Source organism: Silene latifolia, chromosome 11, assembly GCF_048544455.1.
Source record: "Silene latifolia isolate original U9 population chromosome 11, ASM4854445v1, whole genome shotgun sequence".
Classification (NCBI taxonomy): domain Eukaryota; kingdom Viridiplantae; phylum Streptophyta; class Magnoliopsida; order Caryophyllales; family Caryophyllaceae; genus Silene; species Silene latifolia.
This window is the reverse complement of record NC_133536.1, coordinates 152,107,494-152,179,582: the sequence shown is the minus strand read 5'-3', so window position 1 is coordinate 152,179,582 and position 72,089 is coordinate 152,107,494. Positions and strand designations below refer to the sequence as shown.

The following is a 72,089-nucleotide window of genomic DNA, read 5'->3' as shown; positions in this document are numbered from 1 at the left end:
GATGAATACTACCTCCGGGAAATCATCAAGTTGCTCAATCTCCGGTACTAACTCTTCTTCTTGCATTTGGTACTCCGGTGGATCATTAGAATTGCTTCCTTTTCTTCTTTTTGATCGCTTAGAAGTAGTAGCCTTACTCTTGCCCCAAAAATTCATTGTTGTAGTCTTGAAATCCACCAAGTATCACTACTCAAGAATGCCACAAATCTTCACAAATTAGAACCAAACAACCTTGAAAATGCCTTACTAGAACACTAAAAGCAATGTAGTGAAGCTAGAAGGCAATAATCAAACCCGAAAATCAATTGTTGCTCACGGATTTTTGGAGCTCCAATTTTTGAAATGATGAAAATGGGTGATTTTGAGCAAATAGAAGGTTGGAAAGTTGGTTTTTATAGTGTATAAATGGATTAGAATGATTTTTAGAGTAATTAGATGGTGATTTGGTTGGATTTTATGGTTATTTGGGTGAGTTTTGTGAGTTGAGGTTGAGCTTGAAGGTAGAAGATGAAGATGGTAGGTGAGCTTTGAGTGTAGAGTGAAAATGTGGCTGAAAAACAAGAGCATACACGGGTTATAGGCTGAACACGGGTGGGGTAAGATTAACCTGCCCGTGATACTGAGCAGATTCTGCATTCTGAGGGTGGACCCGCTCCAGATAGGAATAACCCGCTCGGGTTGACTGAGAACCCGCTCCAGACATAACTGACCCGCTCGGGTTGAAAGTAAAGACGAGCGTCTTTCATAAAATCTGCTCGGATTCCTTGTCAGGAACTTTTCTTTCTTTTCTTGTCCTTCAACCCGCTCGTATTTGTCTCGGGATGTGCATCTTTTTTGAAATTTTGACCCAACACCTTTCTCTTGATAACACACTTACTCATAAGCCCAAATTTTCCATTTTCTTCATTTCTTTACATTTTTCATCTTCTCATTTTCATTAATTTCCTTCAAAAACTCAATTAAAATATGAGATCCCTCCCTTTCATCTCTCATGCAATTAAATGAATGCAAAACTATACTAAATGAATATATACAAATTAATGGTTATTAAGGAACTCCATAAAACCAAGGATTATCAATAAAAAATTTCATGGAAGATTATCACTAGCACTCAAAGCACGTAGAAATCGGTCAAATTCTTAGGAGTGGGACATGAATAGGCATGCATAGCAACACGAGATTATGCAATTGAAAAATGCCCAAGTAAAAGACCGAACAAGCATATCAAGGGCATCATGACAAAAATCATAAGAGAAATAATGGATGGAAGGAACATGAAATGGGTAGTTAGTTGGCAATTCACTCAACTCATCCTCCAAATAGTCAAAATCACCACATTCAATACAAGTACTCTCATTATCATCTAAGGTGATTTCAAGGGTATCTATTTGGGGTTCCAAAATGTCCTCATCATATTCCTCATCCCAACAAGGTCCATTATCAAAGGGGTTGTCGTAACAAGGCTCACCAAGTTCAACACATTTGTCTCCCTCAAATATGTCATCATCAAAGGGTGAGTTTTCACTCAAGCTCACATCCATATCATTCTCACTTTGCCCATTAACTTCAAATTCCATGGAGGTTGATTTCATTGAAACACAAGAAGAGTAGGATGACGGCATCCAAGCATTAGTTTCACAATCAAGAATGTACTCCTCCTCATCATCACTCTCCTCATCTAGCACTCCATCTTCCCAAGGTGGGGTAATTTTGTGGGCATAGTAGGTTGACTCAAGGTTATAGGAAGGTTTCTCATCCTCACAATTCTTATTTTCATCATAGTTTTCCTCAATGAATTTTTAAAATGTGTTTTTTATCGCTTCTATACCTTCCTTGGCACTTTCAAATATATCATGTATAGTTTGCATATGACAATGGATGGTCATGAACTCAACAAATTCCCAAAATTCCTCACAACTCATCTCACATATCCTACCACCACTCAAGTGAAATGCCAAGTTGCGGGTTTCATGGTTCATGCCATCATAAACAACACAACATGCTTCATAATTTGAAAGAGTAAAACCATGATACCAAGCATGAGTCATATAATCTTCAAATCTTGCAACATATTTATCAAATGATTCATTTTCATATTGCCAAAAAGAGAATGTAGACATGTTGAGCATGTGAAATAGAACAAGTACAATACAACTCAAGAAAAAGAAGCACAACTAAAACTAGACAAAAGAACAATTCAAATAAACAACACCGTCCCCGACAACGGCGCCATTTTGATGTTGGGTGATGTCGTCGGGTCTCCCAATCAAACACATTTATAATTCTCAACAAACACCTAGTTAGCGGTAACTCGAGGTCGATCCATGGGACGGTGGTTACTCAAATTATTCAATCTAATTATGGTTGTGCTTGGGGTTGTCACAATTATAATGGGTTGATGATTCTAATCTAATAAAAGCAATAAACAAGCAACAAAAGGAAAGATGTAAACAATTGATTAAAAATGCTAGGATATCATGGGTTCATAAGGGATTCATGGGAGTTGATCATACAAACATGTTTCCTACTAGATGCAAGCAATTATTGTTGTGATGGATCGAGTTGGTTTATATCTTACAATCCTAGGAAGGTTTGGGTCCCGGGGCCGAATCGATTAGATTGTACAGCACCTACAAGTCGACTTAATCCTCCCTATCCAACTATATGCATGGTATAATGAGACTCGAGTTGGTTTATGTCTTACAAGTCTCATTGAAAAGATAAGTGATGGTTGTAAATGCAAGGATTCATAGGCTTAGCATTTCATCAAAAATAACATGTGCATAAGTTGAAATCGCAACAAGCAAGCAAATTAATTATGGAAGCATATTAGATTAAGCATGAATCATTCCCCATGTTTATTTCCCCTAATTACCCATTAATCCTAGCTAAGTAACTACTCACTCATTATCAAGTTTAGCATGCTAACAAGGTTGACAATCATACTAACAAAGCCAAACGTGATGAACAAGTAAGAAAGATTAACAATAATTAAAACAAGGATTAAGAGAATTATACCTATGGAGATTCCAAAATAATAATGCAAAGAATAATAGAAGAACTTGATGATTGATTGAAGGTTGTCAATCTCCCAAAAAACCCAATAATCTTCTAATTACCCAATAATAAACTTGAATTACTCAATAATAAACTTGAACAATAATTAAGGAAAGATTAATGTGTAATTTGTGGAAAGATTAAATGATAATCTATTCTAATCTACTCTTAATCTAATCTAATGAAGGATTGATTTAACCTAATGAAAACTTGATGGTTTGATTATTACAAGTGGGGTATATATAGTAGAGCATCATTAGGTTAAGCAAGGGTAAAATAGTAAATTAACAATGCTAATTGTTGGGTAGGGAATCGCACCTCTCTAAAAAAGGATGCGAGTCTCCTTTTTGCTAGTCTTTGAAAAATATGCGCGGATCATGGTTCACGTAGCAAGGAAGAACTTCCTGTCCAGGAATACGCTCGTCCCGAGCTGAAAATGAGCATCCAGAGCTTCAACCCGAGCGGGTTCATCAGTATCCTGCTCCAGATAGGCTTGACCCGCGCGGGTTGAGCTGATATTCCCTTTCTTTTTGCTTTTAAGCCTAAGATGCCTCTATATACTCTTTATTTCTTCTTCCTTGGTCATCATTCTTGCCTCCTCTTCAAACCTAGTACATCAAATATCGTCAACAAGCTTCCAAATATGCATGAAAAACGGGAATTTCCGCCTTATTATCTCCTTTCCTACAAAACATGTCCAATGCAATAGGAAAGCAAAATAAAAAGCATTTGACGGATAAAATGGTCATGAAATGTTATAAAAGTATGCAAAATAGGTTCAATTAGGGGACTAAATGTGCGCAAATAATGTTCACATCAGCCGCCATTAAACACCAGGTGCCTCCCCTGCCAGCCACCCAACCATGCCCCAAACACTCTCTACAACCGCCTCTAGCAGCCACAAACTCACGTCCTAGCAACCTACCACAAACACGACCCATACCGAAAACCCGTCACCCGACACCCTCATCTACACCAACCACACCACCTCTGGCCACCACCGTTGCCACCAATGACCCACGGTGGTTCCAGGGGTGGTCCCTCCTTCCCCTCGACCAAACATCGTCACCACAACAACCCCTAAAACCGCCAGCAACAACAACAATCAACTCTCCCCTGTTTTGCGTGTTTCCAGCCGCCACCGCCGCAAAACACCACCTACGACCACCCTATAGCCACCACTAGACTCGACTCACCATCCCGGTAACAACCCTAACCCCGGTCAGGTCTGGGTCACTCGAAATAAGGGTTAAAACCCATATAACCCACGACACAAACACATCCAACCACCATGGAAAAACCCTAATAATATCCCCCTTCCCACAGGTCAACGGTGGTCAACGATAGGTCATAGTCACTCCCTGGTGTCCCACGTCAAGGTGACGGTCTTAATTTGTCATACGGTTGTCTAATTAACAAGTTATATTCGTCTTAAGGCGAGTATATTAAGAGGTGATTAAAAGTTACCTTGTGACGATCTTCTAGCTATAATTTTCCTCACTTTCCTCTTTAGATCTCCTTTGCTCTCTTCTTTATCAATTATTATGTTTATGATGGAATAAGGTTCATTGTTTAGGTTATGTCTTCTATTTATAGTGGTAGGATATGTTTAGGAAGCAATTAGGAAACCTATTATTATTATTATTATTATTATTATTATTATTATTATTATTATTATTATTATTATTATTATTATTATTATTATTATTATTATTATTATTATTATTATTATTATTATTATTATTATTATTATTATTATTATTTTTATTATTATTATTATTATTATTATTATACCAATATTATTTTTCTTATAATTAATTATTTAAATTAGTATACTAATGCCATTATTAATCGATATTACACATGCCCAAGTCGACACTAGCATTAACCAAGTCTTACCTTATTATTCAATTCGTTTAATTACCGTCTCACAACAATTATTACTATAAATACGATTATTACTAATTAATTAATTTTTGTAAATTATTCACTTATCAACCTTTATAATTACGGGGTATTACAGTCTTCCCCTCTTAAAATGAACTTCGTCCCGAAGTTCGCTCACAACTACCACAACAACTTTTATAAACATCCACACAACTGAACCTCATTCCAACTTATGATCATTGCAACAATATCAATTTACTTAATTATTACCGAACCATATCGTACTTATCAAAAGGATGTCTCGACAATAGTTCAAAACATTTGTAGTATCACATTCATTCCCCCTAAAATAAACTTCGTCCTCGAAGTTCGATATATCAACAACGGAAATAATTAAACTATTTATTGTAACCTCACGAGAACATGTAATACACATTGTAACATAAAACAACTATTATCTTTAACACAACCTCGATTGATGGTGTACTAAAAGATACTAAATGGAAATTAGATAATTACAACCTTTGCTCAATTTAGATCTATTATTTGCGCGTTCATTTCTTACTAATTATATCTAACTTAAACATGGATGCAATATAGATATAGGCTTAGGGCAACATATTCCGCATATCACTACACATGTTATTTTAATTCACATAATTTACAACATCAAAATGCTAAGGTGAAAAAGATACGAAATAATATTTTGAAATTTTAGCATATCTTATATTTTCAAGGATAGACAACATGTTACAACTTCCAAAAATCATTAATAAAAAACAACTTAATTACTACTTGAGTGCTTATAATTTTTAGAACATATAGCGAGTTACTAAATCGTGAGGGAAAGAATCAAGTTAAAAACTTATAGAGTCAATTTATAATGCATTTTACAAATTATTTGGTCGAAATAGAAATTTCACAGCAACTTGTCAGAAACATAGGTCAACTTGTAAAAATCACCATAAATTGTCAAGATATTTTCCTACAACGTGGCTTATCAATTTAGAAAAATATATGAGTCTTTTAAACAATGGAGTTGGAATTACACCAAATGGAGAAGTAGTTTTTAAATGACAAATTTTACAAAATTATGGCACGAAAACATCACTGTACAGGAATATTCTGACCACTGTCCACTAAAATATTTATTTCTCCTAAACCGTATATTATTTAAGCATGAGACTAATGGCATATGAAAGTTAACTCACAAGGCTATCACAAATAAAAATCTCGAAAAATAATTTTAAACAGACAGTAAATGGCAGCCAAAACAATCAACGGTAAAATTTTGCGAAATCAACCAAAATTAGATTCTTCACAATTCCACACAATAATTTACACCCTCCACATACATGCCAACATACTTTCCCCATATCAACATGGTTAAAACAACGCTTAAAATCATATCACATTCTATCACCTTAAAAGCAAGGTTACGTTCCCGTAACCGCAATCATCAACGAAAACAATAGTCAACCAAGGCAACCAAAAACTCCTAAGACAAAATAACAACATTCATTTTAAATTTCCCCACACTGTAACATCTCTCAAGGTATCCGGTTCGAAACTGGAAGGGCCAGAAGTTTGGTGTGAGGAGGCCCCTAACTCATCCCAAGCTTAAGGAGGCACCTAACAGTTTCTACCCGGGTTTATTTTATTAGACACTTCCTATATTCATTATTTGTTCATTGGTTAGGCCTGAGGATCATTTTGCTCTGATACCACTTTGTAACACCCCCATTTATTCAGGAGCCTTTAGCTAGACATTCCCAAATAAATAGGACTGTTACCATCTCGGTTTCCCGAGATAGTGAATAACAAAGTACAACAAACCAAAGTACTTTAAATTAAAACTTTAGTGAATACATGTTTATTACAACTTTAACCAAGTAAAACTTAATATAAATTACAATACATATCGCAGCGGAAATAAATAAAGTGATGTAATTATTCTATGTGATCTAGACTTCAGCTATGGTCCAAGTCAAGCTCTCATCCCAATGCTCCCAAGTCAGCTAATCTTTAGTACCTGTCAAATCTGCTCCCCATAAAACGGTTCACCGCAGATGTTCACGAATACACAGTCAACCGCGAGGTTGAGTAGGAATAAATACTAACAACAAAAACATACGATAAATAATCCAATTTCCTTTCATTGCACAACCCCCTGACAACGTGCTCCTTCCTTTTTCTTACTCATTACACTAATCATCCCGCCAATCCCTGGCCGGGGCAGCCTCAACCCGAAGGTGAGTAAACACACACTACATTACCAAATGGTAGTGTCTGCCTCAACATATAGTTGAGTAATATCCACCAGATGGCCTGCAGACCAATCTGGGGCCTGCCTCGAGTAAATACGATAAATATCGTCTGCCAGAATAAATCTGAAATACGTCACCCGAAAGCTCTTACCATGATGTCTGCCAATATAACCGCAATAATAATCTACATCACCACGAAGGGATGTCTGCCAGTATTAAACTAAATAACCAATGCAATAACAGTAACTCCATCATAACTAATCCAACCAACATATATAATATAATTCTCCCTTCCAACAATTTCAATGATAACGACCAACACAATTCTTATATGATCAATTCATTTTAATATAAATCATCCAACAAACATTATCGAGTAAAAGTTGAGTAGGATTTATCCCTACCTGATATATAAGCGATTACAATTAATGCAAAGAAAATCCAAGTAATTAGCAAAGCGAATCCAATAAGCAATGCTCCTTAACAAATCCTTCACCTAATAATAATATTTATAATTTAATTACTAATTACTCGATTCACTTATTATAAATAAATTAAACTAATTATAAAACTAGTTTATATTGATTATATTTATATGTAACTTAATAATAAGTATAAACTCGACTCAAATCAAACAAACCGGGTCCGTGGTCAAACCATCTAATAATCATCAACAAACAACCATTAAAATAATGTTTAGAATTTCACGTGCCATGACAAACTCCATAATATACCCACGCCAATCATGTAAACAACGCATCCCCACAACCCGTGTATACTAAGCCCAAACGCCACACCAACCACCAACCGAGCAACCCACCGAGACACCGCCACTACCTAGCACACACCACCACAATCAGTCAGCCTAAAAACCTGCCAAGCCACCTGTAAAACTCGTCTTAAGACGAGTGTAACCACCACAATAACAACCCATCTAATACCACCCGTGAGAACACCAAACAAACAACCCAAAAAACTAAAACCCGACAACCACCGGGTCTGCCGCCATTAAACACCAGGTGCCTCCCCTCCCAGCCACCCAACCATGCCCCAAACACTCTCTAGAACCGCCTCTAGCAGCCACAAACTCACGTCCTAGCAACCTACCACAAACACGACCCATACCGAATACCCGACACCCGACACCCTCATCTACACCAACCACACCAACTCTGGACACCACTGTTGCCACCAATGACCCACGGTGGTTCCAGCGATGGTCCCTCCTTCCCCTCGACCAAACACCGTCACCACAACAACCCCTAAAACCGCAAGCAACAACAACAATCAACTCTCCCCTGTTTTGCGTGTTTCCAGCTGCCACCGCCGCAAAACACCATCTACGACCACCCTATAGCCACCACTAGACTCGACTCACCATCCCGGTAACAACCCTAACCCCGGTCAGGTCTGGGTCACTCGAAATAAGGGTCAAAACCCATATAACCCACGACACAAACACATCCAACCACCAACGAAAAACCCTAATAATATCCCCCTTTCAGCCGGTCAACGGTGGTCAACGATAGGTCATAGTCACTCCCTGGTGTCCCACGTCAAGGTGACGGTCTTAGTTTGTCATACGGTTGTCTAATTAACAAGTTATATTCGTCTTAAGGCGAGTATATTAAGAGGTGATTAAAAGTTACCTTGTGACGATCTTCTAGCTATAATTTTCCTCACTTTCCTCTTTAGATCTCCTTTGCTCTCTTCTTTATCAATTATTATGTTTATGATGGAATAAGGTTCATTGTTTAGGTTATGTCTTCTATTTATAGGGGTAGGATATGTTTCGGAAGCAACTAGGAAACCTGTTATTATTATTATTATTATTATTATTATTATTATTATTATTATTATTATTATTATTATTATTATTATTATTATTATTATTATTATTATTATTATTATTATTATTATTATTATTATTATTATTATTATTATTATTATTATTATTATTATTATTATTATTATTATTATTATTATTATTATTATTATTATTATTATTATTATTATTATTATTATTATTATACCAATATTATTTTTCTTATAATTAATTATGTAAATTAGTATACTAATGCCACTATTAATCCATATTACACATGCCCAAGTCGACACTAGCATTAACAAAGTCTTACCTTATTATTCAATTGGTTTAATTACCGTCTCACAACAATTATTACTATAAATACGATTATTACTAATTAATTAATTATTTGAATTACATAAATTATTCACTTATAAACCTTTATAATTACGGGGTATTACATCGATGGCATTGAAATGACACTAATTAGAGTCAAATCTGATTCTGGTCCCAAAATCGACTCAAAACAAGAAACCCGACTCACCAAATTCAAAAAATGAGTCCAACACAAAACACTCACTCCAAATAATACCCAAATCCTAGCTTTACACGGTTTTAAGGTATATACCACAAAACATGTCCAACAAAAACTAGGATAGAACAAAAGAGAGAATCCAAATTTGTGAAAAGGCTAGGACAGGCCGTTGTGTCACAGCAACACTCCCGCCCCTATGGGATTTTCACAGGCCACGTCACCAAAAACTGCCTCAAGCAACCAATGTTGGAATAAGTGTCCTCCGACAATAATGCGATCACGACTGTTGATAATAATGATCACATGTTTAAATCTCATTATAAAGAATACAATTGGGAAGTAATATTATTATCGGCTAATGGTCAACATATATCGGTAATGATTGGCTGACTAGAGTTTGACATTACTGTCTTGCGACGGTGGTGATCAGTTGACCTCCTAGGTCATACCTATAGGGCAACACTCTTAATTGATTATTTAATTAATCGTATAATGTTACAAGTTAATTAAATTACTTGAAAATTGACGGACGATTTTTGGAAGTAAAATTTACGTATCAAATTGAAATGTGATTAAATGAGATACGGTCTGGGTAATTGAATTGTATCATTACTCGGATGAAATTATTGTTTAAAGAAACAATCGGAATTGAATGAATTATTATAAATACAATCTGTTGTGATTTATAAATGGTAAAATATTTTGGCACAAGTAATTATGAAATTACTAAGTCGATTTTTGTATGTGACGTATTTTTATTAATACGTTGATTTTTAATATGTTAAAAATACATAACAAATTTATGTGACATGTGACATGTGACATATTGACAAATGACAAAAATAATATGGAATCCATATTAACTAAAGTGCCGAAAATGGAGGAGTATTAGGCTTAATATTGTGTTTATATTATAAGTGGTAAACATAATGATTAAAAGCAAGAGTAGCCATGCAACCCTATTAAACCTTGTGAAGACAAATGTGGGCATGCATTGGCTCCCCAAAACACCTCCTCCCACCCGGTTTTCCAAGAAAGAAAGGCAAAGGTTTTGTCTTATATTTTTTCATATACACTACTTTGATTTAGTTAGTGTATTATTCATTCAACCATTATCCTAAAAATTAAGATTTCTAGAGAGATAAAAAGCTCTCTTATTCTTCTCCATTAATACCGAAATTATTAAGTGTTCATAATAATTTTGGGTCAATTTTCTACTAGATTAATATTATACTAGTACTTATAATATTAATTTGAATAAAGAGAAAGCCTTGGGTATTAAGCTTAGGGAAAGATCATACACTTGGATCTTGGTTCATCCATAAGGGAAAGCTAAAGAACAAGAGAGAAAGGTGATCTCTCTTGTGCCCATTAAACCGAAATCACCAATGTAAGGACATGATTTCTCCTCTATTTTATCATTTGTTTGCATGCATAAGTTCCATATTTAATTTATGACAAATTAATTTATACATATATGAGTATGTAAGTATGTATTTAGATCTACATTTCCTTCAATCGGTATCAATAGCCACGGTTGTTTGCATGCAAATCGGTTAAAAGTTTTTCCGAGTTATAAGAATAACAAATAAAACTTGTAAAATTTGTGTTATTATGATATATCACGAAATTAATCCATGCATGTTAATATTTCTGGTCCTAAAATGTTTTAGGATATTTTGGTTAATTTTACGGATTTTTATTGTTCATATTATACATTAATGGCATTTAAATATGATTTTATGAGTAAAAATGTCATTTTCGGTCTAAAATTAGCTATACTTCGAATTTTTCATTGATTTTTGGATATGTTGTCACATATATTATTTTGAGATAACCAGTAAATTTTCATAATTTTTGGACTTGTTATGCTCGAAAAATGGATTTTTCATTATTAAATTCGGATTTAGGTGAAAAATAGGTTAATATGAGTTAAATTTCGAATCTGGTCATAGAAAATTAATATGTTGTCACATGCAATTTTACAAGATGTGTGTAAAATAATTGGCTATAAAGAAGTCTTTTTGCATGATTTATGGATTTTTGAAGAAAAATAGCATAAATAGTGACATTATTAGTGAAAAATTAATAAAACATAATCTATGACTTAGGAAAAACGTATAATGTTGCATTTTATTATCTTTTTCAGATCTAAAATTTAAAAGTTAATGAAAATAATTTTTTTTCCATGTTTTTATGATTATTTTATTAAAAATCGATAAACCGCAACATTGTTTTTCCGGGAAAATTTCAAAATTTTTAACCTAAGTTTTTTAACATTATGAGTGTCATGGTATTTTTACAGAATGTTCATGAGTTTAAATTTCAAATTTTGAATTTATTTGAAATTTTGTGATTTATTTGAAGTTTAATAGCTTATTTTTGTAATTTTGGACCATTAATGAACAATTTTATAAAATATAGGTTAATTATGGTCAAATTATTAGTGAAGACTAAATTTTGAGTCCTAAGAGGTTAGGGTAATTAACTTATGCATAAATATGAGTTTATGTATTTTTGTGATTATAAAAATGTTGAAATCACGCAAATCCGTAAAAACCGAAGTAATATACGATATTGGCTAATTAAAGGCGATTTAGCATAAAATTGAGCATGTTCATACATATTATAATGCTGCATTTTCTTTATGATTGTCATAATTTTAATTTATGTAATTTTGAATTATGTAATTTTACTTAGTATGGCCTTAGATTTTAATTGGTATTTCCCGAAATGTATGGGAATATCGATTCGGTTGTAATTTTATTTGTGATCTCGTATCATCGTTTTGTAATTTAATAGATTTATTTTATTTTAGTTACAAATGTATAATAGGAAATTATGTAATTTATTATATAATTTTTATTCATTCCGGAGTTCCCAAAGACGGATTTCTTCAAGAATGGCGATACATAAAGACGGTGTTACATCGAGATGCGTGCCACAACCGAAGTTCAGGGACCAATGGAGTTGGTTTCCGAATATGTAATAGTTAAATAGTTTTTCTATTTTAGGAAAGGCCATACTAGGATTTATTTATCTTTTTGCTTGCATTTTATTTTATGTCACATACATTGCTAAATCGCCATAACTAAACATGCATTGTCATTTTATCGAGTTTATCGACCGTGTCAATTAGAATTATCGTAGTTCACCACTTTAGTTCACTTAAAACGTGATAGATAATAAATTGACATGACCTCTCGCTAAAACAATTAATTGAGACATAACCTTACCAAATAGTAGAAACCATGAAAACCTATTTCGCAAGGGAGTGCGCTCGGCCCCACCGGGGTACAAACCTTGTTACGTAGGGGAAGTGGGTGATGAATGTAAATCCACCGAATTCATGTTGATAAGGGATGTATCGGCCACACCGTGCCCAAGTTAATGTGGGTTTGGATCATGGACACATTTATTCGAAATTTGGATTGAACTCAACAAAAGTTTTTGATAAGGGATGTATCGGCCCCACCGTGCCCTTGTCGAATGTGTTTTGGGCTAAAGATAATTGTTAATGTAATATTATCGACCAAGAGTTCTAAAAGTAGAATCGATTAAACGTTAATCCACGGAGTTATATTGATAAAGGATGTATCGGCCCCACCGTGCCTAAGTCGATATGAATTTGGCTCTTGGAATCATTTATCTAGTTGGGTAGAGGTCACTAGAAAAATGCATAAAACTTGTTTAAATCATACATTTTTTTACGAGTATTATTAAAACGACAATTGTTTTACTCCTTATATTTTGTTTTGTAGACCACTTCTGTTTCATAGCAAATGGCAACACCAACACCAACTCCTAATGCCACACCTCTCGCTAGTTCGTCTTGGCTCCGATCCTTTATGGATCGATGTAAACTTGAAAAGAATGGGTCAAATTTCTCCGAATGGGATGCCCAACTCAAATTAGCCGCCGAAGGTGACGACAATCTTCGTTACCTTACCGAGGCCTCTCCACCCGAACCCTCCACTAGGTCCACCGCGGCCACTAGGGAAGCTTATGAGGCTTACCAAAAGGAGTCCGCCGCAATGAAAAATGTCTTGATATTTGCGATGGAGGCGGACCTCCAAAGGAGAGCCTTTAAAATGGGCAATGCTAATGAGATTTACTCCAAACTTGTGACCATGTTTTCACAAACTCCGCGGATCGTCCAATATGAGGCGGCCGCGGCATTCTTTGATCTCGACTTCAAAGAGGGCCAAAAGGTTAGCCCTCATGTGCTCAAACTATTGGAGCTTGTCGAGACCTTGAAAATTCAAAAGGTTGAAATCCCCAAAGAACTCATCGTAGATAGGATTCTACACTCCTTGTCCAAAGTCAAGGCATATGTGCAATTCCGGGTGAATTTCAACATGCAAGACAAGGATGTGTCTCTTGAGGAGTTGCACAAGTTACTTGTGCAAGCTGAGAGGGACATGGGGTTAAATGTGAACCCTCCCAAGGATGTGCTTAACATAAGCACTAAGAGTAAGGGGAAGTTTAAGAAGAATGAGAGAAAGGGCAAGAAGCTAGCTCCCACATTCACCAAAACTAAGCCTAATGAAGCTAGCACCTCAAAAGTCAAGAAGGGTCCTCTTGATAAATGCCATTATTGTAATGGCATGGGACATTGGAAAAGAAATTGTTCCAAATACCTTGGTGATATCAAAGCTGGAAAGATCACTCCAGTAGGTAAATGACTATCCTTCTTTTATGTTTCTAATTCAACTGTGGTATTATGATTCAAAGTTGTGATAATGTATCTCCCTTTTTATTGTAAATAGAGCCTCCACCAAGCAAAGACAAGGGAAAGGAAAAGCAAGCATGAGAAACCATGGAGAAGCTATGGATAGCTTTTATGGAGCTTTGCTTTTCATTGTCTTATTTTAAGTTATGTTTTGGATTTTAGAACTTTAAGTTTCCGTGTTCGACATGGAAAGGTATTTTGGATAATGGTTTGTATTTTGGATGATGGTGACTTGGTTTGCAACCCAAGTCACCCGTTTTATCATTTATCCTTTTATGTTCTAAAATTCATCTTTAAATGCTTGCTCTTAGAAACATGAGATCTTTCGCTTAAAGTGATCCAATAGACAAATATAATGACGGGTTTCATTATATGTCCACATGCTTAAGGCTTGTGTATGATCATTTATAAAGTGATTTTGAGTCTATGAACTCTCTTAAAGGAATGTCAATCACCAAGTACACATATGAAATCAATAACTATTAGTCTATCTATGAGATAGTTCTCCTTATACTTCAACATCATTAATTTGTGTCTTATATGCTATCTTTGAATCTATAGGGTATTTATTCTAAAGATAGAGTGGGAGAAAAATGAGGACACAACAAACAAGGCAAGATAAAATTGTGTACTTGTGTAAATAAAGATCTATGCAAGAGAGACTGATTTGAATGAAGGTATAGCTATTTACATAGTATGCCGAATAGATGAGATCTATAATCTCATGTTAGCTCTATATGACTAAAGAGACCAAGTGAAGTAATCATAAGAGTATATTCTCAAGATAACTACACGAGGAGACCAAAAGAAGGTTTTGGAAGAAAATGACTAATGCAAAGTCTTAACAAGTTTTTGACTAAGTTTATGAAATATTTGACCAATAGTTTCAACCTTGAGATTTACTTAAGAGCCTAAATGAATCAAAGTTACATACTAGTTATGATCGAGTTGCATAGATCGATATACCGATATCTTCAATGGCCAAAGTTTTAACCACGCAAATGTCATTGGTTAACCTCACTATGGAATGGTTAAACCTCCTTTCAAAAGGGTATTTGGGAAGGACGTATTCTAGATATTGTTTATATTTGAATAATGACATTACTACACATCATTATGACATGAGTGTGTTGGAGATTTAAAATCTCTTTCCGTAAGGTTAAGATGAGACCACTTCAAAATAGGTATTTTGAAAGGATATGATGGGAACATATATGGTTTTATCCTAATAACTTGGCAATGCAATTTATATTTCAATTTTTAATAAAAGTTTCGATTGAGAAGTCAATTTCGAAATATGTAGAATTGAGTGGGAGTTAGGAAATTTTCATGTGAAGACATGAAATTTAGTGGGAGCTATCATCCTTTGAATGTTTACAACTCATCACTCATTAAAGAATGACGAGCTAATACCTTATTTCATAAAGAAGCTTTTGAGTTTTCAATTCTGGATGAAAATGGACAATGATGAATCCAATTGCATCAAGGGATGTCGGATTAGTATTAAGAGATACACATCGTATCAACATTCACATAGGTTATTCATGTAGATGAAAATGGAATTGCCATTAGCAGTCATGGTCGTTCATTGAACCTATGAACGGTTGATCTCATGATTATTAGTAACTAATGATTCCGCCATTAGAATAATCATGTACATGTCCAATTATGAATCATATGCATAAGAGCATGATGATTGATTGGTGAGCCATAATAGAAACGTCATGAATTCTCAAGTAGAATCCGATGAGCGATTTCAGTGTTTGACGGAATGTTCCATTGTGTGTGAAGAGGTTGCACATATTGTAGAAAATCCGAGCACATATGAGGATTTATGAGAATCCCAATTCTTTCAAGACTAGAAAGAGAAATGAGAAGTTTTGGAAAGATGCTTGGTTAAATAAGAGGTTATTCAAAATAATCTTTCCTAGTTAAGCTAGGACTTGTGAGAAGTGCTAAGCTAATAATCTTGTCAATTGTTACAAGATTCTACAAAACATATACCTAGTGCATTGTGTGTGGATGGAATACTTGACCAGTACAAGTTATATCATTCATCACAAATTCGTTCGTTATGTGATAGTCGATAAGAAAGTTCTTTCAAGTTAAAGAACCGAAACCAAGGTCGGGAACCTTGATGTGTACTTGGTAAGATTCATGCTATGAGAGAGAACATGAATGTAAAGGGAATTGCAAGTGTAAGAAGTTTGAACACATGGACACATGGCATGTTAAACTTCTATTGCAATCAATAAGTGTTTACACTTACGATATACATCACAAGGTTGTAATATGATATTGACTACCCGAATGTGATGTTGACATTTGTCGTTTGAGTTATTATTAACTCACCTTGCACATTGTTATATCCAAACGGGTTGTAGAGACAATTGAACCCCGTTAAAGTGAACATGGATTAACATTGTATTTGCCCATAGTTACTTATATGAGGTGACGTCTCGAAGTGACTAGAGTGTGATGCGATTGATGGCAAGTTCAAGTGCCATAGAGTCATGTGAGATGACTAGTCGATCACATAGGCAGACTGTTAGGAACATTTTGTCCGGCCTAATGACCGCTTATAGATTTTTGGCAAATTTATATAGCCTGGTCGTGGCGAGAGCTACTATAGTATTCAAATGAGTCGATTCTTTTGACAAAAGACTATTCTCCTAAGATGGCACAGTTTCAGATTAACTTTGATTTGTGTTACTACGACCTTCGTAAATGGGGTCAAATGGGCATATTTTGGGTTATGATGGTTGTGGCTAGTCGAAGGGAATGAGTGCGATAGGAATTGTCCATCCCTAGTCAGGGTTATAACAATATCTCAGGGCCACTCGAGAAGTAATGAACTGGAAATGCGTGGCCACGCTCGGAAAGTATCTATGATAGATAAGTCCGGTCAATCAGTTATTCTCCAGATCGAGGAAACCACTCTCGATATGATCACTTGCAAGTACGACCTGAAAGACACCTTGCATTGAGTGGGAGATAGTAATAGGACAAGAGAATTGGTGACGCACACTTGTCGAGGACAAGTGGGAGATTGTTGGAATATGTGTCCTCCGACAATAATGCGATCACGACTGTTGATAATAATGATCACATGTTTAAATCTCATTATAAAGAATACAATTGGGAAGTAATATTGTTCTTGTCAATTGGTCAACATATATCGGTAATGATTGGTGACTAGAGTTTGACATTGCGTCGTGCGACGGTGGTGATCAGTTGACCCCTAGGTCATACCTATAGGGCAACACTCTTAATTGATTATTTAATTAATCGTATAATGTTACGAGTTAATTAAATTACTTGAAAATTGACGGACGATTTTTGGAAGTAAAATTTACGTATCAAATTGAAATGTGATTAAATGAGATACGGTCTGAGTAATTGAATTGTATCATTACTCGGATGAAATTATTGTTTAAAGAAACAATCGGAATTGAATGAATTATTATAAATACAATCTGTTGTGATTTATAAATGGTAAAATATTTTGGCACAAGTAATTATGAAATTACTAAGTCGATTTTTGTATGTGACGTATTTTTATTAATACGTTGATTTTTAATATGTTAAAAATACATAACAAATTTATGTGACATGTGACATGTGACATATTGACAATTGACAAAAATAATATGGAATCCATATTAACTAAAGTGCCGAAAATGGAGGAGTATTAGGCTTAATATTGTGTTTATATTATAAGTGGTAAACATAATGATTAAAAGCAAGAGTAGCCATGCAACCCTATTAAACCTTGTAAAGACAAATGTGGGCATGCATTGGCTCCCCAAAACACCTCCTCCCACCCGGTTTTCCAAGAAAGAAAGGCAAAGGTTTTGTCTTATATTTTTTCATATACACTACTTTGATTTAGTTAGTGTATTATTCATTCAACCATTATCCTAAAAATTAAGATTTCTAGAGAGATAAAAAGCTCTCTTATTCTTCTCCATTAATACCGAAATTATTAAGTGTTCATAATAATTTTGGGTCAATTTTCTACTAGATTAATATTATACTAGTACTTATAATATTAATTTGAATTAAGATAAAGTCTTGGGTATTAAGCTTAGGGAGATATCCTATACTTGGATCTTGGTTCATCCATAAGGGAAAGCTCAAGAACAAGAGAGAAAGGTGATCTCTCTTGTGCCCATTAAACCGAAATCACCAATGTAAGGACATGATTTCTCCTCTATTTTATCATTTGTTTGCATGCATAAGTTCCATATTTAATTTATGACAAATTAATTTATACATATATGAGTATGTAAGTATGTATTTAGATCTACATTTCCTTCAACCAACACCACACAACCTTCTATAAATGCTCCTCATTGTACCTCATTCTAGGGTACGTGAATGTCTGCCCCGTCTTTTCTCCCTTAACCGACTCATGTTTTGACCCTATCAATCAAAAACACAAGCCTTACACACTTTGTTTTGTACCGTCATAGTAGTAGGAGCTTGGAACCAGGTCAATTCCAATAGTCCCAGGAACAGTACTCTGTTAAACACCACTTACAGGCCTGTTTTGGGAGGTCACAAGTACCAGTACAAGCTCAACCACCAGCTGCCACCTTGGCTAGCTAAAACCTTGATCATCTAAGTTCAGAAAAGTCCTAAGGAGTCAGGCCTAATTCACACTGCAATCGAGAGAAAATCAAACTTAAAGTCAAGTTGTTGAAAGGGACATAAAGCATAAACTATATTACCATTTCTGGCTAAACAAAGAAGGAGCTGATGTTGGGGTGCTTTTGTTTGTCTTTCCATATTTCACATATCACCTAAGAACCAAATTTAAGGCACCTACTGCAACCATTCATCCTTATACTCCCAGCCAAGGCAACACAGCAGCCTAGGAAGCAGCATCTCACTATCAGTGCAGAATTTCTGTTGTTTTATTGCAGTATTCCTTTAAATCATATTGTCACCATTGTAAAATATTTCCATCACTTTGTTTATGTCCTAAGAACTAATAGTGGCCCTTGGATGAGATTTCTAGGTTAAAATTATAACAGATTTCCAAGAGGGAGGCCTATATCAGGACCTCTCCCCCAACTGAATTGAGGCAGCTTTTGATAAATATTAAACCCGAGTTCTCTCTCAATTTTAAATCTTTATAGCTTGTGCTTAGTCTGTAGTTAAGATTCAGGCCTGTTAATATCTTGTACTTAGTCTGTAAGTGTTGAACAAAGTCTATTAGTGAGGTTCATTCAATCTTGTGCTCAGACTGTGGATTATTTTGCTTTGTTGTGGTGGCTTGAATTGGTTTTTATCTGTGCCTAACTGTGATAAATTCTAGTTTAAGTTGTCTAAATTGTTATCTTACTTCCCTGTGAATATTATGTGGGATTTTGGTTGATAATTATATCCTTTGGTCCTTGTTCAGTCTCAAACAATACTCCTGTGTCACAATTGTCTAATTCCTTCTGTCAGACAGTCTTATTTAATGAACCAAAAATACTTAGATTGCCTCAAAATTCTTGAAATTTTAATCAGAGTTAGTTTAATCATTCAACTAATTTCTCAGCAAGTTTCATGATTTTAGCAGTCCATTTGGTAATTTTAATCCAATTCTGAAAGTTCATTGCATCCTAAAAAAACACCAGAACTGTTAGTCTAATTAAAGTCTAAGTCTTTGTGTCAGCCTAGAGTTTAACACTGCAATTTGGTAATCATAGCAAGGTTTAACACAATTCCACCTTTGTGTTAGTCTTGGGTTGAGAGAAACTATGAGTTTATTATCCCTACCTACAACAAAAACACAAAAACGACCAGGAGTGAAGAGAGACTTGCTGGTATTGGGACCAGAATAGAAACTCTTGCAGTAAATGTGGAGACACTACTCAATGATGGCCATGTAGTGATGGAGAGGTTTCCAAACCATGATCCAAGAAGACATCCACCTGCCAGAGGAAGAGGTAGAGGCAGATGCTTCTTTATGGGAGCAGGGAGAGGACAACCACCACATGGATATGAATAAGAATCCGAAGAAAGCAACAGGACTCAGGAGGAGGTTCCTGAGCACACAAACAAGCATCTAAAGGTAGAAATCCCTGAATTTTCTGGTAGCCTAAATCCTGATGATTTATTAGAATGGATTAGGGATATTGAGAAAAATTTTTAGTATAAAGGTTACACTGATGTTAAGTCCTTTAAAGTTGTTGTCTTGAAACTAAAGGGTTATGCTTCTTTTTGGTATGATAATCTGAAACACCAAAGGATTAGAGAAGGGAAAGAACCACTTAGGTCTTGGTCTAATCTTAAGAAAAAAATGTTGGGTAAATTTGTCACCAAGGATTACACTCAGGACCTCTTTATTAAGCTGTCCAAACTTAGGCAAGATGAGAGACCCATTCAGACCTACCTGAGGGAGTTTGAGCAGTTAACCTTGCAATGTGAGATTAATGAAAAACCTGAGCAAAAGATTGCTAGGTTTCTAGATGGTCTTCATAAGAATATTGCTTCAAAGGTTAGGATGTAACCCCTGTGGTCTTATGATGATGTGGTTAACCTATCCTTAAGAGTTGAGAAAATGGGAAAGGCTAAGCCTACAGTGTCTTAAACTACCACTAGACCTGCATTCAGACCATTTACTCGTGTTAGGATTGGGAGTACACCTAAACCAACTGCACCACCTACACTGGATAAAGGAAAAGCTCCCATAAACCAGAAAACCAACCCATATGTGACTGAGGGAATGATCAAGTGCTTTCAGTGTCAGGGATATGGCCACTTCAGAAAGGATTGTCCTTCTAAGAGGGAACTGACAGCAATAGAAGTAGTAGAGTGGGAAAGTGAAGGATTGGTTGAGTCTGAGGAGGATGAGAACCTAGTGTTGGAGGAAATGGAAGCTCAGGAGGAGTTAGGTCCAGATCAGGTTGTAGCTCACCCTGACACAGGGCACGGCTTTGTCTTATGGAGAATCATGCATTCACACCAGGGACCCTTAGAAGCTGACCAGAGATCCCTAATCTTCAGGAGTAGATGCACAGTTTAGGGAAGGGTTTGTAACTTGATCATAGATGGAGGGAGCTGTATCAATACGGCTTCCATCACCGTGGTCATTAAGCTGAATCTGGTGACTCGGGTTCATCCAAACCCTTACAATCTCAGATGCTTAAACAAGGGATCAGAGGTTAAGGTTAGCAAACAATGTTTGGTTCCATTCTCTATTGGGAAGGTATACAAGGATGATGTACAATGTGATGTTGTACCCATGGATGCTTGCCACCTGCTGTTAGGGAGGCCATGGGAATTTGACAGGAATACAACTCACCAGGGCAAGGAGAATGTTTATAGTTTCAAACATGAAGGTAAGAAGGTCACCCTGACCCCCTTACCACAAAATCAAAGAAACACTGGGAGTCCAAACATGCTAGAGGAGATTAGTGGTGTGCTGTTCTTATCTGAAGCTGCCATGATCCAGGAACTGAAGTAGGAGCAACTTGTATTGATCCTTCTATCCAAGGAAGTCATTAAGAGTGAGGGTTCAGACTTGTCTACAGAAATCGAACCTTTGATCCATAAGTTCAAATATGTGTTTCCAAAGGTACTACCTAGTGGACTGCCACCCTTGAGGGGAATTGAGCACCATATTAATCTTGTACCAGGTGATGTGCTGCCTAACAGACCTACTTACAGGAGTGATCCAACAGCCACCAAGGAGTTACAACACCAAATTGAGGAGCTTATGAGCAAGGGCTTTGTCAGGAAGTCTTAAATACACTCAACACCTTTATAGGTTGATGACTGAGGTACTGAGACCATGCTTGGGTCAGTTTGCTGTGCTATAATTTGATGACATACTGGTATACATCAGTAGTAGGGAAGAACATCTCAGGCATCTTGAAGTGGTTTTTAAAATTCTCAGGGAAGAGAAGTTGTTTGGCAAGCTAGAAAAGTGCACTTTCATGATTGAAGAGGTGACCTTTCTACGCTACATTGTATCTGGAACAGGTATATCAGTGGACCAGGAGAAAATCTCAGCAATTTAGTCCAGGCGAGTCCCTAAGACAATCACTAAAGTCAGGGGATTCCATGGATTGGCTTCTTTTTACATAAAGTTCATTAAAAACTTCAGCTGAGTTGTAGCACCACTCAGTGAGTGGATGAAGAAGGGAGAGTTTCAATGGACTGATAATTGTAGATACCTCATTTCTGCACCTCCCGCAAACCACCCGGTGATGATTGGGCCGCATGTTTGATACGCGGAACGATTTGTGACAGTTCGTAAGATTATCGTCAAGTGATTGCTCAAATATTAAATGTCTACCTCTCGGTTGTCATCTACGTGCCGATACGGTCGTTTTGGCAGTAATTAGAGTACATTCGGAGTCCGGGTCAAAAACCGTCTCCATTTCCTGATAACTGTTAAATCCCGAGTCAGAATGTTCTGGAATGTTCCGAATATTTCTATTCCATATTTCATAAATTTTATCTTTTGGCAAATAATATCCCGTAATATTCATATAAGATATTAAGGAAGTCGAATTATTTCCGTCCTACCATAACTCAAACGCGGAAATCTTTCTTCAGCAGGAGGAAACCTCCTGGGAACAGACGCAGCAGGCGCTGCGCCTCTTCCAAGAGACGCAGTGGCTGCTGCGCCTCTTCCAAGAGACGCAGTGGCTGCTGCGCCTCTTCCCAGGCCCTTTTCTGCATGTTTCACGTATCTTTTTCATATCTTTCCGAGATTCACTTCCAAAGAGTCTCTGAAACCCTAATTCCTTCACGTGATTAGTATAAATAGGAGCCTTCGCTCCTCATATTTCTCACGCGAGTGTCCGCCCTTCTCTTCTCCCTTTGCATTCTAGACTTTGTTCTTACTTATTGGCGCCTACGTGCTTGAACTTTCGACCACGTAAGCTCGGATCTTTCCGGGTACCAGCCTCTCCGTTGCATGACCGACCAATTTGACAAACTACACTCAATCAACTTAATTAATCAATCGTTTACCTCTTACGAGGGCACTCTCTTTGCATTCGCGTCGAGCATTCACTAATCGATATCTTAGTCCTTCTCGTTTCGTCAACATGTAAGTCTGAGGGTGTATAATCCTTATTTATTTATTGTATTTTACTTTTCGTATCATCAATTGTAAGGTTTATGTCGAAAATACCGTTAAAATCGATTTCTAAAACCCTTTGTTAAAACCTGTTTTGCGGATTTACAGTAGATAACCATCGAGAAAGGACGCAGCAACTGCTGCGCCTCTTCGAAGGAGCGCAGTTCTTGCTCCGCCTCTTCGTGAGGCTGCCGCAGTTCCTGCTTCCTTTCTTCTTCGTTTGTCCTCTGTAATTCGTATTCAAATCTTTCTTTTGCTTGTTCGTCTGTTAATTCTTCGTCGTAGTATCATAATAATTCCATATATGTTATAATCATCATTCATTAATATGTTTTAATTTGTCATAAATCCGACTTAAATCCCTTATAATCCATATTTGCGGGTTTTCGTCATTGAATTCAATTCCGGATTGTAGAGATTCAATTTGTTCATATTGGATTTCTGGAATTCGTCCTTGATATAGTTTAATCCGTCTTTTGTCATATTCATCGCATATTCGTCATTAATCCATCATATCTAATGTTAGTTAATTGATTTCAATAGAGGACTCATTAATATTTATCACTTCTATCATTATTTCGGCATGTAATTAATCCGTTTGCATCCGTCTCGTTCATGTTTTATTGTTTTTATGACCTATTCATGTGTTAAATAACCTGTTAATCACTTCCATCCGAGTAAAATAATTGAATCCATCATTAAAATCACCAATCGACATTAACGGCTTGCAATTACGGCTTCACAGCCAGAACTGAGCCAAGGAACAGACGCAGCGTCTGCTGCGCCTATTCCAAAAGACGCAGCTCTGTTGCGCCTGTTCCTGGCTGAGTTCTGTCCCTGAACTCCGTTTTTGCTTTGACCTAGTTTGTTTAGCTTACGTATTAACTAACTATTATCCGTATTATCACCTTCTGTTCTGTTCGTAATTTTTTTTATTCTTTTGTTTTCTCAAATCATCCGTTTTAAAGGTATTTTCGACATAAATCGCCTATTCCAATGTAATTATTGTAATTTTCATTATTATAGCTCATGATTATTGTATTTCTTTTATTGTTTGTATGCTTTCACATGTAATTGAGCATTAAATCCTACTTCGACCCAATTGTATGCTAATTACGTGTGTCAACCGACTTAGTTAAATTCTCACATGTTAGGATTAAAACTTGGATGTTGCATTGCATGCATATAGCCGACGATATATCAAGTACGAATAACTTCCCTAATCATTAGTAGAGGCCGCTATCGAGGCGGGCGGGATTAGGTGTTCGATCAAAAGAGCTTCCTAATACGTACCCTCACCCCTTACTCCAGATCTCCGTGAGCACCCGTGTTCATTGGCATCCACGAGAGTCATTCTAGACATAGAATGCTAAGGGTAACGATTGCTTAGTGTTCATGTCACTACTTTATGTCTTGACATGACATGAGGTATTCGAACGGTTCCAATTTCCCATAAAAATTGGTGGCGAATCCATACAAAATGCAAACGGTTGTTTCGTTTCTCACCAAGCGCCCCCGTGGGCGGCCCGCTGTCCCCAGTTTGGCAACTCCGCTGGGGATCATACACTTACGTGTAGCCAAGGGTGAAACTTGAACAAGGTTAGGGAATAAGTTTGTACAAGACAATTGTCGGTTTTCATAACTCGGTCTTCCTAGACCGTTTAATTCGGCCTTCCTAGGCCCAACCCAACCCATTCGACCAATCGTCCCGTCTAAACAGTCCTAATTCTTATTTGGGCCTAAGGATGGATAGCGATTGACGTCATCCATACCATGATGCTTACTATTGTTTGTATCAAGGGCCTTCACTACTTGAGGAAATGGACTAGGAATCGGCCTTACTCTTGTTTGGCACGAGCCTCTCCACAGACTTCGGGTTTGATGGTTCGGTATGGCAACCCACCCTTTAAACCAAAACCCTTTTAAATGCACTCAGCATCCCGTTATAATGCTTGTATGTGTAAACCTTATGTGATCACCATTTCTAAACAAAACCATGACGAATTTTCAAAAAATCAAAACCTTCTTTCAAACAAGAATTTCGAAATAGGGCTTCCAATTAGCGCAAAATCCGGTCAAAACTCTGTCCGTTTGTCGAGTCAAAATTTGGGCCACAAGCCCATTTCAAAACCTCACTTCGAGTCCACTCCTACAACTACACTACAGTTGACTAGGACACACATTTTCAAAGACCTTGTCTTTCTTCAAAACTCACTCAACACAAGTGGCACACACCCACTTCACGAGTCAAAACTTTTCCTCTTTTAGCAAGTGTGATAGAATGGTCGATCGTGTTTTGATTCGCCGCCAATCTCTTATCCAGTTTCCAAGATGCCCGGATCAAGTGATGAAACGAATCTCCACCACCTTCAGGACGATAATGATTGAATCCTCGCCGCGCTAGCCCAAATGCAAATTACCCAAGAACAAACATATGACCGCCTTGAGCTTATCGAAGGCCGTATCTTCTCCGTTGAGGGAAGGTTGCCTCCTCATGAAAGTGAAGTACTACGTAACTCCGATGATGAATCTAGAGATGAGAATCCTTTCATGGGAATGACTGCAGCTGAGAAAAGACTCCAATACCTAGAGGAGCAATTGATGTACCTTAAGGGTGATGACATTTATAGGGAAAACAATCGCAAGTATGAAGCCGTCAATTCCAAATTGCCAACTAACTTTAACATGACGGATATCCCTAAGTTCAAAGGACATGAGAACCCTTTGAACCACATCCGTGCCTTCAAGGATTACATGTCTATCAAAGGCATCAAACCCGAGATGTTCTTAAGGATCTTTCCTGCATCTCTTGACACCATCCCGAAGCAATGGTTCTACACTTTAGATCACAAGAAAGTCGCTACCTGGGAAGACGCCGCAATCGAGTTCTCTAAGCAATACGCGGATAATGCCGAGATCCAAGTCAACATGCGCACTCTAGAGGTTCTTACCCAAAATGACAAAGAAGGATTCACCGACTTCCTAAGTAGGTGGAGGAAGACTAGCACTCAACTAGTTGAACGCCCGGATGAGGCTACTCTTGTGGAAAAATTTGTGGATAATCTCAAACCCATCTATGCCAATCATTTGAGATATCAAAACATCAAGACTTTCAAAGACTTGACCGTGTTAGGAACAAGGATTTAAGATGATATCCGTAAAGGACTCTTGTCCAAAACGGTAGGTCGAGGATATCAAGGGTCCACAAGTCGTTCATACGGCTCTACTAGCAAGACCGACGAAGTTAACCTTCTCGAGCCATCTAAGAAAACTACTCCACCAAGAAAATTCACAAACCTTGGGGATACTTACTCCAACGCTCTAAAAAGGTTAATGAAGCAAGGTAAACTCCAACCCATTGGACCTACTCCCGAACCCGAAAGGAAGTCCAAGTTTTGGGATGAAAATTCATACTGTGAATACCATAGGGGCAAAGGGCACGACACAGAAAATTGCTTCAAGTTGAAACACGTGCTTCAAGATATGATTGAAGATGGTCGACTCCCAATACCACCAGGAGGTAAACCAAACAACACTCAGAATCCTCTTGGAGTTCTAGTGATTACAAGTGATGAATCTACCTTAGATTGCTCACACCTCATTTCTCCCACCGAAAATGAAATTCATGCAATTGAGAAAGAAAGGCTCTACTCTACTATCTCCCCTACCATTTTCGACTTCATCACATGGGCAAGGAGTGTAGATAGACAAGTGTGGGAACTAGAAAGCATGGTAACGACCTTGCGCAATCCCAACGCAATACCTAAAGAACGTGTACCATTGATCTTCTCTCAAAATGCCACTATGCAAGAAGTAGTCACCGTGGTTGATAAACTAGTCGATCAAATCATACGACTAGAAGGTGATATCATGAGAATGAGGGAACTAGCTGCAGTTAATGGGGTTTGGGCCGATGATGATGCGCACGAATATCTCATTGAAAACTCCCTAGTCAAAGAAATAGTCCAAAATGGTGAAGACCAAGATGTGGATCACCTAACTCGTTCGGGTCGCCCATATCAAAGCACTACTCAAAACGGTCCAACCAACGTCATCACACCAAATGACAACGAAGATGACCCCACTGATCATTTGCTCAAGCAATTACAGAAAACAAAGGCTGATCTTTCAGTCTGGCAACTAGTAGCAAGCTCATTCCCACATCGCCAAGCTTTACTGCAAGCTTTAGCCAAGCTAAATGTAGCACATAACTCTACTCCTGAAGATGTAGTTAACTTGGTCTTCCAAGAATCACCTAAGCTAAGTAATCCTATTACTTTCTCGGACGAAGACTTGCCACCTTTTGGCACTAGTCACAACCTCACTCTATACATCACTGTCATTTGTCTAAAGAAGAATGTGCCAATGACCTTGGTAGATGATGGCTCCGCGGTCAACGTCATACCCCTCAAGATGGCATACAAGCTAGGTATGAAAGAGTCGGATTGGACCCCTACCAATCAAGGTGTGCGTGCATATGATGGTACACGACGAAAAGTGGTAGGACTCGCTAACCTAACCATAGCCACGGGACCAATCGAACGAAAGGTTAACTTCCAAATAGTGGACATCGAAGCTTCATTCAACATATACGGGAAGGCCTTGGATTCATGCTTCCAAAGCGGTAACATCCACCCTTCATCAAAAGATCAAGATCCCACTAAATGGCAAAGTAGTGACGATCACTTCGTCACCCATCAAGGCAATAATCGAGAAGCAATCAAACAATCAAGTCCTTGCGGATCCCGTATATGAACTTGGGGGCTTCCAAAGTGTAAGTGTCATAGAAAGCGAATTGGCACCCTTATACTATAATCCCTACTCCAACTTGGTGGTCAACCACATACTCAAATCCCAGGGATACTTCCCTGGAATGCCTTTGAACCCAATTCGGAAGAATACCTTCGCACCATACAAGGAAGGCAACTCAACAAGGATACCACTTGGACTAGGGTACAAACCCACAGAAGAAGAAGTTCTCGAAATGCTCGCCCAAGTCCAAAACCGCAAGCACGTGGGAGTCCAAATGAGGCCATATCTCCCCACTTTAAATGGGTACTTTGTTCAAGAAGGAAGTTCAGAACTCTTTCACGGATTTCCCGAACCTTGGCATTATCTTGAGAGGAAGTTAGCCGGAATCGAGATCTTTCACGATTGCTACTTCATTCCTCCAGAAACGGTTCCTACCGTCAAAACCCATCAAGCACCTTGCTTAGACGAACAAGCTGTTAGCCTATTGTTTGGAGAAGATCGATTCGTTAGGGCCGCGCAGGATGAGATCATTACTATGATACTTCAGGACGATCGCTTCAACCCCACCGCGTTGATCACAGAAACCGACACAAAGCAGCAGAAAGGGTGGAGAAAATCTATCAAATGGACCAACAACCAAGGAAGACCCTTCAAGCTCACCACTGGAGAAGGAGAGATGTTCAAAGGAGAACCAGAAGACGACGAGTTCGAGTCGGAGTCGGAGTCAGAGTCAGAGTCGGAGTCTAGAGAAGTCATTAGAGAGTCTATTCCTGTCGTCATCCCCACTCCCTTCGTTTCTCCTAGCTTAGCCTCGAGTAGTCACAGTAGTTCAGGAAATGCCCCAATTACTGTCCCTTTGCCGCCACTGACCATGGATCAGTTGGCTTCTTTGTTTCAACTTTACTCAAATCTTAATATGAATAAATCAGGTTCTGCTTACTCTTTGCGTTATCTTGAGTGCAATTCTGTTTACGATGATACTGAGGATGACCAAGACCCAGACTCAATCGAAATACCTGATGTGAACATTATTTGCGTACATTTAGTCCCCTAATTGAGCCTATTTTGCATACTATTATAACATTCTATGGCAATTTTATCCGTCAAAACCTTCCTATTTGCTTTTCTATCGCATTTCATATGTTTTGTAGAAAAGGAGATAATAAGGCGGAAATTCCCGTCTTTCGTGCATATTTGGAAGCTTATTGATGATATTAGATGGACTAGTATGAAGAGGAGGCAAGAATGATGACCAAAGACGTAGGAATAAAGTGTATATAGAAGGATCAAAAGGTTAAAAATAAGAATGACGAGAGGGAAGGCATTACAAGAAGAAATCGCTCGAAAACCGATCCAAGGGTTGCTCCTTTGGCTCTAAATGTATGCTAGATAGAACGGCATCGAAAAATCAAGTGATCTAGGCTTTTGAATCACTCGAATAGGAGTCCGGATGAGAAAATAACGTCCGTTTTACAATCCGAGCTCAAGATACAGCTCAACCCGCTCGGGTCAAATTCAACCCGCTCGGGTTGAAGCCCAGGACGCCCATATTTCGCTCGGGACGGGCGTATTCCTGGACAGGAAACTTTCCCTTGCTACGTGAACCACAATCCTGTTGGGGCTGGTTAATTCCATGGGAATTAAACGTGTTCCTGAGTTGTAGTACTCTTTTTATGGATTAGATTCATTCTCTTTTGTACTCTATACGACATCATCGTTTTGATATTTATATATTTTGTTTTTCATGTGGAATTTGTACGACAATTTTGAACACCACAAAGTGAACTGAACAAACATTATATTTTGGTCCTTAATTGAACACATGAGCTGATAACTCTGGCAATTATTTTGTGACGTTGGTTGATGGTGGGTTCAACAAGCCATAAGTCAAACGGTTGACTGACCAATCACAGAGGCGAGTTATACGGATATCTCGTAGGACACAATTGTGACATCGACGTGGAGTCCTAAATGTTTTATAACATTCGGTGCCAGGTCGTGGATAGGACCTCCATGGTGATCCTAAGAGTCGATTCTTTTAACTATCGACTGTCTCTTGAGACTAAGGCAGATTTTGGGTGACTTTGGTTTCTTTCTCACGGTCATCCGTAACAGGGGGCCAAGTAGATTTTTTCTGGGTCATTTCATGCTGTGCTTAGATCGGAAGGAGTCGAGTTGAAGGAAATATTCAGCCTTTATCAGGTACTCGATATTTCTCAGGGCCACTCGAGGAGTCTGACGAAATGCATGGCCATGCTCGGATACGGATTCGTTTTATCAGTTAAGTTACTCTCTAGTCGGGGAAACCACTCTTGATCCAGATCGATTGTAAAATACGACCTTTGCGGATCCGGATCTGCAAATTGTTTTACATTGAGTGGGAGAAATTTTAAATGAATATGAGAATCGGTTATCGCACATACACTTGTACGGACAAGTGGGAGTTTGTTGGAGCTGTGTCCTCCAGTTAGTGCGGATAACGTCATTGCACGTACACTTGTACGGACAAGTGGGAGCTTGTTGGGGCTGGTGTCCTTTACAGTTAGTGCAAGGACTTACAAATCTCTAAAAGGATCAAAGGGCATACTTTTGGTATTATTATCAGTTGATCCACGTTTATCAATAACGGTTGGCTTGCTAGATAAGTTTGACGTTATTGTCATACGGATGGCGGTGATCAACTGGTCCCTAAAAGTCACACCTATAGGATACGTTTGAGAGATGTGACAGTATGAAAATACAGTCATGTTGATGCCAAATTTGACTAACCAGTTAGTCGGAGTTATTGACTAGTAATTAGTCAAAACGCGATGTTGAGATATTTTATTTAATACGGATTAAATAAAATGGGCTAAGGCGAATTAAGCAGTTAATTCGTAAATTAAATATAAACGATCATATTTAATTGATGTATATTGAATTAATTATACAATATCGTCTTTGTCGGACATGTATTAATATTTCAACTAACCCGTGTTATTAGTTGATATTTTAATAGCCGATAACTGATGACGATTTATAATAAAAACCGCGCCATATACATTTAGCAATTTTCGAGCCTGACCACGAGTTAAAATTAAGAGGAAGTGGAAGCCCACTTCCCCATGAGGGCTCACGGTTGGCCGAATGGAGGAACAAAGGAGAGTCTCTCCTCCTTTCTAACCTAATCATTCATTTTGACAAAAATATTAGGGTTTCAGAGCATTCTTCTCTGAAATTTCTAGATCTCACATCGAATAACCTCACAATAGCTCTCTCGATATTGCAAGTCAATTAGAGAGCATTTCTAGCACAAGGGCATAGTCTCAGACGGTCTTGGGTGCAACGATTAGGAGGAAATCTCTGTTGATTTCTGTTCTTTACGCTGCACATCAAAGGACCCGAGGTTGATTCTTAATCTTTATCGTTTTTATTGTATTTCGTTTATGACCATAAATCGCATGTTATATTTACGTTATAATCCTTAAAATTAAGGGAATTTTACGGATATTTCCCTTCAAGTGGTATCAGAGCGAGGCCACGTAAATTTTCATTGTGATTTTTCATAAATCGATTTGAAACGATTTTGTTTTTGTCATAAAACCGTGTGGCAGCAGCTTTTTTCTCACGGCAGAAATTTTTTTTTTCGGCTGTTGCGTTTTTCCTTGTAAACCGTGCCATGTTTACACGGTTGGTTTTGTTTTGTATACCATGTCATGTCTATACACGGCTGAAACGTTTTGTCTGTGCATATTGTTATTTTACACGATCATTATAGCAATATGTTCATGTTTTGCAATTTGTTGATTTATTTTTACACGGTTTTGATCAAAATTGCAATTGATTTTGTCTTGACAAACTGTTGCAAACGAGGGTTTTGAGTTTTCAGAAATTTTTGTTCTCGATCGAGCATGTTCCTACTCGATCGAGAGGTTTTCTGTCTTGTTTTTGCTCGATCGAGTACTTGCTTAACTCGATCGACCACTTTTTAAAACCCCACTGTTCGATCGAGAGGTCCTCGTACTCGATCGAACAGTTTTGCTGACTAAAGTCCTCGATCGACCTCTAGTTCTGTCGATCGAGTACTTACTGCTTGGCATACCTCTCGATGGACTAGCAGTTCAGTCGATCGAGCCCTTTTGTTCCTCGATCGAGAACTTTTGTCCCTGGATCGAGGGATTTTGTTTTGGCAGCTTTGAATTTTACTCTTTTTGTTTTAAAATTTTCTTTTTGCCATAAAATGTACATCATACGGATGTTGTACACTCGCTTGATAGTGAAACGGTTCACCCACGTACCATATAGTTATTTAAAAGTGTATTTAAAGTAACGGATTGTAATAGATTAAAATTAAACTGATAGAAGCGGTTTTATCACATAAATTTTAATCGTTAAAAGGTGGTTTGGATAAATTTAACATAATTACAGAATTATGTCACGAATAAATTTGTTTTTAGTTGATGCATTTTATTTATCGTTAATTTTGAATGTTTTTGAATGCTTTTATTACGTATTTATTTATTTTACAATCGGTTGTAACTTAGTGTGGCCTTAGTAGAACGTGTTACCGTAATGATGGAACACGGTCTTGGTTGTATTTTGAGATCTCGTATCTCCGTTTTGGATTTTTCACTTGTAATTACAGTTTTTTTGTATTTAGAATGTAAATAGGTTTATATTTGTAAATTTTATATTGTAATTTTTGAGAAGACCAAAGATGGAGAACCGGATGCTCACTCCCGCTGCATGGACAAAGTTAGAACATCAAGACAAGCTTTTCGGGTCCAACGGTGGATTCCAAAGTTGTATTATGTTCTTTTTACTAGGATAGGCCACACTAGGAATTTTATTTACGTATTGCATTCTTTTATTTTTTTTTGTAACGATAATATGCATCATATTCCGCCTAAAACCAAACCACCTAATAATTGCATGAAAACTGACTCATATAGAGGTCACGCGTTAGTTTTCTATGACATTCATATGTCACACGATTTTAAGCCATCACCTAAGTTAATTCATTCACGTAATGCTAGTTATTCGTTCACTTAAAATGAATTAAAACTAAGTTGATGGGATCTTCCTCGTATAAACCAAAATTGAGAAAGGTCTTTATAGGTCAAACTCCAATGAGTCCCTTCTTCGTCGGTAGGCATAATATGACCCCTTCTACGTCGGGTAAGTTGGAACCGATTGACCTATTTTATCTCAACACTATGGTCACTCGTACGATCCTGTGATTATGGTGGACTATAGATAGGATTTACGGAAATCTATCGACCAAGAGTCCTTACGGAAGAATTAGCTAAACAGTTGGCTTATCAATTTGCAGAAATTGAGTTATGGGATCACTTGTATTATTCTTGAGGGAGATCAATTATGCAAGTGCAATGAGTCTACACGTTAAAATGAATTTTAAATAGACTTAAATCACCTCGATGAGTTGCTTATTTCGTTTTTGTTTTTCTTCTTTTTTTTTTCAGTGTAGAACACGAACAATTAAACTGCTATAACGAAATGGCTGGTCCTACTAACGACCCAATGCCAAGTGCCACATTGGACCGTGAGTTCTGGCTTCGGATCTTCATGAATCGGATGAATCGGTCTACTCGATCGAAGAATGATGGATCAAACTTCGCGGACCGGGAGGCGGCATTACGGAATGCCGCCGCCGCGACGGAAGCTCAAATATCTAATAGAGCCCATCCCGCCAAACCCAGGTCCCACGGCTAGAGCTAATGAGATTGCCAAGTTTAACGATTTCTGTATGGAAGCGGGTGCGATTAAAAACGTACTCATTTTTGCAATGGAACCCAATTTGCAGAAACGCTTCATAGCCCATGGTGCAAACAAGATTTTCACCACGCTCACTAAGGAATTCTCGAAAGCATCGAGAATCGTGACCTATGAGCGTACCACTCGCTTCTTTGATGCGAGACTCCAGAAGGGCCAACCAGTTAGCCCACACATTCTCAGCATGATTGAGAATGTCGAGAAGCTGGAGACGCTTGATTGTAAAATCAGCGAGAACATTGTGATTGACCGCATGCTTCATTCACTCCACGATGGTTTTGCGCTCTTTAGAGCGAATTACTATATGAATGATTTGAAGAAAAGTCCCCATGAACTGCACTCCCTTCTCGTACAGACCGAGAAGGACATGAAGTTCAGTGGGAGCATGAAATAGGATGTTCTCGTTGTGTCAAACAAGGGCAAGGGTAAGGGCAAAGCTAAGGCAGACCTAGCAGTAGGTAGGGCGAAGTTTAAGAAGTCGGGTTCAGGTAAGAGTGGGCCTGGTGAGTCGAGCAACTCATCAGGCGCGACAAAGAGCAAGGATGGTAACATGGAGTGTCACCATTGCCACAAGACTCGGCATTGGAGGCGTACATGTCCCGTATACCATGAGGACATAAAGGCAGGTCGCGTTAAACCTGTTGGTATGTTTTCTTCCTCTTCTACTTTTATTCATATGATTGAGATTAACCACGCAAGTTACGGAACTTGGGTACTAGATACTGGTTGTGGTTCTCATCTGTGTAATCATGTGCAGGGGCTCCGAAACATCGAACCCCTCGTAAAGGGTGAGGTGGACCTGCGTGTCAGGAATGGAGCACGAGTGGCTGCCGTCTCGAGGGGAACATACGTGATCCGACTTTCCTAGCGGATTTGAGTTATTTTTATATAATCGCTATTATGTACCCAGTCTTTCGAAAAACATTATTTCGGTTTTCGCACTTGACAAACTTGGTTTTTCATTTGTAATAGAGAATAATTCTTGCATTTTCTCATTACACGATATGATTTATGGCAAGGCAGTCTCCATGAACGGAATTTATGTTTTAGATCAGACCACCGAAATATTGCACGTAATGAATAAAAAGTTAAAGGTTGGTGACAAAGATCAAACGTATCTATGGCACTGCCGTATGGGACACATTAATGAGAAACGCGTAAAACAGCTCATAAAGAATGGAGCTATCTCGGCCTTTGATTTTCAATCATTTGGCACGTGTGAATCATGTCTCATCGGTAAGATGACTCGGATTTCCCTCAAAGGTGTTGGAATGCGCGCTGCTGACCTATTAGGACTTGTACACACGGATGTATGTGGACCTATGTCAATCACCGCACGAGAAGGCTATAGGTATTTCATCACTTTCACGGATGATTTAAGTAGATATGGCTATGTCTACTTAATGAAGCACAAAAGTGAATCCTTTGAGAAATTCAAAGAATACCTGAATAGGGTACAGAACCTACTGGGTAGAAAGATTAAAACATTACGTTCAGATCGTGGTGGCGAGTATCTTTCTCACGAGTTTGATCAACACCTTAAGGACTGTGGGATTGCCCTACAGTTAACTCCACCTGGAACACCTCAGTTGAATGGTGTGTCCGAACGGAGAAATCGAACACTTCTTGATATGGTTCGATCCATGATGAGTCACACGGTATTACCTGATTCATTATGGGGTTATGCTCTTATGTCAGCTGCTCTAATACTTAACCGAAGTCCGTCTAAAGCTGTTGACAAGACTCCATATGAACTATGGAAGGGAACGGTCCCTAACTTGTCCTTTATACGGGTTTGGGGCTGCGAGGCTTATGTCAAGTGGAGACACGAGGATAAGCTCGGCCCGCGATCGGTCAAGACATACTTTATAGGTTATCCTAAGGGAACACTTGGTCATTACTTTTATTCGCCAACCGAACAACGTGTCTTTGTTGCGGCTAGTGCGACATTCTTAGAGAAGGAATTTTTCGAGAATGCAAAGAGTGATAGAACCTTCGACCTGTCGGAGATTCCAGAACCAAATACCGAGCAACCATTGGAGGAACCAGTTCCTTCAATCCCGGCTGCGGTTAATATTCCTGAAGAACCTAGGAGGTCGGGAAGAGTCTCTATTCCTCCGGACAGATACATTGGTATGGTCGAGGAACATGACATAGACGACATTCTACTCTTAACGAGTAGTGAACCCGCAACCTATAAAGGTGCCATGACTAGTTCTGACTCAAAGTTATGGCTTGAGGCCATGCAATCCGAGATGGACTTTATGTATGAGAACAACGTATGGGATCTTGTTGACTTACCTGCTAAGGTTCGTCCCCTTCAATGCAAATGGCTTTACAAGATAAAGCATTCTGTGGAAGGTCAACAAGATATCTATAAAGCATGACTAGTTGCTAAAGGTTTCACCCAAGTGCCAGGTTTGCACTACGATGAGATTTTTGCACCCGTAGTCATGCTGCGTTCCATTCGGATTATCTTAGCGATTGCCGCTTTTCATGACTATGAAATTTGGCAGATGGATGTGAAAACCGCCTTCTTAAACGGTTTTTTGGAGGAAGAGTTGTACATGGTACAACCCGAAGGTTTCATCGATCCTGAACATCCTAAGAAAGTATGCAAGTTTAAGCGGTCCATTTATGGACTTAAGCAAGCATCTCGGAGTTGGAATCATCGCTTCGACCAAGTGATAAAAGATAATGGATTTACTCGATCGGTCGAGGAACCATGTCTATATATCAAGTCGAGTGGGAGCAAGATTGTCTTCCTAATATTGTATGTTGACGACATACTCCTGATTGGGAATGACATACCTCTCTTAACTTCGGTGAAAGTATGGTTGAAGAACCATTTCCAGATGAAAGATCTGGGTGAGGCACAAAGAATTTTGGGCATCCGTATCTATCGAGATAGATCACGTCGGATGTTATCTCTCAGCCAGGAGTCTTACATAGACAAAGTCCTAGAGAGATTCAGCATGACTAACTCCAAAAAGGGGTTTCTTCCTATGGCTCCAGGGGTGCATTTGAGCAAGTTTCAGGCACCAGAGACACCGGTTATAGGATCAATCATGTATGCCATGATATGCACACGTCCGGACGTGGCATATGCATTGAGTATGACAAGTCGATTCCAACAGCATCCAGGTGAATCACATTGGATGGCTGTCAAGAACATTCTTAAGTACCTCCGGAGGACTAAAGATTGGGCATTGACTTATGGAGGCGAACAAAAGCTATGCACAACCGGTTACGCAGATGCTAGCTTCCAAACGGATCGAGATGACTCCAAATCTCAGTCTGGATTCGTTTTTACTCTTAATGGCGCTGCAGTCAGCTGGAAGAGTTCCAAACAAACTGTTACAGCAGATTCTACGACTGAGTCCGAGTACTATGCCGCGTCTGAAGCTACAAAGGAAGCGATATGGATGCGTCAATTCTTACATGGACTATCTGTGGTGCCTAGTTCGAATGACCCGATCACCATCTATTGTGACAATAGAGGTGCCATCTTCCAGGCTAAGGAGCCCAAGTCTAGCAACAAATCTAGACATGTACAACGGAAAGCTCATCTAATCCGAGATTACGTGGAGCAAAAGGAAGTAGTGATAGAAAAGATTGCTACAGATGATAATATAGCAGATCCTCTCACTAAACCATTACGACAAGATAAGCATGAAGGGCATGTTAATTCCATGGGAATTAAACGTGTTCCTGAGTTGTAGTACTCTTTTTATGGATTAGATTCATTCTCTTTTGTACTCTATACGACATCATCGTTTTGATATTTATATATTTTGTTTTTCATGTGGAATTTGTACGACAATTTTAAACACCACAAAGTGAACTGAACAAACATTATATTTTGGTCCTTAATTGCACACATGAGCTGATAACTCTGGCAATTATTTTGTGACGTTGGTTGATGGTGTGTTCAACAAGCCATAAGTCAAACGGTTGACTGACCAATCACAGAGGCGAGTTATACGGATATCTCGTAGGACACAATTGTGACATCGACGTGGAGTCCTAAATGTTTTATAACATTCGGTGCCAGGTCGTGGATAGGACCTCCATGGTGATCCTAAGAGTCGATTCTTTTAACTATCGATTGTCTCTTGAGACTAAGGCAGATTTTAGGTGACTTTGGTTTCTTTTTCACGGTCATCCGTAACAGGGGGCCAAGTAGATTTTTTCTGGGTCATTTCATGCTGTGCTTAGATCGGAAGGAGTCGAGTTGAAGGAAATATTCAGCCTTTATCAGGTACTCGATATTTCTCAGGGCCACTCGAGGAGCTGTACCTGAAATGCATGGCCATGCTCGGATACGGATTCGTTTTGTCAGTTATGTTACTCTCTAGTCGGGGAATCCACTCTTGATCCAGATCGATTGTAAAATACGACCTTTGCGGATCCGAATCTGCAAATTGTTTTACATTGAGTGGGAGAAATTTTAAATGAATATGAGAATCGGTTATCGCACATACACTTGTACGGACAAGTGGGAGTTTGTTGGAGCTGTGTCCTCCAGTTAGTGCGGATAACGTCATTGCACGTACACTTGTACGGACAAGTGGGAGCTTGTTGGGGCTGGTGTCCTTTACAGTTAGTGCAAGGACTTACAAATCTCTAAAAGGATCAAAGGGCATACTTTTGGTATTATTATCAGTTGATCCACGTTTATCAATAACGGTTGGCTTGCTAGATAAGTTTGACGTTATTGTCATACGGATGGCGGTGATCAACTGGTCCCTAAAAGTCACACCTATAGGATAGGTTTGAGAGATGTGACAGTATGAAAATACAGTCATGTTGATGCCAAATTTGAGTAACCAGTTAGTCGGAGTTATTGACTAGTAATTAGTCAAAATGCGATGTTGAGATATTTTATTTAATACGGATTAAATAAAATGGGCTAAGGCGAATTAAGCAGTTAATTCGTAAATTAAATATAAACGATCATATTTAATTGATGTATATTGAATTAATTATACAATATCGTCTTTGTCGGACATGTATTAATATTTCAACTAACCCGTGTTATTAGTTGATATTTTAATAGCCGATAACTGATGACGATTTATAATAAAAACCGCGCCATATACATTTAGCAATTTTCGAGCCTGACCACGAGTTAAAATTAAGAGGAAGTGGAAGCCCACTTCCCCATGAGGGCTCACGGTTGGCCGAATAGAGGAACAAAAGGAGAGCCTCTCCTCCTTTCTAACCTAATCATTCATTTTGACAAAAATATTAGGGTTTGAGCATTCTTTCTCGAAATTTCTAGATCTCACATCGAATAACCTCACAATAGCTCTCTCGATATTGCAAGTCAATTAGAGAGCATTTCTAGCACAAGGGCATAGTCTCAGACGGTCTTGGGTGCAACGATTAGGAGGAAATCTCTGTTGATTTCTGTTCTTTACGCCGCACATCAAAGGACCCGAGGTTGATTCTTAATCTTTATCGTTTTTATTGTATTTAGTTTATGACCATAAATCGCATGTTATATTTACGTTATAATCCTTAAAATTAAGGGAATTTTACGGATATTTCCCTTCAAATCCGAGCGTCTTCTCCCAAATCCGCCCGGATTGCATCTCCCGAATCCGCCCGGATTCTCCCAAATCCGCCCGGATTGCATTTTCAGAATCCGCCCGGATTCTCCTTAATCCGCCCGGATTCCATCGCCAGAATCCGCCCGTCCCGACCTTAATCCGCCCGGATTCCCTCACAGCACAATTTCGTCTTCTTCAAGCCTCAAAGAAAGATGCCCTTCCTTCAAGAAATTCCGGAGTCTCCCTGCTCAAATCTCAAAAGTGTAATTACTAGTTTAGCCCTTAGTTAACCCTAATGCATCCACCTAATTTCCACTATAAATACCCCATTTGTAATAATCAAATCATGAAGTTTTATTAGAGATAATCAAGTTTCCATATTAGAAATTCCTCTTAGATTAGATTAGGAGTAGATTAGAATAGATTACTCTTCAATCTTTCCACAAATTACACAATAATCTCTCCTTAATTATTGTTCAAGTTTATTATTCAAGTTTATTATTGGGTAATTGAAGATTATCGGGTTATTATTGGGAGATTGACAACCTTCCATCAATCAATCAAGTTTCTTCTATTATTCTTGCTTTATTATTTGGATCATCTTAAGTTGGTATAATTCCTTTACTCTTTAATCTTTATTTTTCATTTCTTCATTCTATTATCATGTTTATACTTGTTGTGATGATTGACACCATTAACGACATGTTTCCCATGATAATGAGTGAGTAGTCTCTTGCTAGGATTAGTGGGTAATTAGGGGAAACCAGCATGGGATTGATTCATGCTTAATCTAATATGTTCACATGATTAAATTGCTTGCTTGTTGTGATGCCAACTTTATGCACATGTTATGTTTGATGAAATGCTAAGCCTATGAATCCTTGCATTTACAACCATCTCTTATCTACTCAACTTGACTTGTAAGATATAACCCAACTCGAGTCTTGTTAGATCATGCATAGAAGTTGAATAGGAGGAAAGTAAGTCGACTTGTAGGTGTTGTACAATCTAATCGATTCGGCTCCGGGACCCAACCCTTCCTATGAACCGTAAGACATAACCCAACTCGGTTCCCCCACAACATTAATTGCTTGCATATAATTGTAAACATGTTTTTATGATCAACACCATGAATCCCCTATGACCCCATGATATCCTAGCACTTTTAACCATTTGTTTACATCCTTCTTTTATTGCTTGGTTTATTATATTGCTTGCATTAGTCTAGACACAACTACAAACCCAAACAAATTGTGACACTAGCATAAATTGAGATAGATAGACTTAGAACCCAAAGCACACCGTCCCATGGATCGACCTCGACTTACCGCTAACTAGTTGTATGTTGAGTATTATAAATGTGTTTGATTGGATGAGTGACGACATCGTTCGGATCAAAATGGCGCCGTTGCCGGGGATGGTGTTATGTGATTAAGTTCTTACTTGTTTGTCTATTTTAATTGTGCTTTCACCTTGAGGAACTTGTTCGTCAAGGATCGTTTTTACCGTTTTCTTGTAGTTTCCATGTTTGTAGTTGTATCTCTATCTTGACCAATGATGATGACCCAAGACTTGACATATGGAGTATGTGGTGAATCTTTAGAGTATGACTATAGGTATGGGGAGTTTGAGGAGCAAGTCAACACAAACCTACCTTATTATTTGTACAACGAAAATCCTAACCACTACCCCAATTTTTCCCACCAAAATCACCACACCCAATATCAACAACAACCACCCACCCAATACCCATTTCACAATGAACTTCAATTGCCACAATACTACCACTTTCACACCTACCCACAACAAGAAGATGAACCCATTGAAAATGTGATTCTCCAAATGATGGGAGATCAACAAAACTTCTTCAAACAAATGCTAGAAGAGAACCAAAGAAGGGATGATGTTCTTCAAGGCATTGTCGTCCAAAGAGAGGAATTGGAAATTCAAATTGCCCAATTAAAAGAATCCCAAGCAACCACTCCCCACCACTCCTTGGACATTGACCATGAATGTGAGTTTGAAGGAGTTACCTTTGATGAGAAGTGGGAAGAGCCAACCTCTTTGGGCTCTTGTGAGTATGAAAGTGTGGTATTTGATGATGAAGACATGAGGTTGAGTAAGCCAAATACTCTTAGTCTTTGTGAGTATGAGGGTGTGTCATTTGAAGTAGATGTTGATGTGTTGGAGAATGAGTTGGTGAAGAAGAGTGAAGCCCCTATTTATGATTCATATGGAGAAAGCGATGATGATGCATCTATGGAAGAAGATGATGAGGGAAATATGGACTCAAATGATGAAGGGAGTTATGGGATTAGCTTTCTTGAGGAACCCATCCTTGAGAAGTTTGAAGATTGCTTCGATGAAGAGGAGGAATGCCTTCATGAGAACCTTTTTGCACCCACTATGGAGCCCATGATAGTTGGAGATGACATTATGGACCTTCTCACGAAAGTCAAATCGTCATACAAGAATTATTTAGTGGGGAAGCTCAGAGAAAAGGTTAAGAAGGAGTCTATATGTGGAAATTTGGCATCCACTATCCCAACTCCTAAGACATCCCATCATCAAGACCATGAAATTTCACCTTCTATTCTTGGAAGATCACCTAGTCCAAGTATTTTCGTCATCAAATTTGGAAGAAATAGGAGCAACCGGAAAAGCCCCTATGACAAGAATCTCGAGTTTGCTAGTTTTAAGAGCCGGGAAGGCCATCATCACAAAGCAAAAGAGAAGGGGAAGGAGTTCAAAGGGAGGTCCCTCATGGATTGGCCCTACTCCATTTTAAAATGGTTCAAGACTTATTCATGCTTACTTGAGGACCATTCACAAACCTTTGATCAACTATTGAGAGCATTGAGCTCCATGGATAATGGAATATGAATGAGTTTGGTGGAGTCCTCCCTCAAACCACCATTTGTAAGATATCCTTTCCTTTCACGTTGCATTACATTTCCACTTGCATTTAGTTATTTACATATACATTAAGCTTGCATTTGTATTATATTTCATATTGCATTTGCATTAGTTAGTTCATATAGTATAGTTTGCATTGTAATATATCTCACATGATTCAAGTAGATAATTGCATATAGACTAGAATTCATGCATGGCCAAACCTATTCATTTCTACACTAGAAATAGTGTTTAAATCGGTTTGGGGAGGTTTGATCATAGGTGACCATAGTTTGAAACATGCATCATATAGTATAGTTTATATTGCATTCATTTGTTATATATGTCATATAGAATTGCATTTAGTTAGAGCATGCATTCATTCATATCATATCATTGCATTTGTACTTTATTTCAAAAAAATCAAAAATCCAAAAACATGTTTTTCTTTTTCATTCCTACTCCTACATGTACATTGAGGACAATGTCCAAAATAAAGTGGGGGATGGGAATCATATTCCAAAAATGCATAAAAACTGAAAAATTTCGAAAAATCACAAAAATATGTCTTTTAATTTCATAAAATCAAAAACCATAAAAATTTGAAAAATTGAAAAATCCAAAAACATGTTCATTTCCTTTGTAGTGTAGTCATGTATATATTATTGTATATATTGTGTTTGTTTATCCTTTTTCACATTGATTGACTACGCCACATCCGAGACATGAGGAACATGAAGACCGCATGGTATGATCTTTCCAATCTCCTTTTTCCTCTTTATGTTAATGACTATGTGGCTTTATTTTTATTGATGCGGTACAACAATGTGAACTTAGGACTTGCATTTAGTGTACATGTCATATTAGTTGGTAGAATCATATGCATTAGGATGTATATATGCTAGTTGCATCATGGCATGTAGTTGCATGTTAGAAAAATTTTGCGAAACCGTCTACTTGGGAAGCTTGACAAGTGTATATAGGCCCTAGTAGATGCTTTTTCTTCTTAAGACTTTGCTTGTTAGAATACTTGTAAAACACCCTAGGATGTGTCATGCTAGTATCCTTTGACCCATGGTTTAAGGCCTAGTCAAGAGTACCTTGTGGTGTGATAACTCCTTGGCTACCGTTTATTCCAAGGTGACCCTTGAAACCATGCATTCATCCATCATCCATGTTCTACCACATTTTTGTCATCAAAGGGAATGGGCACAAAAAGAAATCAATTTGAGTTCAATGAAATGAAAAGTGAAAGAAAGTTTGCAAAAATGCATCAAATGAAAAGAGGAGCAAAAATAGAACTCCTAAAGCTTCAAATATAAGCCACCCTCACTACATATGGGGTGACTTTGAAAATGTTCAAAACGAAATGCGAAAAGTTGAAAGTTGTCAAGTGTTGAAAAGCCAAAAATCAAAAGAAATGGCAAGGAAGTGTTCTCAAATGTTATATGCCACAAGAAATTGGGGGGGAAAACAAAAACAAAAGCAAACTCCCAAGTGAAACTCAAATATCTATTAATCCCTTTATCCAGCGTATCCATTTTTGTGCATGGTAGAGAGGGGACGACCCTTCTTCTTATCTTGGCAAGAGGGGGAATTCCGCGATCCTCCAGTGTTTCTAACACCATAGGGAGTCTACTCTTGACAAAAGCATTTAACGATTGAGGACAAAGGTACCCTAGCTTGACACAACTTGGAGGTAATTTATTGGTATCCTTCTAGGCTTAGTAGTTTGAACAAATTGCATCTATGAAGGATTGTGTACCCTTGAATTGCTTCCCTTGTAGATAATTTCCGCCACTTGATGAGGGAGTGGCTATTCTTTTTGTAGATGCATCCATTACTTGATTTTGTGTGCTTAATGATTGGATGCGTCGCCATTTTGGCAAGACCCACCTTGCCTTGCAAGAAGGCATCCTACCTCATGGTTGTCTTGTTGTGAGTTGAAGGGGCGGAGTGAGACCCGCTAATTGTCTCATATCGGTTATATTAGTAGGATAGTTTAAATAAAGGTCTAGTTTTAGTCACCTCTTTACTCGGGACGAGTAAAGGTTCGGTTTGGGGATATTTGATGTGAACATTATTTGCGCACATTTAGTCCCCTAATTGAGCCTATTTTGCATACTATTATAACATTCTATGGCCATTTTATCCGTCAAAACCTTCCTATTTGCTTTTCTATCGCATTTCATATGTTTTGTAGAAAAGGAGATAATAAGGCGGAAATTCCCGTCTTTCGTGCATATTTGGAAGCTTATTGATGATATTAGATGGACTAGTATGAAGAGGAGGCAAGAATGATGACCAAAGACGTAGGAATAAAGTGTATATAGAAGGATCAAAAGGTTAAAAATAAGAATGACGAGAGGGAAGGCATTACAAGAAGAAATCGCTCGAAAACCGATCCAAGGGTTGCTCCTTTGGCTCTGAAAGTATGCTAGATGGAACGGCATCGAAAAATCAAGTGATCTAGGCTTTTGAATCACTCCAATAGGAGTCCGGATGAGAAAATAACGTCCGTTTTACAATCCGAGCTCAAGATACAGCTCAACCCGCTCGGGTCAAATTCAACCCGCTCGGGTTGAAGCCCAGGACGCCCATATTTCGCTCGGGACGGGCGTATTCCTGGACAGGAAACTTTCCCTTGCTACGTGAACCACAATCCGAGCGTCTTCTCCCAAATCCGCCCGGATTGCATCTCCCGAATCCGCCCGGATTCTCCCAAATCCGCCCGGATTGCATTTTCAGAATCCGCCCGGATTCTCCTTAATCCGCCCGGATTCCATCGCCAGAATCCGCCCGTCCCGACCTTAATCCGCCCGGATTCCTTCACAGCACAATTTCGTCTTCTTCAAGCCTCAAAGAAAGACGCCCTTCCTTCAAGAAATACCGGAGTCTCCCTGCTCAAATCTCAAAAGTGTAATTACTAGTTTAGCCCTTAGTTAACCCTAATGCATCCACCTAATTTCCACTATAAATACCCCATTTGTAATAATCAAATCATGAAGTTTTATTAGAGATAATCAAGTTTCCATATTAGAAATTCCTCTTAGATTAGATTAGGAGTAGATTAGAATAGATTACTCTTCAATCTTTCCACAAATTACACATTAATCTCTCCTTAATTATTGTTCAAGTTTATTATTCAAGTTTATTATTGGGTAATTGAAGATTATCGGGTTATTATTGGGAGATTGACAACCTTCCATCAATCAATCAAGTTTCTTCTATTATTCTTGCTTTATTATTTGGATCATCTTAAGTTGGTATAATTCTTTACTCTTTAATCTTTATTTTTCATTTCTTCATTCTATTATCATGTTTATACTTGTTGTGATGATTGACACCATTAATGACATGTTTCCCATGATAATGAGTGAGTAGTCTCTTGCTAGGATTAGTGGGTAATTAGGGGAAACCAGCATGGGATTGATTCATGCTTAATCTAATATGTTCACATGATTAAATTGCTTGCTTGTTGTGATGCCAACTTTATGCACATGTTATGTTTGATGAAATGCTAAGCCTATGAATCCTTGCATTTACAACCATCTCTTATCTACTCAACTTGACTTGTAAGATATAACCCAACTCGAGTCTTGTTAGATCATGCATAGAAGTTGAATAGGAGGAAAGTAAGTCGACTTGTAGGTGTTGTACAATCTAATCGATTCGGCTCCGGGACCCAACCCTTCCTATGAACCGTAAGACATAACCCAACTCGGTTCCCCCACAACATTAATTGCTTGCATATAATTGTAAACATGTTTGTATGATCAACACCATGAATCCCCTATGACCCCATGATATCCTAGCACTTTTAACCATTTGTTTACATCCTTCTTTTATTGCTTGGTTTATTATATTGCTTGCATTAGTCTAGACACAACTACAAACCCAAACAAATTGTGACACTAGCATAAATTGAGATAGATAGACTTAGAACCCAAAGCACACCGTCCCATGGATCGACCTCGACTTACCGCTAACTAGTTGTATGTTGAGTATTATAAATGTGTTTGATTGGATGAGTGACGACATCGTTCGGATCAATACCTCCCTACGTAGCCAAAGAAATACTACAGGAAGGGGAAGGGGGACCAGTAATAGAGGACACCGAACCCATCAATGTAGGAACCGAACTAGAACCCAAAGAACTTAGGATAGGGACTACCTTGAGCTCAACCGAAAGGGCCGATTTCATAGACCTCCTAAATGAATTCAAAGACGTTTTCGCTTGGTCCTACAAAGACATGCCAGGGATCGACAGGGATATCGCCGAACATAGGATTCCGATTAAGCCAGGTTTCAAACCTGTGAAACAGAAGCTTCGACGAATGAGAACAGAGTGGGCTCTAAAGATTAAGGAAGAAGTTGACAAGCAATTCAAAGCCGGGTTCATCAAAGTTTCCGAGTATTCTGACTGGGTAGCTAACATAGTACCCGTACCCAAAAAGGATGGGAGAAGTCCGAAAGATGACTTCCCTCTACCTCACATTGACATATTAGTGGACAATACTGCAGACCACGCATTACTATCCTTCATGGATGGGTATGCGGGTTATAACCAAATTAAGATGGCCATGGAAGATATGCACAAGACCGCATTCGTCACCCAATGGGGAACATATTGCTATACGGTAATGCCGTTCGGACTGATCAACGCCGGAGCTACATACCAACGCACCGCAACTACACTCCTACACGACATGATGCACAAAGAAGTTGAGGTATATGTAGATGACATGATCGTCAAATCCAAGGAAAGAGAGGGACATATTGCGAACCTTCGCAAGTTCTTCGCAAGGCTACGAAAGTACAACATGAGACTCAACCCCGTAAATGCACATTTGGGGTAACATCTGGGAAACTCCCGGGATACGTCGTTAGCCAACGCGGTATAGAAATAGATCCTTCAAAAATCAAAGCTCTGATCGAAATGCCACAACCTCAAACAGAAAAAGAAGTCGAGGATTCCGGGAATAGTACAAAGACATAAGTCGATTCATATCGAAACTTACGATGATTTGTGAGCCTATCTTCAAGAAACTCAAGAAAACAGACCACACCATGTGGGATGATGATTGTCAAAAGGCGTTTGACCGAATCAAGGAGATATTGGCCAAACCACCGGTGCTCACGCCGCCACAACAAGATCAACCTCTTGGTTTATATCTCACAATAACGGAAACCGCCATGGGTGCCATCTTTGGCTCAAATCGTAGGAAGCGAAGAAAGAGCTATTTACTATCTAAGTAAGAAATTCTTGGAATATGAGTGCAAATACTCACAACTCGAAAAGACATGCCTCACTCTTGTGTGGGCAACGAAGAAGCTACGTCACTACATGCTTAGCTACTCCGTCAAGATATACTCCAAAATGGATCCAGTCAAATACCTCTTGGAAAAACCCGTCCTCAACGGACGCCGGCAAGATGGACTCGATGCTCTCGAATTCGACCTTAAATATGTGCCACGAAAGTTATAAAAGGTCGCGCGTCGCCGAATTCTTCGCGAGAAAATCCTATCAACGACGCACAAACCATAGATACTTGGTCATTTCCCGACGAGGATATACTCCAAACAGATGTAGACTCCTGGGACCTATACTTTGTGAGCATCCAACTTAAGAGGATTCGGAATAGGAGTGTTGCTCATTTCTCCAGAAGGTGAGCATACACCGATTCTTTGTCAAACTCGACTTCGAGGTGACAAACAATGCGAGAATCACGAAGCTTGTCTTATCGGACTACAAGCGGCAGTAAGCTTAGGCATTAAAAACCTCCGAGTACATGGGGATTCATCGCTGATCATCAACCAAGTTACAGGATCTTGGAAAATCCGAAGTGAAAGCCTCGCACCCTATCAGGCTAGGATAGACCAAGTCGCTCAATTCTTTGATCATGTAACATACCTACACCTACCTCGGGAGGAAAATCAATTTGCAGACGCTCTTGCGAAACTTGCATCTCTCGATAAATATGCCGGATCACATGATGGAAATGCCTTTGTGCATCGAACGACGGTCGAGAGCGCTTATGTCCATCAAATCACCGATGAAGAGGAAATCGCACAGGAACCCTGGTTCCAAGCAATCCTGAATTTCAAGCTTAATGGTACCTATCCACCGGATATGGACAAGAGGGGACAACGTGCTATACGCCTACTAGCTTCCCAATACATTCTGATGCAAGGAGAATTATACAAAAGAACACCTCTTGGTGTAGTGCTGCGTTGCCTTGATCATTCACAGGCACGAAAGGTGATGGAAGAAGTCCACGACGGAGAATGCGGTCCTCACATGAGTGGGCCCATGATGGCAAAGAAAATCACACGTTTGGGATATTATTGGACCACAATGGAATCCGATTGCATCAAATACGTGAGACATTTCCATAATTGTCAAATCTTCGGGAATGTACAACATGTCCCTCCTTCGTTGCTCTACACGATGACATCTCCTTGGCCATTTTCTGCATGGGGAATTGACATAATCGGGAAGATAACCCCAGCCGGAACAGGAGGTCACTGTTTCATTCTAGTGGCAATTGACTATTTTACCAAATGGGTAGAAGCGGCTTCCTACACTGGTCTTACAGCCAAAAACGTGGCAAAGTTCATACAAAACAACATCATCTGTCGATATGGTTGCCCACATGAGATCATTAGCGATAATGGGTCACACTTCCAAGCTGAAACCGAGCAATTGCTAGCCAAATATAAGATTAAGCATCACCACTCTTCGCCCTATAGACCACAGACTAACGGCGCGGTAGAGGCGGCAAACAAGAATGTTGTCACGATTCTCAAGAAAATGATCGACAACTACAGAGATTGGCCAAGCAAAATACCCTTTGCCTTATGGGGGTATCGTACATCTATCAGGACGCCCACTAGGGCTACTCCTTTCTATTTGACCTACGGCATGGAAGCCGTACAACCAGTCGAGCTAGAAATACCATCCCTGCGTATTCTACTAGAAAGTCAAATCCCGGAGGCCGATTGGAAGAGGGATAGATATGAAGAACTTATCCTCCTGGATGAACGTAGGCTACGCGCCTTACATAATGTCCAAACATATCAAGCACGTATCAAACGAGCTTTCAACAAAAGGGTTAGGCCAAGAAACATCAAAGAAGGAGACTTAGTACTCAAATCGGTTAGAGCTCTTTTACCTGTCGACCCACGGGGAAAATTCAAACCTAATTGGGCCGGACCATTTCTAGTCAAATCCATACTCCCAGGGGGTGCGGTTAGAATTACAGACCTATATGGGAATGAGTTTTCAAACCCCACAAACCTTGACCAACTGAAACGGTACTATGCCTAGAATAGGACCAAACACGCGCCTCGCGTAAACCCATGTGTCGCTCTTGTGGCACTAAATAAATGGCCCCTGGCCAAGCTGAAATAAGCTAAATGTCACTGTGCTCTTGCATTTTTGACAAGTTTGTCATCCTCATATCATCAAATAAACTAAATTCGCACCTCCAGAGTAAGCAAAAGCTCATGCTTATTTTCTATGTTCATTACAAGCTCTTGCTTCGAACAATTATTCTTTTACATTTACTCGAACTACGCGTAAGGGTTTGATTTCGCTTTTTAAGTGAATACGTAGGCAATCCTTCACAGGATTCAACCCATTATATCTAAAATGTAAATAGAAGGACATTTGCATTGCATTTGAAATTCGACAAGAATAATAAAGTAGAAAATTTTAACGGTTTCATAACCATTTAACCTTTTATTTCATTTGTTTCCTAAATAATAGTAGTACGTTACATAATAAAAATAGAATAGGCTAGGATTCTAAAAATCCCTCCTTTTTATTACAACAATAATAATAATAATCAAATAATAAATAAAGACTCGGGCTATTCCACCATCTTCCCCTTGCCCTTGTCATTCTTTTCATATTTCTTGTCACGACCTCGAGCCGGGCGCTCTTGCACCACTTCAGACCTAATCACCAACGGTATTTCTCGAGGCCTAACTCTGCCATTCTTGCCAACCACCATTTCCGCGACAGGAGTAGTCTTTGATTTCTTCGAAGAATGAATGACCTGAAACCCAGCTTCTTCTTCTCCCTCTGTCAGATGCTTCTCCTTCTCTTTCTCTCCCTCGCGCACCTTGTAGTCAACAGGCTCGCGTTTCCTCAGTCTCTCGCGCTCTTCCGGAGTTGCAGCCTTTCTCCACCTCAGATAAGAATCCGACACCCACAAAGCATTGGCGGAGAAGCTCAAGAACCACATGTTTCTTTGGGCCCATTTAATAGCCCACTCTCTTCGGCTTTCTGTAGTAAGTGCCATAGCAGTCTGCGGGACGGTATCAAGCCTAGGGATCTCGCTTCAGCCCAACTTGCCTCATCGTCTTCCGGAAAGATGCATACCATAAACTCCAATCCCGGAATGCGCACGGACCTAGTGGGATCCAAAGAAGATACTCCAAAGGATGTGATGACTTGAGGTGCCACCACGGTACAACCCACCTAATCAACGGACCATCATCATTCTTCAGCTTGTTCTTCCAATAGTCACAGACCCGGGTAAAGTCCACCATGTACAACCGCGTCCTCATCGCAATCGAACGAGCATGATAGGAAAGTGCATGAACTGGGGGCTCGATCAATCGGAGCCGTTCCATAAGCCAAACCTACCAAGAGCAGGCATTAGACATCAAAAAAAAAAAAAAAAAAAAAAAAAAAAAAAAAAAAAAAAAAAAAAAAAAAAAAAAAAGGAAAAAAAAAAAAAACGAAAACAAAAGAGAAAAAAACGAAAACAAAAAAAGATGTCTTTTACCTGCAAAATGACGGGACTACCCAAGAACGGCAAATCGCGGTTGGATTTCCTATTATCCAAACCCAAAATAATCTCCCCTAAGCATAAGCAAGCTGGGCTCCTGCGCAACTCCATTTGCTCAATAAGACCCAAAAGACGGGGATCACCTCTCAAATCTTCATCAACGTGTCCTTGGAAGACATACACGTGCAGCAAACAAAAGCCAAATGCCCTCCTCCTGGCAACATGAGAAAAAGTAGGGTCGGCCCTGTTGATGAATCGGTCTACAAAGTCTAACATTCTCACGCCTTTCGGGGTAACTAAACGGTCCACCTCGAGTCTAGTCAGTCCAAGCAAGTCTCTGAATTTGCTCTTATACCCTTGTGAAGTGGACGGAATGGCAGGTAAATGTTCGGGGTCCCACCCACCAATAGCAATTTCTTCAGAAATGGGCAAATGTCACCTTCTGGGAATGCGAAAACATGATAATTCGGGTCCCAATAGTCAAGGCAAGCATCCAAGAACGGTTTTACAACCTTAATGAGTTTCAAGCTCAACAAAGACCCAAGATTATAAGCACCCATGTCATGCTTCTCCATATTTGAAAATTCATTGGTCCATTCCTTCAAGCGGATCTCCAAAGTATTCATGATGACAATTTTTTCTCTTGAAGATTTATTTTGGGAGTTTTATGTGAATAGACGAAGAAGAGACGGAAGATTTATGTGAATTAAAGCTCCGTCGACGCTTCTATTTATACTAATTGCTGTTTCCAAAAATCCGCCAGAACGGACCAGCTTGGGAACAGCGCGGCTTTCTTTCGCGCCTCTTCAAAGGGACGCAGCTCATGCTGCACCTCTTCCCCAGTCTCACTTTTGTGATTTCCGCGTTGGATCTTTCCTAATTCTATAACGCATGATTTCCTATTCCTGCGGGGTTTTATTTTGGTAAATACGAGAAGTTTACCATGTTTCAGGCTTCCTAGATTCGCGGGCACGCATTTCAAGGCAACATCGACATTTCTGCCATTATATCACATTCGCATATTTCATTTTAAACATAATTTTCACTTTAATTTTAGCTTGTGTATATTGATCTCTATTATTTAATTTCATTTTCTAAACTTATAGATTTCTCTTTTTTCTTTTTTTTTAGGGGGTAACCCTCCCTACCGTCCGGTCATTTCCGGCAAATTTTTTGCATTTTTGTGCTTTTCTTTTGAGTCTCATTTTGCGCTACTTAAGGCCATATGTATATAAAATGTATGTTTTGCGTGATTTCTATGTAAATTTCGGCAGCATGACGGCGTAAACCGTTGTCTACCAAACCTGTTCAAGAACTAACCTGCAGATACAAGCTACACAACCCAGCAGCAAAGGCACTCAGGCCATCGTATATACACCAAACAGAGCAAATGTACAAAGCAAACTGGGGGCTTGCGCCTCGAACAAAGTCCAAAAGTCCAAGCAAACTGGGGGCTTGCGCCCCAAACAAAATCCAAAAATGTTCAAAATCAGATGTCCAAATGTACAAGTCTACAAAACTACACAAGACTACTGCTGGGCGCCCTCCAACTCGGCAACTCTCGCCACAACAGCAGCGATCTCGGCATCCCGAACCTCGAGCTCCCTCAACACGCGAGCGGTCTCCTCCCGAGACTGGGTCAACTCTCGCTTCAGCTCACGGTCACCTCAGAACAAGAGAACAAATTGGCTCATGTCAATCAATTCAAGCAAAATCAAAAATCAAAAGAGAAATAGGCGTAAGGTTCATACCTGGCGACCTCGACCACCGACGAGTGCCTCAATGGCAGTAGCTCGCAGCCGGTTGGCCACCCTCCATAGTGCCACGAGCCGGGACGGCGCGACCTGCATTATCAAAAGCAATTCTCAACAAATTGAACAAATTCAATCAAATGTGTTCCTACACGAAAGTTATACAAGTTAGAGGCTCACCGTCCGAATCAGATGCTGCCAGTCGCCTAGGCCAGCATCCGTCACAGCTACGTTAAAGTCACGCAGCTCGGAGATCGTCGTCCTCCCGGTCGCGTCAGTGTACTCGAGGGTCTCGGGGTACTCTGGGGGCTCGATGCCCGCCGCCTCGACCTCCTACAAGGACAAATAGCTCTCGTTAATCGATGATCTTTCGTCGCAATTCTCAAAATCAAATCAGGAAAAAAGTAAAAGATACTCACCACTACCGGCCAGTACGCCAACCTCCCATAAAGGAACGCCGAGTAGTCCTCGCCAAGGAGAAGAAGGTCGTCGCCACTGGCACCAGCCAAGTCCGCCTCCCTCTCAGCCTCAGAAGGCTCCCTAAACATCGTCCTGGGAGGATCGACGGGAACCGTCAACGCGTCCCGAGAGCACTGACGAGCCAACCGCTCGCCCAAGTACCACACAGGACCCATCGACGTCCTCAACAAAGCGGCCGGCTCGGGCTCCTAGGTCGAAGGACCTCGGCGACAAAAGGAGGCGCTCCAAAGATACTCCGCCCAAGGTCTGGGCACCCACTGTGGCAAGATAAGGCAAAGATCATTCCTATGATCAATTAAAGGCAAAGTATAAGAAGTATAAATAAACACGAATGGGATACTCACGCTGCTCAGCTGAAGGGCATTCACGTCCCGTCGGTAGACATTGTGAGAAGAACGCTTGCTCTTCGTCCGGCACATCACCCAATCCCTCACCACAGGATAGGCCCTCTCCAGCGGCTCTGTCCTCTTGGGCGCGAGACTCGGGAAGTAAGAGTACACCCACGCCTGTAAAACAGAATAATCAGCAACGATCTTTTGTGGTTTGATAAAGAAAGGAATTTACTTTGGTCTAAAGGTTCATACCTCCAACAGTAGTCCAGTCCGACAAAGACACAGGAGAAGTCCCCTTCTCCATCAACTCCGGACGAACCATGGCCCTCATAAAGCGGATGAGGACGGCAAAACCAAAAGAAGTGACCCGGTCCCGGCGCCCTAGGGAACTCAGTCGGCAAGAAAGGGAAGAAGCTTCGTCGATAGCCTCTCGCCCTTGTCTCCGAGGTAAATCGAAGAGACGAAACCACCAAAGCCACGACGAGCCCCTCTCGCTGTCACCAGACAGGAGGAGGAGGAGCTGTCTCCCCTCCCATCAATCGTCACCGGCGCCGGGGTCTTCCCGCAAAGTAGTCTCGAACGTAAGAACGGGTACCAAACCCAAGATCAGTGACCTTCGGCGACAAGTTCCAGCCGATCAACCTCCTCGCCTCGGCCGAGTCCGCCCTCATGGCAGTCTCCGGCCACACCATCTCCTCGGTCCCACACGGCAGAGCAGAGATCATGCCGTAATCCTCCAAAGTGACTCCCACCTCACCAAAAGGCATGTGAAACGTGGAAGTCGTATCCCAGAATCGATCCAAGAAAGCGCGGACCAGGCTAAGGTTAGCCCGCAACTTCCTCTTCACGATATCCCTCCAGACCTGAACCAGAGGACCGAACGCTCCACGCTCGATCATGGCCCTCTCCTCCGCCGACATCCGCTCGTAGTGCTCCATCGCCGTCGTGTAACCCGAGAACGACCTGATGCTCCCGGCCTCCTATTATGATTTGAAACAAAAGCTATCTTAAGTTTTGAATGAAATTTGAAAGAAAATTTGGACAAAGAATGAAAGAGGATGGGTATTGAGTTAGTGAATTCCTATTTACCAAGCTCTTCACCGTCCTGTAGGACAAGTGACCCTCTGCAGCCCACACGAGGTGCCTACTCTCCCAGGTCTCAGCCCATGCAGGAGCTCCCCTCAGCCGACGACCTCCTCGCCCGACGTTGGCTCGTCTCGGAGCCTCCTCCTCCTCGACGGCCTCCTCCTCGTGAAACTCAGCAGCCATCACCGCAGCGGTGAAGGCCTGCTCTAATGCCTCCTCAACAGCAGCGGCATCTATCTCCATGGGAGCTCTCCCAGAAATAGAAGCCTCATCACCTGCAACGTTAAAGCAAATTCAGGCCGCGTCACACGACGACAAGTCTTTGTTAAAGAGTTTTCGAGCCTTCAAAGCCCTGAAATCGCTCTTTCCTTGCCATATTTGGCCACGTTCCCATCAACCCGATCACTCATGTGATAAATTGGGTCAAGTCAAGTCCAGTTCGAAGCCTAGTTCCAAGTTCGAGTCGAAAATTCAGCAGCATTTCGCTATAACGACGATTATGCCCTAGAAAAGTGTCCTGAAAAAGTTGTCACAAACCAAAATTCCGAGATGGTAGGAAGTTTACCCATCATTCAAGGATCCCAAATATCAAATTTCATCGCAAATGGGCAAACCTAAGGCTATTTTCGAAGCAATTTACGGTTTAGCTGTAAAACCGTCTCAAGCTTTCACTCAAAGGCTCAACACTTGATGAAAATTCGAAACAAATACATGGTTATGTTCCTAACATCACCTACTATCCATTTCTAACATCAATTTGGCAAGGCAAATCCATTTGGGGGAAAAGCCCCAAATTTTCGATCAAAAGGGTCGAAAACCCTAAAGTTCGCGGCTCAAAATTCAACAAATGCAGAAGATTAATACAAGATTAAGACACATACCTCGATTAGTCATGTTTAAATCAAGCTTTTGAATCAAACCTTGGCGGAAATGGTGAAGATTTGAGAGAGAAACGAGTTATTTGTGTTTCGAATGCAAATGAAACAATCCCTGTGATTTTCGCGTTTTTACGCAGGAAAGCCAAATTGGGGAAAAGACGCAGCAAGCGCTGCGCCTCTTCCAAGAGACGCAGCTCTTGCTGCGCCTCTTCCTTTGGTTCCCTCCATACGGATTTTCAAAAATTCGTTATAAGTTCGTTATTCGTGGGCCCATATTTGGTGCGCCTCTTCCCCGATGTTATTTTACTCCTTTTGGTCCGTCCGACGATTTTCTTTCGTTCCGACTCGCATTTCCAAGCCAGCAGCAGACTGCTTACTCCTTCCAAGACTCATTTTGCTTATCGCAACGAGCATTTACTCATTTACAAAATTCGACGCATATTCACTATGTCTCCAGCGAGAGTAAGCGGACGCACTGTCTCTCTCAAGACGTGAGGATTGACATCTACCTGAGCAGATTTTTCCCTCCAGCAGTTCCCAGCCGCGTCCTGCTATTCAATATTTTCCCGAAGATTATCCAAAATAGTTTTCCCTCCAGCAGTTCCCAGCCGTGTCCTGCTACTCAATATTTTTTTTTACGAAGATTATCCAAAATAGTTTTCCCTCCAGCAGTTCCCAGCCGTGTCCTGCTACTTTCAATATTTCGTGTTTCCCCGCGGAGTTCGACAAGGGTGTCGTTCTCCAGAAGTTCCCAAACCCAAAGCCTTCTTTCTTAGGTTCGTAGACCCGAAATTAGGACTTTTTTAACTATAGGATCCCAATCCTTTTTAGGTTCATAAGCCTTCAGATTCCCAAACCGATAGAGTTCCTATGCCCGACCTCCGGTTTACCCCTTAAGTTGAACTTATTTTAGACCTCCTTCCCGTCGATGCTTTCCTTTAGGTTCCCACACCCTAGCACAATCCTTATATATCCTTTAGGTCTTACCCTTAGCTCCCATGCTCAAACCTTAGCTCCTACGCAACTCCGGAAGCATCTCGAGAAAGAAGTCTCAGGTATGGTCTCTTCTTATGGCTGGCGAGCCTCCTTACGTAGTCTAATGGACTTTAAACGACCCTCCCCGATAGTCGACAGACTCTAAAATGTTCCCGACGACAGGTCCTTGGCTCAGACCCCTTGAGCCGCCTCGCGTCGCCATAGTCGTCCAGGTTGTAATCTTCGATTGACCTGATGGCTATACTTTGACTTTCGCCTTGTCCAAGCCTCAGTCAAAGTGGGGGCTCTGTAGATACCTCATTTCTGCACCTCCCGCAAACCACCCGGTGATGATTGGGCCGCATGTTTGATACGCGGAACGATTTGTGACAGTTCGTAAGATTATCGTCAAGTGATTGCTCAAATATTAATGTCTACCTCTTAGTTGTCATCTACGTGCCGATACGGTCGTTTTTGGCGATAATTAGAGTACATTGAGTCCGGGTCAAAAACCGTCTCCATTTTCGATAACTGTTAAATCCGAGTCGAATGTTTGGAATGTTCCGGATATTTCTATTCCATATTTCATAAATTTTATCTTTTGGCAAATAATATCCCGTAATATTCATATAAGATATTAAGGAAGTCGAATTATTTCCGTCCTACCATAACTCAAACGCGAAATCTTTCTTCAAAGCAGAGGAAACCTCCGGGAACAGACGCAAGCAGGCGCTGCGCCTCTTCCAAGAGACGCAGTGGCTGCTGCGCCTCTTCCCAGGCCCTTTTCTGCATGTTTCACGTATCTTTTTCATATCTTTCCGAGATTCACTTCCAAAGAGTCTCCGAAACCCTAATTCCTTCACGTGATTAGTATAAATAGGAGCCTTCGCTCCTCATATTTCTCACGCGAGTGTCCGCCCTTCTTTTCTCCCTTTGCATTCTAGACTTTGTTCTTACTTATTGGCGCCTACGTGCTTGAACTTTCGACCACGTAAGCTCGGATCTTTCCGGGTACCAGCCTCTCCGTTGCATGACCGACCAATTTGACCAACTACACTCAATCAACTTAATTAATCAATCGTTTTCCTCTTACGAGGGCACTCTCTTTGCATTCGCGTCGAGCATTCACTAATCGATATCTTAGTCCTTCTCGTTTCGTCAACATGTAAGTCTGAGGGTGTATAATCCTTATTTATTTATTGTATTTTACTTTTCGTATCATCAATTGTAAGGTTTATGTCGAAAATACCGTTAAAATCGATTTCTAAAACCTTTTGTTAAAACCTGTTTTGCGTATTTCCAGTAGATAACCATCGAGAAAGGACGCAGCAACTGCTGCGCCTCTTTGTGAGGCTGCCGCAGTTCCTGCTTCCTTTCTTCTTCGTTTGTCCTCTGTAATTCGTATTCAAATCTTTCTTTTGCTTGTTCGTCTGTTAATTCTTCGTCGTAGTATCATAATAATTCCATATATGTTATAATCATCATTCATTAATATGTTTTAATTTGTCATAAATCCGACTTAAATCCCTTATAATCCATATTTGCGGGTTTTCGTCTTTGAATTCAATTCCGGATTGTAGAGATTCAATTTGTTCATATTGGGTTTCTGGAATTCGTCCTTGATATAGTTTAATCCGTCTTTTGTCATATTCATCGCATAATCGTCATTAATCCATCATATCTAATGTTAGTTAATTGATTTCAATAGAGGACTCATTAATATTTATCACTTCTATCATTATTCCGTCATGTAATTAATCCGTTTGCATCAGTCTCGTTCATGTTTTATTGTTTTTATGACCTATTCATGTGTTAAATAACCTGTTAATCACTTCCATCCGAGTAAAATAATTGAATCCATCATTAAAATCACCAATCGACATTAACGGCTTGCAATTACGGCTTCACAGCCAGAACCCGAGCCAAGGAGCAGACGACGCGGCGTCTGCTGCGCCTATTCAAAAGACGCAGCTCTGCTTTGCTTTGTTCTGGTGAGTTCGTCCCCTCGAACTCCGTTTTTGCTTTGACCTAGTTTGTTTAGCTTACGTATTAACTAACTATTATCCGTATTATCACCTTCTGTTCTGTTCGTAATTTTTTTTATTCTTTTGTTTTCTCAAATCATCCGTTTTAAAGGTATTTTCGACATAAATCGCCTATTCCAATGTAATTATTGTAATTTTCATTATTATAGCTCATGATTATTGTATTTCTTTTATTGTTTGTATGCTTTCACATGTAATTGAGCATTAAATCCTACTTCGACCCAATTGTATGCTAATTACGTGTGTCAACCGACTTAGTTAAATTCTCACATGTTAGGATTAAAACTTGGATGTTGCATTGCATGCATATAGCCGACGATGTATCAAGTACGAATAACTTCCCTAATCATTAGTAGAGGCCGCTATCGAGGCGGGCGGGATTAGGTGTTCGATCAAAAGAGCTTCCTAATACGTACCCTCACCCCTTACTCCAGATCTCCGTGAGCACCCGTGTTCATTGGCATCCACGAGAGTCATTCTAGACATAGAATGCTAAGGGTAACGATTGCTTAGTGTTCATGTCACTACTTTATGTCTTGACATGACATGAGGTATTCGAACGGTTCCAATTTCCCATAAAAATTGGTGGCGACTCCATACAAAATGCAAACGCTTGTTTCGTTTCTCACCAAGCGCCTCCGTGGGCGGCCCGCTGTCCACAATAATGCTCAGCAGTCCTTTGAAAGAATTAAGAAGTTAATGTGTGAGACCCAATCCTGAAACTGCTAGATTTTGATCAGCTATTTGAAGTGGAGTGTGATACCAGTGGAATTGGCATTGAAGTAGTTTTGATTCAGGCTCAGAAGCCTGTAGCCTATTTTAGTGAAAAGCTAAATGGAACTAAACCGAAATACTCTGCCTATGATAAGGAGTTTTATGCTATCATCAAAGCCCTGATGCATTGGAACCATTATCTGATGCCTAAACCATTTGTGTTGCATTCAGACCATGAGGCACTGAAATATATCAATGGTCAACACAAATAGAGTCACAGCCATGCTAAGTAGGTGGAGTTCTTGCAGTCATTCACTTTTTCAACAAATACGAGGGAAAAAAAATATAGGGGCAGATGTATTATCAAGGAGGAACTCCTTACTGTCATTCATTGGAAATAAGGTCCTTGGGTTTGAATTTATGAAAGAGATGTACAAGGAAGATCCTGATTTCTCAGAAGAATGGGTAACTCAAACTGAGGGACAGAAAACCCCAGGGAGCAAGTATCTCTTGCAGGAAGCATTCTTGGTCCAGGGTAACAAGATGTGTGTGCCAAGAGGTTCCTACAGGAATCTGCTGATACGGGAAGTTCACTCAAGAGGCTTGAGAGGTCACTTTGGGGTCCAAAAAACATTAGACATCCTTCAGGATCAATTCTATTGGCCTAGAATGATAGGAGATGTCCAAGTCATTCTCATAAGGTATTCAGTCTATCAACAAGCCAAGAGGTCTTTCCAGACTGGTCCATATATTCCTCTACCAGTGCCTGATAAGCCATGGGAAGATGTAAGCATGGATTTTATTGTTGCCTTACCCAGGACTCAGAAGGGCAAGGATTCTGTGATGGTAGTTGTTGATAGATTTAGTAAGATGGCTCTTTTTGTGTCATGCAAGAAGACTGAGGATTCTGCCAGTGTTGTTGAGCTCTATTTACAGGAAATTGTGAGGCTTCATGGGGTACCGAAAACTATAGTGTCTGATAGAGACACCAAATTCATGAGCTATTTTTGGAAAACCCTATGGAGGCTTCTGAAAACAAAGTTGTTGTTCAGTACATCTCACCATCCTCAAACTGATGCCGAAACTGAAGTCACCAACAAGACATTGGGAAGGATACTGAGATGCATAGTCAGCAAGTCGTTGAGGGATTGGGATTTGAAACTGTCACAAGCTGAGTATGCATTCAATAGGGCACCATCTTAAGCAACTGGTCATAGCCTATTTGAGATAGTCTATGGGGTTAATCCACTCATGACCTTGGACTTATCCAGCATTCCAAGAGGAGAAATGAACTTTGATGCAAGGCCGGAGCTGAACAAATGCTAAAACTTCATGAATAAGTCAAGAACTAGATTGAAAAGGCCAATGAAAGGTACATGAAGCATACTAAGGTCCCTCAAAGGTCAGAGCTGAACAAATGCTAAAATTTCATGAATCTGGTCTGGATTAACCCAGGGGAGGCTGCAGCAGAAGCCAGGAACCAGGTCAATGCTTATCAGGAAGCAGGCAACAAGCCTAGGAACACTACCCTGTTAACAACCACTGTCAGGCCTGTTTTTGGAGGACACAAGTACTAGTACAAGCTCAACCAACAGCTGAAAACTTGATCAACTAAGTTCCTAAAAACCCTAAGGAGCCAGGCCTAATTCACACTGAAATGGAGAGAAAATCAAACTGAAAGTCAAGTTGCTGAAAGGGACATAAAGCATAAAGTATATTACCATTTCTGGCTAAACAAAGAAGGAGCCGATGTTGGGGTGCTTTTGCTTGTCTTTCCATATTTCAGATATCACCTAAGAACCAAAGTCAAGGCACCAACTGAAACCATTCGTACTTATACTCCCAGCCAAGGCAACACAGCAGCTAGGAAGCAGAATGTCACTATCAGTGCAGAATGTCTGTTGTTTTATTGCATTGTTCCTTTAAATCATTTTGTCATCATTGAAAAATATTTCCGTCACTTTTTTTGTCCTAAGAACTAATCCTTGCCCTTGGATGAGATTTCTAGGTTAAAGTTGTAACAGATTTCCAAGCAGGAGGCCTATATAAGGACCTCTCCCCCAACTGCATTGATGCAGCTTTTAATGAATATTAAACCTGAGTTTTCTCTCAATTTTAAATCTCTATAACTTATGCTTAGTCTGTAGTTAAGAGTCAAGCATGTTAACATCTTGTGCTTAATCTATAGGTGTTGAACAAAGTCTGTTAGTGAGGTTCATTCAATCATGTGCTCAGATTGTGGATTGTTTGGCTTTGCTGTTGGCTTTAATTGGTTTTTATCTGTGCCTGGCTGTTATAAATTCCATTTTAAGTTGTGTAAATTATTACCTTACTTCTCTGTGAGTATTCTGTGGGATTTGGGTTGATAATTTCTATCCATTGGTCCTTGTTCAGTCTCAAACAATACTCCTGTGTCAAAATTGACTTATTCCTTCTGTCAGACAGTCTCATTTAATCAACCAAAAATACTTAGAGTGCCTTAAAATTCATAAATTTTTAATCAAATTTAGTTTAAGAGTTTTTTGTGTTTTACCACCTATTAAGTACAAAACTTTACAAGTTACCACCTATTGAGTCCATCTTTACTAATAACCACCTATTTTTGAAGATAATTTCACAATTCACACCTATTTTGCATTTTATTGACGTTCTTTCTTATTTATCGTATCGTTTACGTTTTTATCTACTATCGGTTATATTCAAGGACCAAACTACCCCTGCCCCTTATTATTACACACTCCCCATCTTCTTACTCATTAAACGCAAGTCACCTAATTTCTCCTCATCCAATTTTGATTTACAATCTCTCTTAAATTTTCATTAGAACCCTATAAATCAAATCTAGGTATTTGAGGACAGCCGAAAGTCCACAGTCGCACTTCCTAACACCAACACTATTGCACTACTTTCACTTGATGACGACATTATATCTGACATTGAGTGTAAATTGATGTAAAAAACCAGAAATTATTGAACTAAGACATTCAACTTGCACAACCCAGATATTGTTGAGTTCGAAACATAAGAACCCAGAAATTTGAGGAGAATAACCCAATAATTGTTGAGTTTAGAACATAAAAACCCAGAAATTGATTCCAATAACCCAGAAATACTTGATTTCAGAGCATGGATAACCCAAAATTGAGCATAAACCCAGAATTTGTGAAGAAAGATAAATAAAGCTCAACAATTAACAAACAAATCTAATTGTTGTTGCATTCCCAGAAATTGAAAACAAAAACGAAAACGAAAATAAGAAAAAGGGCCGAAAAACATGCATGCTGGAAGTTGCCATCTCAAATTGAAGAACCCTGGTAGTGAATGACGCCTTCAATTAGATTGGGGCTGGAGGTCTAATTTGTAAAGGTTGTATGAGGGAGTGTGTGTAATAATAAGGGGTAAGGGATAGTTTGGTCCTTGAATATAACCGATAGTAGATAAAAACGTAAACGAGACGATAAATAAGAAAGACCGTCAATAAAATGCAAAATAGGTGTGAATTGTGAAATTATCTCCAAAAATAGGTGGTTATTAGTAAAGATGAACTCAATAGGTGGTAACTTGTAAAGTTTTGTATTCAATAGGTGGTAAAACACAAAAAACTCTTTAAGAGTTTAATCATTCAACTAATTTCTGACCAAGTTTCATGATTTTAGCAGTCCATTTGGTAGTTTTAATCCAATTATGAAAGATCATTGCATCCTAAAAAAACACCAGAACAGTTAGTCTAATTAATGTCTACGTCTTTGTGTCAGGTCTGGCGGTTGACACTGCAGTCATAGTGCATTAAAAATACTTTGTGGGTTAATATCCGTATACTACCCTTTAATTGTAGGATTATAACGCAAAATTCATATGTAATTTTAGTCATGAAACAAAATAACAAGGAATCGATAAAGATAAGAAATAACCTTCGGTCCTAGTGCAATAAGGCAATGAGAGATCAAATTAGACCTCCTCCTAAACGATGCACCCAAGATAGTCCGAGATATGCCCTTGTGCTAGATCAAATCCTCTAATTGCCTTTGCAATATCGAGAGGATAGTTTTTGTGAGTTGTGTTGGATGTGAGATCCGAGTTCTGAGAGGCACAATTCCCAAAACCCTAATTTTGATTAGCAAATGATCAATTAGGTTAGACAAGAGGAGAAGCTCTCCTTTTGTCTTTGGATGGCTCGGCCAAACCGAGTGAGAGGGAGCCTCTTGGGCTTTTCATTTCCTCTTCACTTAAATTCGTGGTCCGGTCCATAATTCGCTAATTGTATATGACGCGGTTTCATTATAAACTGTTATCGGTTATCGGAAATTAAGGCATCAACTAATAATACGAGTTAGTTGAATTATTAATACATGTCCGAAAAAACAGTATTGTATAATTATATTCAATATACATTTAATTAAATATAAAACGCTTATATTCAATTTTACGAATTAATCGCTTAATTCGTCTTAGCCCATGATATTTAATCCGTATTAAATATAATATCTCAACATCACGTTTTGACTAAATATTAGTCAAATAACTCGACTAACCGGTTAGTCAAAATTGGCATCTACATGATCGTATTTTCATCTTGTCACGTCTCTCAAACGTATCCTATAGGTGTGACTTTTAGGGACCGTTGATCACCGCCATCAGAATGACAATAACGTCAAACTTATCTAGCAAGCCAACCGTTATTGATAAACGTGGATCAACGGATAATAATACCAAAAGTATGCCCTTTGATCCTTTTAGAGGTTTATAAGTCCTTGCACTAATTGTTAAGGACACTAACCCCAACAAGCTCCCACTTGTCCGTACAAGTGTATGTGCAATGACGTTATCCGCACTAACGGAGGACACAAGCTCCAACAAACTCCCACTTGTCCGTACAAGTGTATGTGCGATAACCGATTCTCATATTCATTTAAAAATTTCTCCCACTCAATGTAAAACAATTTGCAGATCCGGATCCACAAAGGTCGTATTTTACAATCGATCCGTATCAAGAGTGGTTTCCCCGACTAGAGAGTAACTTAACCGATAAAACGAATCCGTATCCGAGCATGGCCATGCATTTCGATTCTGACTCCTCGAGTGGCCCCGAGAAATATCGAGTACACGATAGAGGCGAATATTTCCTTCAACTCGAACTCCTTCCGATCTAAGCACAACATGAAATGACCCAGAAAAAATCTACTTGGCCCCCTGTTACGGATGACCGTGAGAAAGAAACCAAAGTCACCCAAAATCTGCCTTAGTCTCAAGAGACGGTCGATAGTTAAAAGAATCGACTCTTAGGATCACCATGGAAGTCCTATCCACGACCGGGCAACGAATGTTATAAAACATTTAGGACTCCACGTCGATGTCACAATTGTGTCCTACGAAATATCCGTATAAATCGCCTCGTGATTGGTCGGTCAACCGGTTGACTTATGGCTCGTTGAACCCACCATCAACCAACGTCACAAAATAATTGCCAGAGTTATCAGCTCATGTGGGCAATTAAGGACTGAAAAATATAATGTTCGTTCAGTTCACTTTGTGGTGTTCAAAAATTGTCGCACAATTCCACATGAAAAACAAAATATATAAATATCAAAACGATGATGTTGTATAGAGTACAAAAGGGAATGAATCTGATCCATAAAAGAGTACTACAACTTAGGAACACGTTTAATTCCCATGGAATTAACGTGCCCTTCATGCTTATCTTGTCGTAATGGTTTAGTGAGAGGATCTGCTATGTTATCATCTGTAGCAATCTTTTCTATCACTACTTCCTTTTGCTCCACGTAATCTCTGATTAGATGAGCTTTCCGTTGTACATGTCTAGACTTGTTGCTAGACTTTGGCTCCTTAGCTTGGAAGATGGCACCACTATTGTCGCAATAGATGGTGATCGGGTCATTCGAACTAGGCACTACGGATAGTTCATGTAAGAATTGACGCATCCATATCGCTTCCTTTGTAGCTTCAGACGCGGCATAGTACTCGGACTCGGTCGTAGAATCTGTCAGAATCGTTTGCTTGGAACTCTTCCGGTGACTGCAGCGCCATTAAGAGTAAAAACGAATCCGGACCGAGATTTCGAGTCATCTCGATCCGTTTGGAAGCTAGCATCTTGCGAACCTTAGGTTGCGCATAGCTTTTGATCGCCTCCATAAGTCAATGCCCAATCTTTAGTCCTCCGTAGGTACTTAAGAATGTTCTTGACAGCCAGCCAATGTGATTCACTTGGATGCTGTTGGAATCGACTTGTCATACTCAATGCATATGCCACGTCGGGACGTGTGCATATCATGGCATACATGATTGATCCTATAGCCGAAGCATAAGGAATCCGTGCCATGCGCTCTTTCTCTTCCGGTGTCTCGGTGCCGAGACTTGCTCAAATGCACCCCCTGGAGCCATAGGAAGAAACCCCTTCTTGGAGTTAGTCATCTTTGAATCTCTCTAGGACTTTGTCTATGTAAGACTCTGATCGAGAGATAACATCCGTCGTGATCTATCTCGATAGATACGGATGCCCAGAATTCTTTGTGCCTCACCCAGATCTTTCATCTGGAAATGGTTTTTCAACCATACTTTCACCGAAGTTAAGAGAGGTATGTCGTTCCCAATCAGGAGTATGTCGTCAACATACAATATTAGGAAGACAATCTTGCTCCCACTCGACTTGATATATAGACATGGTTCCTCGACAGATCGAGTAAATCCATTTTCTTTTATCACTTGGTCGAAGCGATGATTCCAACTCCTTGATGCTTGCTTAAGTCCATAAATGGAACGCTTAAGTTTGCATACTTTCTTAGGATGTACTGGATCGATGAAACCTTCGGGTTGTACCATGTACAACTCTTCCTCCAAAAAGCCGTTTAAGAAGGCGGTTTTCACGTCCATTTGCCAAATTTCATAGTCATGAAAAGCGGCAATCGCTAAGATAATCCGAATGGAACGCAGCATGACTACGGGTGCAAAAATCTCATCGTAGTGCAAACCTGGCACTTGGGTGAAACCTTTAGCAACTAGTCGTGCTTTGTAGATATCTTGTTGACCTTCCACGGAATGCTTTATCTTGTAAAGCCATTTGCATTGAAGGGGACGAACCTTAGCAAGTAAGTCAACAAGATCCCACACGTTGTTCTCATACATGGAGTCCATCTCGGATTGCATGGCCTCAAGCCATAGCTTTGAGTCAGAACTGGTCATGGCACCTTTATAGGTTGCGGGTTCACTACTCGTTAAGAGTAGAACGTCATCTATGTCATGTTCCTCGACCATACCGATGTATCTGTCCGGAGGAATAGAGACTCTTCCCGACCTCCTAGGTTCCTCAGGAATGTTAACCGCAGCCGGGATTGAAGGAATAGGTTCCTCCAATAGTTGCTCGGTATTTGGTTCTGGAACCTCCGACAGGTCGAAGGTTCTATCACTCTTTGCATTCTCGAGAAATTCCTTCTCTAAGAATGTCGCACTAGCCGCAACAAAAACACGTTGTTCGGTTGGCGAATAGAAGTAATGACCAAGGGTTCCTTTAGGATAACCTATAAAGAATGTCTTGACCGATCGCGGGCCGAGCTTATCCTCGTGTCTCCACTTGACATAAGCCTCGCAGCCCCCAAACCCGTATAAAGGACAAGTTAGGGACCGTTCCCTTCCATAGTTCATATGGAGTCTTGTCAACAGCTTTAGACGGACTTCGGTTAAGTATTAGAGCGGCTGACATAAGAGCATAACCCCATAATGAATCAGGTAAAACCGTGTGACTCATCATGGATCGAACCATATCAAGTAAGGTTCGATTTCTCCGTTCGGACACTCCATTCAATTGAGGTGTTCCAGGTGGAGTTAACTGGAAGGAAATCCCACAGTCTTTAAGGTGATGATCAAACTCGTGAGAAAGATACTCGCCACCACGATCTGAACGTAGTGTTTTAATCTTTCTACCCAATAGGTTCTGTACCCTATTCTGGTATTCCTTGAATTTCTCAAAGGATTCACTTTTGTGCTTCATTAAGTAGACATAGCCATATCTACTTAAATCGTCCGTGAAAGTGATGAAATACCTATAGCCTTCTCGTGCGGTGATTGACATAGGTCCACATACATCCGTGTGTATGAGTCCTAATAGGTCAGCAGCGCGCATTCCAACACCTTTGAAGGAAATATGAGTCATCTTACCGATGAGACATGATTCACACGTGCCAAATGATTGAAAATCAAAGGCCGAGATAGCTCCATTTTTGATGAGCTGTTTTACGCGTTTTTCATTAATGTGTCCCATACGGCAGTGCCATAGATATGTTTGATCTTTGTCACCAACCTTTAACTTTTTATTCATTACGTGTAATATTTCCGTGGTCTGATCTAAAACATAAATTCCGTTCATGGAGACCGCCTTGCCATAGATCATATCGTGTAAAGAGAAAATGCAAGCATTATTTTCTATTACAAATGAAAAACCAAGGTTGTCAAGTGCAGAAACTGAAATAATGTTTTTCGAAAGACTAGGAACATAATAGCAGTCATATAATGACAACTCAAATCCGCTGGGAAGCTGGATCACATATGTCCCCTTTGAGATGGCAGCTACTCTTGCTCCATTCCCAACACGCAGGTCCACCTCACCCTTTACGAGGGGTTCGATGTTTCGGAGCCCCTGCACATGATTACACAGATGAGAACCACAACCAGTATCAAGTACCCAAGTTCCGTAACTTGCGTGGTTAATCTCAATCATATGAATAAAAGTAGAAGAGGAAGAAGACATACCAACAAAGTTTAACACGACCGCCTTTAAGTCCTCATGGTATAAGGGACATGTACGCCTCCAATGCCCAGTCTTGTGGCAATGGTGACACTCCATGTTACCATCCTTGCTCTTTGTCGCGCCTGATGAGTTGCTCGACTCACCAGGACCACTCTTTCCTGAACCCGACTTTTTGAACTTCGGTTTACCTTCGCTAGGTTTGCACGAGCTTTGCCCTTACCTTTCCCTTTGTTGGACACAACGAGAACATCTTGTTTCAAGCTCCCACTGAACTTCATGTCCTTCTCGGTCAGTACGAGAAGGGAGTGCGATTCATGGGGAGTCTTCTTCAAATCATTCATATAGTAATTCGCTCGAAATTGCGAAAAACCATCGTGGAGTGAATGAAGCATGCGGTCGATAACAATGTTCTCGCTGATGTTACAATCAAAGGTCTCGGTTTCTCGACATTCTCAATCATCGAGAATGTGTGGGCTAACTTGGTTGGCCCTTTCGGAGTCTCGCATCAAAGAAGCGAGTGGTATGCTCATAGGTCACGATTCTCGGTGCTTTCGAGAATTCCTTGGTGAGCGTGGTGAAAATCTTGTTCGCACCATGGGCTATGAAGCGTTTCTGCAAATTTGATTCCATTGCAAAAATGAGTACGTTTTTAATCGCACCCGCTTCCATACAGAAATCATTAAACTTGGTGATTTCAGCAGCTCTAGCCGTGGGACCTGGGTTTGCCGGGAGGGGCTCTAATAGATATTTGAGCTTCCCATCGAGCGGCGGCATTCCGTAATGCCGCCTCCCGTCTCGAAGTTGGATCCATCATTCTTGATCGAGTAGGCGATTCATCCGATTCATAAGATCCGAAGCCAGGACTCACGGTCCAATGTGGCACTTGGCATTGGGTTATCGGTAGAACCAGCCATTTGTTATTAGCAGTTTAAAAGTTCGTGATCTACACTTAAAAAGAAAGAAAAACAAAACGAAATAAGCAACTCATCGAGGTGATTTAAGTCTATTAAAATACATTTTAATCGTGTAGACTCATTGCACTTGTATAATTGATCTCCCTCAAGAATGATACAAGTGATCCCAAGACTCAATTTCTGTAAATTGATAAGCCAACTGTTTAGCTAATTCTTCCGGAAGAACTCTTGGTCGATAGATTTCCGTAAATCCTATCTATAGTCCACCATAGTCACAGGATCGTACGAGTGACCATAGTGTTGAGATAAAATAAGTCAATCGGTTCCAACTTACCCGACGTAGAAGGGGTCATAGTATGCCTACCGACGAAGAAGGGACTCATTGGAGTTTGACCTATAAAGACCGTTCTCAATTTTGGTTTATACGAGGAAGATCCCATCAACTTAATTATAATTCATTTTAAGTGAACGAATAACTAGCGTTTGCGTGAATGAATCAATTTAGATGATGGCTTAAAGTCGTGTGACATGAGAATGTCAATGAAAACTAACTCGTGACCTCTATATGTGTCAGTTTTCATGCAATAATTAGGTGGTTTGGATTTTTAGGCGGAAAATGATGCATATTATCGTTACGAAAAAATAAATGAATGCAATACGTAAATAAAAAATCCTAGTGTGGCCTATCCTAGTAAAATAAAACATAAAACAACTTTGGAATCCACCGTTGGACCCGAGAAGCTTGTCTTGATGTTCCATCTTGATCCAAGTAGCGGGAGTGAGCATCCGGTCTCCGTCTTTAGTCTTCTCAAAAATTACAATTTTAAAATTTACAAATATAAACCTATTTACATTCTAAATAAAAACTGTAATTAAAAGAAATAAAATGGAGATACGAGATCTCAAAATACAACCAAGACCGTGTTCCATCATTACGGTAACACGTTCTACTAAGGCCACACTAAGTTACAACCGTTTGCAAAATAAATAAATACGTAATTAAAAGCATTCAAAACAATTAATAAAAACGATAAATAAAATGCATCAACTAAAAATTAAATTTATTCGTGACATAATTCCGTAATTATGTTAAATTTTTTATCCAAACCACCAAAGACAATTAAAATTACATGACAAAACCGCTTTAGTCAAGTTAATTTTAATCCGAGATAATCCGTTACAATAAATCATGTTAAAGTAACTTAATTTTACGTGGGTGAACCGTTTCACTAATCAAGCGAGAGCATAAGAACACTTTATGCATAAAAGGCCGAAAGAAAAAAAAAACGAAAAATTTTTTTTTTTTCTTCTGTACTGCTGTACGTGAACAGTACCAGTGGCCAAAATTTTTTTTTTTTTTTTAAATTGGCTGAAAAGCCGAGAGCCTTTAAAGGCCAAAAAAAATTTTTACACGGCTCAAAACGTGAGCAATGAAAGATCAAAACAAAACGGTTTGATAAAGCACAATTGTAATTTTAATCTAATCCGTATAGAAATCAAAACACAATTGTGGCATCTTCAACATATTGCAATCATTATTGTTAAAATTACAACATGCGAAGAACGAAACGAAAACAAAACAAGAGATCGTCTGATCTAGCAATGACCATGAGGCACGAAATCCAAGGCAAAAAAAAAAATTGAAAACAGGCCATAAAACTTGAAAAGCCCCACGGTTTTCAACAGAAAAAAAATTGCCGTGACCAAAAAAAATTTATGCCACACGGTTTCAACAATTTTATGCAAACAATTGATTGATCTTTAGCGAATTGTAATGAATATCGATTACAAAAACAATATGCAAAGATCAAATCGAAAACTAGATTAGCAACAACTCACACCGTGTAAACTTGACACGGATCCCAAGGCACAAAACAAGAGAAGAACGCAGCAAAAAAAAAAAAATGCCGAGAACAAAAAAAATTTGTGCCGTGAAAAAAAATGCAGCCGAGACATTTTTTTTTTGAACAAAATCATCGATTCAAAAATCATTTGATGAAAATTACATAGAAAACTTTACGTGGCCTCGCTCTGATACCACTTGTGGGTTAATATCCGTATACTACCCTTTAATTGTAGGATTATAACGCAAAATTCATATGTAATTTTAGTCATGAAACAAAATAACAAGGAATCGATAAAGATAAGAAATAACCTTCGGTCCTAGTGCAATAAGGCAATGAGAGATCAAATTAGACCTCCTCCTAAACGATGCACCCAAGATAGTCCGAGATATGCCCTTGTGCTAGATCAAATCCTCTAATTGCCTTTGCAATATCGAGAGGATAGTTTTTGTGAGTTGTGTTGGATGTGAGATCCGAGTTCTGAGAGGCACAATTCCCAAAACCCTAATTTTGATTAGCAAATGATCAATTAGGTTAGACAAGAGGAGAAGCTCTCCTTTTGTCTTTGGATGGCTCGGCCAAACCGAGTGAGAGGGAGCCTCTTGGGCTTTTCATTTCCTCTTCACTTAAATTCGTGGTCCGGTCCATAATTCGCTAATTGTATATGACGCGGTTTCATTATAAACTGTTATCGGTTATCGGAAATTAAGGCATCAACTAATAATACGAGTTAGTTGAATTATTAATACATGTCCGACAAAACAGTATTGTATAATTATATTCAATATACATTTAATTAAATATAAAACGCTTATATTCAATTTTACTAATTAACTGGTTAATTCGCCTTAGCCCATGATATTTAATCCGTATTAAATATAATATCTCAACATCACGTTTTGACTAAATATTAGTCAAATAACTCAGACTAACTGGTTAGTCAAAATTGGCATCTACATATTTGTATTTTCATCTTTGTCACGTCTCTCAAACGTATCCTATAGGTGTGACTTTTAGGGACCAGTTGATCACCGCCATCTGTATGACAATAACGTCAAACTTATCTAGCAAGCCAACCGTTATTGATAAACGTGGATCAACTGATAATAATACCAAAAGTATGCCCTTTGATCCTTTTAGAGGTTTGTAAGTCCTTGCACTAAC

At 39.5% G+C, this 72,089-nt stretch overlaps 1 protein-coding gene across 1 annotated transcript; it reads left to right on the top strand.

The window, feature by feature from the left end:
- The first annotated feature begins 20,580 nt into the window (after window positions 1–20,580).
- On the top strand, window positions 20,581–59,681 carry LOC141614158 (uncharacterized). Its single transcript, XM_074432914.1, has 6 exons — window positions 20,581–20,786; window positions 20,895–21,186; window positions 21,379–21,630; window positions 21,748–22,022; window positions 22,129–22,265; window positions 59,425–59,681. Exons 1-6 carry the CDS (start codon window positions 20,581–20,583, stop codon window positions 59,679–59,681), a joined length of 1,419 nt encoding a protein of 472 aa, XP_074289015.1.
- The last annotated feature ends 12,408 nt before the right edge of the window (window positions 59,682–72,089 follow it).

What these genes read in the sequence shown, in the direction of transcription:
- LOC141614158 (XM_074432914.1), top strand. Translation starts at nt 20,581, where the DNA reads ATGTTGGGTAAATTTGTCACCAAGGATTACACTCAGGACCTCTTTATT. An exon ending in AGGAGTTAGGTCCAGATCAG is followed by an intron (nt 21,187 to 21,378) that starts GTTGTAGCTCAC and finishes GTGGTCATTAAG; the next exon opens with CTGAATCTGGTGACTCGGGT. An exon ending in AGCAAGGGCTTTGTCAGGAA is followed by an intron (nt 22,023 to 22,128) that starts GTCTTAAATACA and finishes GGTATACATCAG; the next exon opens with TAGTAGGGAAGAACATCTCA.